This window comes from Vigna radiata, unplaced genomic scaffold, assembly GCF_000741045.1.
Source record: "Vigna radiata var. radiata cultivar VC1973A unplaced genomic scaffold, Vradiata_ver6 scaffold_100, whole genome shotgun sequence".
Taxonomy (NCBI): domain Eukaryota; kingdom Viridiplantae; phylum Streptophyta; class Magnoliopsida; order Fabales; family Fabaceae; genus Vigna; species Vigna radiata.
This window is the reverse complement of record NW_014544133.1, coordinates 1,163,473-1,227,347: the sequence shown is the minus strand read 5'-3', so window position 1 is coordinate 1,227,347 and position 63,875 is coordinate 1,163,473. Positions and strand designations below refer to the sequence as shown.

Sequence of the window (63,875 nt, the reverse complement as noted above, 5' to 3'; positions counted from 1 at the left end):
ATATATATATATATATATATATATATATAAAATTCTTTATAATATTTTATTTTCTTTGTGTCTTTTATTTTTTTTATAACAAAAATATGTCATTTATACGTAGGACGAGAACATGCATGAAAGTGAATATAATATGTTTGTTACATACCTGATTAATAAAAAAATGAGAATTAAATTTTATATATGATAAAATGAAAATAAATTTTTATTTAAAAAATGTATATAGTTAATCCCGGATCATTACCCATTGTTATCTAATAAGTAGAACCTTATTAAGCAGAATTCTTAAAAATAAACTCTAGTAGGTAATTTAGTATAAAATTAAAATTGAGCTATATATAAAATACTTTCCAACACGTTGAAAGTAGAATTGATATAAAGTTTTTAGTCTCTAAATTAAAATAAAATATTAATAGGTTGATTATTATGTACCAATTGTATAAGATATCACGTATATTCTTTAAATAAAATATATTGATATAGCTCAATAATTAATTACTTCTTGTATATTATGTGAGAAGAAATATCCATTTAAATGTAAAAGTGGTACAGATGTACACGCATTGGCAACTGAAACTATTGACCGTCCACGTTTTCCAATAATATATTATATACTAAGTACTACGTTTGTCATTTATTTCATTATATTACAGTTTTAATTCTGAGATTTTTAAATATGTTTTGAAAAAATATTACAGTCTAAGATAAGGAAATTATTTAAATTAAATAGTAGTTATTTATCTAAAGACATTTTGACTTCATGTTTTTAACACAATGTCTGAAAATTTGACGAATTAGTTATGAACAGAATTTTCTGAGTAGAACTTCCACTTAATTACTTAAGACTTAAGCAAAATTAGTCGTTAATAAGCATATGAAATCAATAATATTGAAACTATCAAGTAACTAATTCCAAAACTTAAGTGACTAGTGTCTCAAATGATAAAATTATTCATTAGTATATATTTATTATTGCATATTAGATGATCATGGAGGATCGGACACTCTTCAACCTATTGAATCAAACTTTGTAAAAATGAATTTTACTGTCACATTTTAATTGGTATAAAAACTTGACAAAATAAAAATAAAATGGACATATCTAAACATATTACCAAATTTTTTGTTTTTAAAAATAGGATCTATCTTTAAATAAAATTATAAATTTAATCTTAAATTTAACATTAGCCTTTTATATTTTGAAAATAAAATCAATAGGTAAAAAGTCATTTTGTTGGTCAAGATAATTTATTGACACATTAATTAATATATTCATTTAAAAACTAAAAATATATTAAATATATTTTGTTAGTCAGGAAAGTTTATTAATTGACTAATTCAGTTCTACTGACTATATGTTAATTTAATCAACGAAGTACGTACTAGAATAGGATATATATATATATATATATATATATATATATATATATATATATATATATATATATATATATATGACTTATACTTCAAGTAATGAAATAAAGTATTTATATAGTGGCCATTTTCCTTCATGAACATTAAACGTACAGGAAAAACAAATACATTAATGTTTATAATAATTCATTAAATTTTGTTGAATGTAAATAAATTGATATTTTGAGGAAAAAATCCAAATCTGAGAAAAGGATGAGAAGAATTGAATAGAATTGCAGGCAGATGCAAGTGAATTGAAATTATGAGGAACCTGGACAAAATACTTCTATGTAAAATAACATTGCTTAAGTGTAGATTTAGCGTGCTATTGGATATATTTTAAGATGTCACACATACCTAAGTTAAATCCTTTGCTATGTATTCTGTCACACAAGTAGATCAGGGAAGAATTAAATATATATTTTAAATGGACTCAGATAATTCAATTGTCTATTTTTTTAATATATTTTTCTTGCATAAAAGTGTCACATATAATAAAGTTATCATATAAGAGATTTTTATTGTAGTATGAGACTTATACTACAATTTTATTTTTAAAAGACATTTCAAAGAGTTGAAGGGTGAAGATATATTTAAATCAAATTAAAGTAATTTAAGTTGTTTGGAAATAAATAAGATTAAATATATTTTTAGTCATTTTGATGTAAAATTGAAATTTCTTTATTTCAAAACTTTGATACATATTGGTTTTCAAACTTTAAAAATAAATTAATATAATTTTTTTTAACCTAATTACATTAAACTTTTTTATGTGTCAAAAATGTGTTTTCTAACTGACATTGAAGCGAGAACATGCCAAAGGATGTAAACGACTCAAATGTTAGTATAAAATGTATTTGACACGTTCAAACAATTCAAATGCTAGCATGAAATGTATTTGACACATTCTCGCTTTAATGTCAATAGGAAACACGTTTGAAATGTTAAACAAATTAACATAATTGAGTTAAAAGAATTATATCTATTCATTATTAAAGTTTCCGACATGGATGAATTTCAATTTGACATTGAAGTTCATAGACTAAAAACATATTTAATTCAATAAATAGTCATCATTTTCGATCAAGGTAATGCAATGTTGTGCTTAAAACTAAGTTGTTTATAAATGAACAAACATCATATAGGATCATAGTAATATGATGTCGTGGTTAAAATAGTGTTTAAAAATAAATGACCATCACATTGGATCAAAGTAACCGATGACCAAGTCGTTTGAAATAAACAAAGCAATATGATGAACAAGTTTTTTGAAAATGAAATACTATCCAATACTTGGATGCAATAATTAATCTTAGTGATGTTACCTCAATAAACTTGAGGTCGAAACATTGACACCATTTAAGGAAATGAAAGAAAGGTTCTAAAGACGAATCCTCGATCTCTTCTCGACTGAGGAAAATAGAAAAGTTGTTCTGAAGATAAATCCTCATTTCTCTTATACCCTAACTAGGAGGTTTGTTTTAGTACGTTTAATAGTCTTATATCTTAGGAGTTGAGAACAAAAACAATTTAAATAGACATTCATTATTTATTCTTTTGACGTGTCTTTTAAAGATAAAACTGTAATGAAACTCCGAGATTGAAAGTGGACAATATCCTAACTTTTAACCCTACAAAGCATCTTTTAAGGAAAAAAAAAACCATGATCAAAGTCTCATCTCTAAAGTAAACAATATCTTAGATGTAGTAATTGACTTTAACAATATTATCTCAATGAACTTTAGGTCAAAATATTGGCGTTGCTAGTAGAAATGGAAAAGAGGTTTCATAGTGGAAATGTCTTTCTCTTAGTCCTCAACTCGGGAGAATGAAAAAATTGTTCCAAAGATAAACCTTCATTCCTCTTATACTTCGACTTAGAGTTTGTCCGGTCCATCCAATAATTTTACATCTCTTATAAAAGTTAAGATTAATAATAATTCAAATATATATATATATATATATATTTTTAATCCTCTAACATGTTTTTAAAGATAAAATCATTATAAAACTTTGAGCTCCAAAATAAATAATATCTCCTTACTCGTTTGGTTATATCCAATAATTTTACGTTGATAGGAGAAGAGATCAAGAATAATTTAAATGCATCTTTATCCCTTAGTACTCCTAAACACTTTTTAAAAACAAAAGTATAATAAAGTTCCAAAGTTCAAAACAAACCATACTTGAAATTAATAAATTGACTTTAAGGACGTTAATTGCTGAATTGATTAAGGATATGTAAATTTTTACTTTTGAGTAGCTAAATATTAGCTTCGCATTATTATATGAAAGCCATAAAATGAAGCATATTAGGACAGAGTTATAAGAAAATTTTTATTGGTTAGAAAATGTCTTTCCACTTGTAGAGAAAAGACAGTTTAATTATGAATCTTAAAAAACACGAGTGTTGTGAACCAAACACTTGAAAAGTAGGTTGGAAATATTCTAAAGTTGAGAAGAGGTGGGTTATAACATTTAATAAGATGTTTGAACACCTATTTTTACCCTTAGCATGTAACATTTGAAACTGGTTACTATCCATGATAAGAAAAAAGGTATTTATAGTCTGTGAGAATGAAGAAGACTCTGACAACGAAGTAGGATCCGAATAGATCGGAGGGTTGCGTTGTGTTGGGTACTTGTCAAAAATTTTCATATCTCTCTGAGTCTCTCTCTTCATTTTGGTTGGAACAACCCTCTTTGTTCTCTTCCCTTGTCTCTTCTTTTTCTCGTATCAAACGAGTTAAAGGACAAAGGAAACCGCAACCAACACCTATAGACAGAGGAATCCTAGTTCCTTTCTGGGAACGACGGATCCTCCATTCATGCAGAGTACGCCTCAACAGGTTATTCACTTCTTCTTTTTCTTATCATCAATCCTTTTACCAACTACCCTTTTCTCAAATCTTCACCTTTTCTCATTTTCTTCATTCATTTAACCATCTTTTCATCGTTCCTGCATGCATGTGCTCTTTATGTATTCTTCTGTCCGTTGGTTACCCCTTCAACACACGTACGTGTTGGAGGTTTGTGTTCATGTGAACACGTAGCATGACTCCAGGTCAACGTAGTTATCCTTTGTCACATCTTGTTTTGTTTGGTGGTGATTTCATTATGTTTATGTCAACTCTTGCGAGCCAAATCATTCTGCGAATCTTTCTTTCATTTTATTTTGTATCAATGGTATTATCCTTGTATGTGTAAGGATATACCCATGTTTTTTATAAATATATATATTTATACTGTGTTCTTCATTATTCAGGTATTTCTCTTCAAATTGAGGTGGTTGTGGCAGGCACATATATCTAACACTTTGATGGACTCCATGTTATAATCAATCTTAGGTGTGTCATTGTATAAGAGTGCTGTTTTTTAGAAAGAAAATTCACTTGAGGTGTATATGTATGCACATACAAATTGAGTTGGCTTTCAAATCCTAGTTCATATATTGATTAACCATAACCCTGGTTTTTCCTTTTTATGTATTTTTGTTCAATGTTTTTATGTTAATCTAGAACTATAATTTGGTTGTTTCTGTGGCTGCAAGGTTCTAATTTCTTCCCAGGGGGGTCAATTTTAGACAGACTTCCTAATCCTTTTTTGTGGTGAAATAAAAGAAAGTCAAAATGTTGGCTGGATTAGTGAAGAAGATCGCCTCCACCACAATGGGGAGCTGTGCCTCAAATCCAAATAGAAAAGCCAGTGGTCACAAAAGAAGAAAACACAAGTCCGGCAAACGCAGAGGAAATATTCCCACATCACTTCCTGAGATGCCTTTGAAAAGGGTAAGCAATGCTGGAAGCCTTGTGGGAGATTTCAATCTCAGTGACTTTGTTAACCTGGACTTTGAGAATGGTGCTTCAGCCCCCTGCAGAAGATCAGAGGTTTCAAATATGAAGTTTCATTTAACACAGCTTCAATACCACAGTCAAATTGATGCAAATGGTACACAATGTTTTCTTTTCTCCTTTTCCTTTCAGCTATGTGAAACTACTGAGAATTTTTCTTATATCATGCACTCATTGACCCTTTGGTTATTTGTGATTTTAATGTTTGTGCCTTTGAGGGTGTATTATTGTTTGGTTAATTATACATTTGTGGTCAGTGATGATGTTTCTTATGGCATTTAGATTGATGAATTTCATGGAGTTGGCATTGCTCCTTATGTTCAACATGCTTCGTTATGAATATTATGCAGGAAAATATCAAGAAGAAGCATGGTTTGATTCAGTTAGCATTATAGAATCTGATTCAGATGATGACTTCTGCAGTGTGCATGGAGGTGATACATTTATTGCATACAGTTCCCAGTGTCCATTTCAGAATCATTCTTGTTATCTTAATGGGACTTATGTGTTTGTCTTTTATGGTAACAGATTGTTTTCCCTTTGCCAGCAATGCTTTGGCAAGTGGCCCAAATCAGGTTGTTCAGTATGAAACTGCATCTTGCTTTTATGAGAGTTACCTCAAAATAGATGGAACTAATTGTAAGAATGGGGAGAAAACTCAAGAAACCAACTCTAAACAATCAACAGTTATCATGCTTTCTGTTAAAAGGTCATCAATTGATGGATATGACAAGATGACCGAATCCTGTAAGTACATAACAAGTACTATTTTCCGTTGTGTTGTTCAATAATTTGCCCTTTTGCTTTTCAAAATCTCTAAACGTGAAATTAGAGCATCTTGGATGCTTTCCTTGTCCAACAATGAGAATGTGATCTGCACTGAATACATATCAGTTGATAATCTTTTGTGTTGCACTATTTGTTACAGCTACGTTGCTATTTTTCTTATATTAATACATATATACATCCATAGTTCTTAGAATTTTGATGATTCTATAATGATTGGATGAACAGGTTCATCAGAGAAATTTCTTTATCGTCCCAAGGCAGGGCTTCAAATCCCAGGTTCAACACAAGAAAAACCATTACCTGGTACATGGTCTGTGATTACACCATCAGTGTTCAAGCTTCGTGGTGAAAACTTTTTCAGGCACGTGAAATTGTATCTGTCAATATTCTGTCATTTCATGCTCATATTCATCCATCAGTTCGTCCATTGGTTTCATTGTTTGTTTCTTCTTAAAAGAGTGATATTATATGTGAAATAACTTGTGCAGAGATAAGCAGAAGAGCCCTGCTCCTGAAATCTGTCCTTACGTACCAATAGGTGTTGATTTATTCTCCTGTCCGAAGAAGATTAACCACATTGCTAAGTATATTGAACTTCCATCTGTCACAGAAAATGAGAAATTACCTTCCCTCCTCATTGTAAATATACAGGTTTGCTCCTTTTATACTCACAAGTCATACATGTTCTTCACTTTTGATGAGGTCTATAGCTGCTCTTTTTCTACTTATACAACGTTAAAGAATGCTTGCTTACATTATTATGTTTCTTTTGCTTTAGCTGCCAACATATGCTGCTAGCGTGTTCCTTGGTGATGCCAATGGGGAAGGCTTGAGTCTTGTACTGTATTTTAAATTGTCTGAGGATTTTGAGAATGAGATCTCACAAAATTTTCAGAGCATGATCAAGGTATTTATTTTCATCAGTAGCTACTTGTTATTTAGAAACTTGACTTAGTAAACACAAGTGGTTTCTGTTATTCAGAAACTTGAAAAGTTAGTTCAAAACATGTATTCTTTTTTAGAAGGACCTTCATCATAATCCTGTTAACCAGAATAATCTTTTTTGGTTTACTTCACCTTAAATTGTGAGGTACCCTTTTGAAGTAGGTTATTAGAATGACATGATCATAAGCTTTGTAGTAGTTTCCTTCTCAAGTTTGCGATATATTCTCAATTATAGCCTTCCAAACTAAAGGGAAAACAAGTGAAAGTTCAATATGATGTTGCTGTAGTTTGCTAACATCAAATTGAGCATCTGTTTGTTTTCAAGCTAAACAACAGTATTGGTTTGACAGAGATTAATGGATGATGAGATGGAAAAGGTGAAAGGGTATACAAAGGAAAGCATGGTTCCCTATAGAGAGAGGCTAAAAATTTTGGCTGGTGTTGTTAATCCAGAGGACCTTAACCTGTATTCTACAGAGAAAAAGCTTATAAATGCTTACAATGGCAAGCCTGTGTTGTCACGTCCTCAGCACGAGTTCTATAAGGTAAATACTCAGATCTTCCTTGGCTTAAAATACATGTCTTGTTCTCGGTTGAAGGAGTCTATGAGACAGCAACATATAACATATTCATGGCATCAGAATTGAGTTCATTTGATGTAAATGTAGGAAGGTTCAACTCACATACATACACATAGATCTCCACTAGTAAGATATTGTTGGTTTTGGACTCGGATTTTTAATACACCCCTTTTAATGCAACAAAACCTTAGGATTTTGAGGTGGAATGATCCAAATGAAGTTTTCCTAAGCAGCAAAGATGTTTCTGAAGTTGTTTATGTTGCATTAAGTCATAAAGCTCACTTTACCATGTAGAATGATTGTTCTACTCCCGATATTTGTACACATGATTCATGTATTTTGATTACAGGGACCTAACTACTTTGAGATAGATCTGGATATACATCGCTTTAGCTACATATCAAGGAAAGGACTTGATTCACTCAGAGACCGTGTAAAGCTTGGAATACTTGATGTTGGCCTAACTATCCAGGTATCTTAGCAGTTATATGAAACTTTTTCTGATTTTGGTTATGGTGAAATTTTCTCTTTGTTTTTGGTTAACTTTGTATGGAATGAAAACATATTTTAGTTTGGATAAATAATATTTGATATGGAAAATATATCTTTAACAACTTTTTATGATAATTTTTTTACAATCGTTTATGTGACAGTTTGTGATTGATCCGTTTCAAATATACAAATTAATAAAATAGTGTTTGTCAAGAAGTTATTAAAATATCATTATGTATTTGATATCCAATTGTGATGGTATTGCAGGCACAAAAGCAAGAGGAACTTCCTGAAGAGGTGTTGTGCTGCTTAAGATTGAACAAAATTGATTTTGTTAACCATGGTCAAATTCCTACCCTTGTGACTCTTGAGAATAACTCAAGTTGATGGATGAAGGAGAAAAAATTAAAGAAAATAAGATTGGTTAATAGTTTCAAATCTATTTAATTAACAAGGGAAGTGGAAAAAAGAAAGGAAGAAGAAGAGCAAACTTGAAGATTAATTTTTTAAAATGATTATTTGTGAGATGATGCTATCAAAGTCCTATATGTTGTAACTTTGCATGACAATTATCTTCCTCTGTGTTATTGTGAGGAGGGCTAATTAAAAATTGTAATTGGGATATTCTTTTAGGAGAAAAGAAAAATGTTTTCTAACATTTTAGTTTGTAAGTTTAATTTCTCTTTAAAGTTTATTCTATATAAGAAGGTTCAAAACCATGAGGACTCTTGTCACAGTTCTCTTTTATTTTTTTCTACACAAATTCATTTCTTATTTTTCTTAAGATAAGTGGTTCTTAATGATAAAAATAATCCTTCATTTTCTCTATTTTGTATTATTTGGATTTGATAATTTTATAGTTCTATTTCTTATTTTTAGAGGTATAAATAGTAAAAATAGAATTATTGATGATCAACTTCCTCGAATGTTTAAGAGATTCTACACTATAAGAAAATATTTAGATATTAACCAATTATAAAAATAATTAGTTACTATAATAACTAATTTAAATATCAATTTATAAATTAAAAGTTATTGATGTGTAAAATAATCTTTAATATGAATGAAAAAATAGAAATACTTTAATGTTTCATGAGAATGTCTTTCCATATTGCAATAAACCTCGTGAAAACAGAAATTTCAATTAACCATCTTTGCTTATTATAGAGTCCATCTTTGATGAAACTGGTGGAGAGATCCTGGAATAAGATAATAATAATAGCTCATGGAGTAGTAATAATTTGTGAGTCTAAAATGATTTCTATATAGATTTTTTTTTGTTTGAAAATATCCCTAAAGAAGATTTAATAATTAGGAGTTTGATTTGAGATTATTTTATTATTTAGGGCATCACTATTTTTTGTTCTTATCTATAGGGTTATTTTTTGGGTTAACATTGTTCTTTTATTAAGTTTTTGGGTTATTATTGATGAAATTACTTTTTATGAATGTCAACCATATCATGCGTGGGATCAATATTATATTATAAAAACTTTCAGCCTATTATTTAGAATTTTATTAATCAATCAATTTGTATCATCACAAAATATAGTGATTAACGTAGTCACATTATCAATAAAATAAACCAGTTATAGTAATCACATAATCAATAAAATAAAACACCTATAGACTAGAAATATAAAGTATAAACTCTATAGTCATCTAAAATAATTATAGAATTTAAAACTTTATATACAAACTAACTATTACAAAACTATGTACAAAGCTTAAACTAAAACTAGCTACTAAGCATCATCTCCTCCGTCCAATGTCTATTCAAGGAAAATCTCGTCTCTCTCTGGTCACACCTACATGATGATCATTGCAAAGAAGGAAAACACCGCAACATACTAAACACAAGCACATACAACAAGGTAAGCTAGTTTAAATAAAAGAACAAACATTATATTTACTAACTAAGCTAGTTTAAATAAAAGAACAAACATTATATTTACTAATTACATTTTATACAATCATACATGGTAATTCCCAACACAAAACACTTTATGCATGACACAACATTGACTTTGACCGTCCGGATTTAGAATGATTGTCGAGCTATGGCGGATCCTGCACTCATGGTGGCTTCTACTACTTTGCAAAACTATTGTCAATGGGTTTCACCCTACCACATTCACGAGGTTAGTCTGTTCCGGGCCTTAGAGGATTCTGGAAGCCTCCAAGACTAAGACCTCCTGCTACTCCTCACGACATGGATCAATCCTCTCTACGTGAGAATGAAAGACCATTTGAGTTTCAGGATAACCCTCAAGACTGAGCTCCTACATTCATTCTAAATATACTTGAACCTCACTAAGAGGATTCACTTTGGAACTTACTTTCACCTCAACTCATGACTTTGTTGTTCATACAACTCATACATAATCATACATCATCCATAATGAATTCAATTTATACTTTAAACCAATCAAGAACAAGGAAAGAAAGAATACTCAAAAACTTGGACTAGTCACTCAATGCATACCCTCGCTAAACGACTACAGAGTGTTCTCGTACAACAACCAAACTCACTATGCGAATATACTGATAGTGACTCCAGACCCCAACCTCTCGCTCAACGACTCAGTTCGATGTGCGAATAAAATGATAGTGGTCCCAAACCTCAACCTCTCACTCAGTGTCCCTACTCGCTGTGCGAATAAAGATTACAATGCTCCCAGACCTCAAGCTCTCACTGAGCGACCCAACTCGCTGAGCGAAAGTCTAGACAGTGGTCCAGACTCTCCACCTTCTCGTTGAGCGACTCCTCTCGCTCAACGAGTCTGCATAATTCTACAGCACGAAAATTGCAGAATTTGCAACCTGCACTAACTTGACCAAATGGAAATAATTTTCTCAACTTCTAACCCTCCTAGATTGTGTTATACACCTAATTCTACTTAACTAAGTGTGCCTAAACCATCCTAACATCATTCTAAAGTGTTCACTAATCACATTACACTCCAAAAACTTCAAAATCTCAACTTATAGACCCAAAACGAAATCTATCACTTTAGGCACATTTTCAAACAACTTAGGGACTCTAACAAGTCCCAAATGACTCACCTAGCTTACCCCAACTCACAAATTCAGTACCAAACCTCTAATTCAAATTTTCACTATCTCACTTCCTCAAAATGACTTAAAACAAAGATAAACTACCTCAATTCATAACTAATCAACCTCATCACAGATTTCTAACCTTTTATACAATAAAAAACAGATCAACTCATCATTCAAGACAGTTCAGAATATCAATTCATGAATTCACACTCAAAATCATCAAATCACACCATACTCATACACCATAAAACATCATTTCAGCTCAAACAATTCAAGAATCATCTTTTCCACAAACAAACACAAGCAATTACAAAAAGATTAAAGAAATTTCTAGTTTCTCTTACCTCTAGAAATCTGCACAGCTCTACAAAATACTCCGACTACGACTTGCACCACAAAGAATTTCTAAAAACACCTACAAATCACCGATTGGTGATTAAAGAGAAACCTTAGAACCTAAATTGAGTCAAGAATTGAAAAAGAACATGACTTGTTACATGTAAGGACAAATTATTTGCACGATTACAAATTTGGAAAAAACTAAGAAAAATGGAACGAAACTTACTTTCTATAATCAACAATCTAATCGGTCAGATAGGTAGACTTTGACACTATGATATTATAGGTACCTCCTAATCATCAAGTAGAGGATCCAAGCGTGAAAAAAATTAAAAAGATGTGAGAGAAAGAGAAGAGAACAATGTTTTAGAAAAATAAAAGATATTTAAATAATGTGACGAATTTTAGAAAATTTTATTTATATTATAAAATTATTTTAAAATAAAATATTTAATTTAATTGTTTAATACACCTATCTATTTTAATACTCGGTTATTAGACAATTAGTATGCTAAAAGAAGTCTTACTCAATTATATATAAAAAAATTTGATTAATGCTAACTTATATAAACATCACTTTTTTTTTTTTTTTATGTACGCAGAGTAATTATAACACTACCTGATTTTGCATCAATAGTTGTCTATGTAATAATGTATTGGAATTATGAATCAGACGCATTTTATAATAATGTGTGTTATATGTAATAATAAAGCTGCTTAATTTCTTTTTCAATTATTTTATTCTATTAGGTATTCCTAATTTTAATCTTCTTCTTATTAATGATGATTTATTTTACTGAATTATTTTTATTTAATTTTTATACTAAATTTAAGTAATCATTATTATATATCATTCAATTTTATTTTATTTCAATTATTTCTTTTATTATACTTTAGCTTTAATTATTTTAGTATTATACTTCTTAGTTATTTTATTTTATTTTTATATAAAAAAATATATATAAAAGTTAATTTTTATAATGTATAAATTTGTCATTTAATTTATGAAGATTTATATTTGACTTAAATTATTATATTTAAAATATTATCTTACAATAACTTTAATTCAATTTTTTTATCATTTTTGTAACATTCTATTTGAATAGTATAAATATTATATAGAAACTATCACATAATAAATAAAACAAAATACTTAACAAGTCGAAAATATAAAGTCTCATTACATTTATCTACACATAAAAGTTATTAATTCAAAACTATATATACAAATTTGGTTCTTTAAAACAATCAAAATACACACATACATTGTGTTATATCTACCTAAAGTTTGTTCCACAAACACGTTATCTTTCCTTGCTTATACTCATTAGATGATCATTGTCAAAGAAATCAATTACATACGAATCATCAACAAAGTAATACACAAGAAGTGTAAGCTAATGATAAAACGAATCAAACATGGTATATTAAGATTTCACCATATATTAAATTTCATACAAATTTAATCAAACATCTTAATCATGCATTTGACCTAGACTTGACCATTCGAATATAGTATGAATGTCGAGCTATGGCGGATCACTTCTACTGCTATGGAGAACCATTGTCAATGGGTTTCATCCTACCCCACACAAGGTTAGTCTATTCTACGTCTTAGGCCATAATGGAACACCCAGACTAGGACCTCCTGCAACTTTCACCACATGCACTCCTCTCTAATTGAGAATGAATGACCATTAGAGTGTCAAAATAACTCTCTACATTCATACCAACAACACTTTGATACAACCACTAAGAATTCTTCCTTAGAACTCTTATAAACCACAATTTCCATACTTACATACCACTACATATTTCAAGTTGTATTACTAAACATACAATAAAGAATCACACCATTTTCATCCAAACATAGTAGAGAAATGCATGCATAAACAACCAAGAACATCCACCTCAGTCACCTAGCACAAGAATCCTGGTGCCCAGTGAGGACAAACTCGCCTAACGAGTAGCTTGAGTCGTTTAGCAAGAGCTCAAATAGAGAGCTTCCCTAGCCCAGCGAGGGAGCTCATCCAACCTCCAAAACTCATTGTCAAAACTTCCATTTACTCGCCCAACGAGCAATTTGCTCGCCCAATTACTCATTAGAATTTCGTTGAATTTTGCAAAACATCAATTTTGTTGAATTTACTCCCCCTAAATTACATTTTCAAACTTATACACTTCCATAAGTACCTACAATTCTTCCTTACCATTTTTAGACCTTTATTTAAGTTTAACAATCCTTTTCTAGCTAAACTTAACCCATGTTTTAGTCATCTTAACAAGAATTCATGATATCAACCCCAAATCACTCCTTAAAAGCTCCAAATTCTATTCTACCCATTTCTAAGCACATTTTGACCCATAAAGTGTCCAGAAAAGTCCTAATTAACTTAAAAAATTGACCTTAAGCTACTATTTCCCCCCTTCACCTATTAACTCAAGATCTCCCTTATCAAAACCCCTTAATTGAATCCAAAAGAAAACTTTATCTGAACTCAGTTCCAATCTCTCAACTTTATATAATCTTTTGGCCATTTAATGACTTATACAAGTTATAAAAGACTTTAATCCATTTACCAAACTTTAGATACCACTCCAAACTCATTACTCTAGAAATTGGCCTACCAATACTCCTAAATTGGTCTATAAAAAATACAATAACCTCCTATTCACTAATATCAACCTTACCACATTTTTGCATTCAATATCACTTCAAATTCAACATAAAATAATTACATAACAATCACACAATACCATTTATATAAATATCACCTTGTCAATTATCTAAATACACATTTCTTGAAATTTCAACTTACCTAAACTATCGTATAACTATATTTAATCAATCATTCATTCAAATATCAACTTAATAACAGACTCATACCTAGAGCTGTCAAAATGGATAATCCGGCTTAACCAGACTCGGCCCACCACGGGTTAGCCACTTAGTGAGCCAACCCAACCCAACTCACTTATTAGCGAGCTGAAAAAATTCGAACTCGGTCCAACCCCATCAAAGGTTGGTAAGTTAAACAGATTTGCTCACTGGCTCACCTAATTATAAGTTTTTTTTTTTAAAAATAAAAAATTATAAATTTTTTTTAATTCAAAACTAAATAAATTTCACTCTAAAATGATGTTAAACTCCAAAGACAATATAAAATAAATAAAAAATATTATACAATTCAAGCGTAATCCAAAAACAAGTGCAAAATCTAAACAAATAAGTTTTGAATATTGATAATTTTTGTATCACTTGTCCATTTATAATATTAGAATCTTGAATTGATAAATCCATAATATTTTTCTCTTTTGAAACATCTTTTTTTATAGTCGTCTACAATATAAGAAAAAAATGCTAACAAATAATATTGAAACACAAAATAATAAATAATTAAATTAAATTAGGTGGATTGGTGAGCCAACCCAGCTCACCACGGGTTCAACCCGGGTAAGCCGGGTTCTAAGTGAGCCAGGTTGAAAACTAGCCCGGAAAAAAATTACATTTTTTTCCAACTCTACCCTGCTCAAACCCGTGGTGAGCCGGGTTGGCTCGCGAGCTACAACCCATTTTAACAACACTACTCATACCATACAAACACATAAAAACAGATTATTGATTTCTACATTATCTATGAACAACAAAATTATCTTCCCTTACCTTATCAGAAAACTACCATAGCTTTATACAGTGCACTACCCTTGCTTCGAGCTTAAGAAAGTCTAGAAAAGCCTACAAATCACATAAACATGATCATAGTAAGTCCTTAGAACCTTTAATAGACGAAGAGATGGAACAGGAAATCAAATGACGCATGCGAAGGAACCCCTATGTATGACCTCAAACTAAGAAATAAAGGAAAAAAAGAGCAAAAACTTACTTGCTCTACAAGGAAAACTGATCGGTAAATGATGGAGAATGCACTGATGTGATCTCGTAGACACTTCCTGATAGTTAAATATATGATTTAGCATAAAGAAATCTTAAAGAGAAGGAAATGAAACTAGAGAACAAGTTCTGTGAGGGATAATGAGTTTTTTAGATAATGAGATAAATTTATGAAATTCTATTTACATAATTGCATGATTTTAACATTAAAAATACTCTGTTTTATTATTTTAAAACCCTATCAATTCTAGACTCTATTTTGTAGATTTTTACAATTTTTTTTTATAATATAATGTACAAACTCTTTCTTCTCTATATTTATTTAAAATATATATAATTTAATTCATAGATATAATAATTTTTTATTAAGTTGTAATCAAATAGTTATAAGTTGTAATAAAATATTTACAACGGATTTCAATTTAAGTTAATTCTCAAGAACTTTGCGAATTGATTATAAAATAAATATCACATCAATCTTACAACATTTTGCATGTAATAACAACTATTTTTAATAATAAACAATAAATTCCGCTTCAAAAACAACATTCTTTGCCTTGCAAAAGTCAAAATACTAGTACTAACATATGTATGTGATATATTTTGTTATATACCCCTACGGGTTTATTAGATTAAATGTGATATTGGTATATACTTCTTTTTATCTCTCTTAATAATATTTTCATGAAAATCATATTTTTTAAATATCATCAACATGTATGATATGTTTAAAATATTCTCTTAAATAAGAGATATAGTTATTCGTGATATACCTTAGTGGTATATTAGATTAAATATATTTCTTTTTATCTTTTGAATAATATTTTTATGAAATTTATATTTTTCAAATATTATATAAAACTTTATCAATACAATGATATGTTTAAAATATGAAAAATATATCTTTAACAATTTTTTTACCAATGATGTAATTATAAGAGAAAACCTCTCGATAAAAACCCTCTTAATCTAAACCTGGCGGAGTAGCTGTTTAAACCGGGGGATTTTCAATTTTGCGATTTTCGAATCAGAATCAAAACCAAACCCTATTTTGCAACTCAATTGCATTGAGCACACTGATACAAAGCAGCAAACACTGCTCTCCTTCTCTTCTCGGTATCTTCAATTCTGTTATAGTTTTAAAATGTATAAAAATTATATTTATTGTTGCTACCATTTGTAATTTTTCATATGGAATTGGTTTTCTGTGTTCTTTGATGTGATTGAATGATAGTTTTACTCATGTAATTTGTGAAGTCGAAATGAACAATTTTTGCTGCTAGCTGGAATGTGAAAACTTACATTTGAATGTTGAATGGTTTTCACAGTACAAATTACAAGTTGTTGGATTGGAACTTCTTCCCTGTCAAGCACGTCCTTTTTGCTCTAATAAATGGAAACAAAACCCTCTAGTTCCTCTGCAAATTTCGTGGACCAATTAGTGGTGAGTGCTTGCCCTTGTTCAAGCTCTTGTTATTCTCTGTTGGGTATGGATACAACACTGAGCATTGCTTTCTATGCTAATTATTTATGCAATGATTGTATAGTGTCCTGGAGATGTGGTTCTTGACCTGTCTAGCATGACAAACCAGACAATTAAACTTGGAGGTGGTCTACGACAGGTAGGTCTTTGGTTCTTTTAAAATTTAGGACATTCATTGGCAATTTGACATTTGCATTCCTGTCTCTCATTTGCACACACAAATAATTTTTACAATGATATAGAGACTTATCGGGTGCTGAAGTCTCACATAAAGTAATAGAACATGCTCCGTGGAGTACTTAAGTGTCTTTGTTCTTATCCATTTGAAAAGACGATTTTTCGTATTTTGGGTGCTTATCAACCTATACCAATTTTAGGATGCCTTACCTTCATACTTATTTTTATAGTTTATATGCATGCTAGACACGTTACATATACTAGCTCTCTTGAGTTCTTCTTCTGTTTAGTGTGGATGTAAATAGGCACCCAATTTTCATTTGCGTAAAATTTCAACGTGTCTTGCTTTTGTTTTGTATTTGTCGACTGATCTCCTCATTTAGCTTTTTATAAACAAAAAGGAAATTATAGATGATAATAGTTCTTGCATTTTGTTTATTCTGTTTATTCCTGTTAATAATATTGATCATCGTCTGTGTGAATTTTCTAGGACTGTGATGCAATTTCTGTAATGAAAGCTGGCAGACTAAGGTTCTCAAAGCCCAATAAATACTGGGTTGAAAATTCTCAGAAGAGGGTGAGTATGATGCTGCGGTCATGATCTACCTATTAATGTGTAAAGTCATGGCTTTGGTTATTGGACGATACTGATTTTTCATTGCTACTGGTTAATTTGCTTCTTTCTTGGTGCTATACGAATTTACTGTCAAATAGCAGTAAATAAACGACTTCAAATAAAATATGTATTCATCTTACATGGACTAGTGGGGAAATTTTAGTAGAAAGGGCTAGTATGACTTTAATCTAGAAAAAGATGGCTAAACCCAAAGATGGTGTGGGAATAATATCCTCAAATCAATTGTTTTGGTTTTCAGTGTAATGTCATTTGTAAGTGTCAAAATTTGTTTGTTATCACATATGGAAGGTAGTGTCCGTCATGAAATTTGTGGAAGACCTTTACCTATGTTTGCTTTGGGTCTGTTTTATGCCCTCTTGAATTAAGTAAATTTTTAATTGCAATCATGAAATTAGGCTATGTAGCTTTGAGCACTTTCTTCCATTTCAATTCATAGTTTTATACATATTCAATATTATGTAGGAATTAAGTTCTTTCTGTTAAGGTGAATGACAGTTTGTATTCTTGCAGAAAACTATTTTCTAATGCATATAAATTTCATTTTCTATTTTCAGCTTTGGATTATGTTATGCAATTTTCCTTTGTAAGGAATAGGATTTTAATGTTTCTACTGAGCAGTGCTATCTTTTTTCGTCCATATTCTGATCTTTTTCAGTTTTTTTTCAGTATGTGCCGCATGCAGAGGATTCTGTACTTGGAATTGTTGCGGACTCCAGATCAGATGTAAGGAATTTTTTAATTTTTTCTTTCAATCTTTCTTGTTTGCTTCAAGTTTTATGTAATTATTTAATTGTCTTAAGTTGTTAATGAGGACTAAAGACTGAAAAAGAGAATTAGCCATGATAGGGTGGCATTACCCTTCAAAACCATTAGTTTTTTCCTGTAAAGACACATGTCAAGAAAACTGACCAGGAACACAAGTAATAGAGAAACGATAAAAGCAAGAGGCTAATGGCATTGTTTATGATTGCTTTCTCTCTTGTTTACTTGCTTTCTTTTTGTTGGACAATTGTCTTAATTGCACACTCACACCTAACCTGCCTTAGTTGCAGCCTCTTTGGGGTTGTCATAATTTCAGCCTCAAGAGTGGTGTAGTCCAACATCAACCAGTGATATAGTTAAAATATAGAATATAGGTAAAGTGCATGTCTCATCTTACAAACTTATTTTGTGGGATTGGGATCCAAATTCTAAGACTTTCTACAAAGTTGCGTTGATAATCAAAGGTGGCTTCATCTTACCTAATATCATGTAAATGTTAATTGAAGTGTTAAAAAGGAATTTACCCTTGTAATGCAAAATGAATGGATTGCTTGGTTCTGTGTCACTTGTTGTACTTTTTTTAGTTGCTTGAAAATAGTTAAAATTTGTTCTCATCTAAATCTAGGTATTTTTGTCTATAAAATTTCAATTTATTTTTGTGTAGAACTTTCTTGTGGACATAAAAGGACCAGCTATAGCATTTTTACCGGTGCTTGCATTTGAAGGAGGAACTAGAAGAAATATACCTAAGTTTGAGGTGTGTATAAATTATTTTTGATGTATTTCATGCAAAAGTAAAATAATGCGATACTATTTTTTTAGTTTCAATTTTTCGTTTCATCTCTTTGTCTGCAGGTTGGAAACATATCTTGGTGAAATATAGAAACACTTTTATTCATAATATATATAAGGGTTACACATTCATAATTATTTCTTTCTGTCATAGCCTTGTCTACCTCAAATCACTGCAACTTTCTGTTGGTATTTGGAAATCACGATGGTTATTGAGAAATTTAGGAGTTTGTTGCTGTGTACCAAAAGTAAAAGAGAAGGTTCATTTTTGGTCATCAGTTATTAATGTAAATAATTAGATATAGGTGAAGGAGATCAGTATTAGGCATTGAACCATGGACCATTAGAAGATTGGTGTCACCAATTGGAGGCATTGGTAACTTTGGCTAGTACTAAAAACAAAATCCTTTTTACAAGCCTTGGTCTTAATGCTGGATTTTACACTTTAAAGTCACTTAACTAGTCTGCTTTAAAACTTGTGTGGTGTGACCTTGTCTTGTTTATATATTTGAACTCCATTCATCATAAATTGGCTGTTCTTGGGGTCAAAGTTGCATTTTATATTTATTTTTTATTTTCATGTTCTTTCTATATCTGTTTTGTCTGATTTTTGTGGAAATCTTGTTCACCTTATAGCTGTAGTTTTTCCTCCATTTCAATAATGGTAAATTTTCATTTTCTATACGCATAATCTTGGGTAGGTTTCTTTATATATCAATGCTTGACGTGCCAAATTGTTACGAGCAGGATTATTCTTGGCTATGGAGCTTAAATTGAAGTTTTCATCCTTGATCAGCCTTGATATTCTTGTTTTGAAAAAGAAAACGTGTAGTTGAATATTTTGGCATATTTCTTCTCTCACTATATCTCATTCTTGTCCTAGATATTTTATACCATTTGTCAGCAATCATTTGCCTTTATAGGGTAAAAGATTTCCTAGTTATCATTTAACTAAATTTCTCACCCTTCTAGATAAGATTGCCAGGACGATTATGACATTATCATTTAAGAGAAAAAGAGAGTGCGTTCTGGATGCTCGAAAGGGAGTGTTTCCTAGAAAAAAAAATATGATTTCAGGGTGTCCAGGCTCAGATCAGTATTGATGGCAGATGTGGAGTATTTGGTTTTAAGTATTTTTTTGGTATGAATTATGCATTAGGAGGTCAAAGGATACAAAAGTTCGTCCAAACAAGACAAGTTGCAGCTCCATGTGGTTTGCCAGATTGATTTATTGAATATGGAAGAATAACAAGTCAGCAAAACTGTTAGTAGTCCCAAATTAAGTATGATGAGCTACTTGATGTGGTACCTTGAGACTCTCCCATCTAATAAAATATTGGGGGTTTCTTCTTGTTTTTAAGTGCTAACAATTGGTGCATTCGTTAGAGATGGACTATGAAAAAGGCTATTTGTAGTCTGGATTAAGGTGCAAACAGTTGGTCCCAGCAATAATGATAGATCAGTGAATTCATCTCATAGATATGAAGGCACAGTTTGATAAAGTGAAAGTGGTCATGGGCATTTGCCCTTACTGAGGGTAGCAATGTTGGGAGTTCCGCATTAAATAGGATGAACTACTTGGCTTAGTGCTTAAGCCTTGGGACTCTCTCACCTAATTTACACATGAATCCTAACAAACAGTTTTTCTGTTTCTATTATCTATTAGGGTGTGATTAGGACTATGAAGTAGTGGGTGCTATTTCCATTAATGAACTTTGCTACTGCCACAGATCACCTTGGTTAACCTAATTAAGTCTTTTGGAAGTGTACTTTGAAATTAATTCTTGTAAAACGTGAAGAGTAAAATTCATTTACATTTTTGTTTTCTTCTTTTGATTGTGGATGTCAAACTAGCAACTTGTTCTCATCTGGTTATTTAGCCATGTTTTGTCTGGTTGGTTTATCACATTTCTGTCTGTTGTAATTTCTTTTGCATAATGCATCACTTGCAGATAGGTACTTTGCTTTACGCGCGGGTTGTTAAAGCAAACCCTGGAATGAATCCAGAGTTGTCATGCACTGATGGTAGGTGTTTTATCTCGACAATTTTTTCCTTGTGCCTCTTAATTGTGGATTTTTTTTGTTACTTAAGTTTAAATTTATTTCTGTATAAATTTTTGTAGACTTAACTCTGCCTTTTATTTTGTTTTGGTGTTTGTTCAGCTACTGGGAAAGCTGCAGAATTTGGTGCTCTAAAAGATGGCTATATGTTTGAGTGTACAACTGGTCTCTCAAGGAGGTATGCCAATGGTTTTTAATTTTTGTTCATGCATAACATGAACAGGTACTGACACGAGAGATTGTGTTTGTAGGCTTCTCAGCTCACCCACGTGTCCAGTTCTTGATGCTTTAGGGAAGAAAATTTCCTTTGAGATTGCAGTTGGCTTAAATGGACGTGTTTGGGTATGCAAACACTCACTATTTTTAGTGTGCCATATCTTGTTCTTTTTCTTTGTTTTTTTAAACGGACATGGCTCGTATGAAATCTATGCTTCACCATCATTTATGAGTTCATTCTCTTAGTTTCAGCTTTTCTTTTCAATTGTTCCATCCAGGTCAAGGCAGCATCTCCACAAACAACTATTATCGTAGCTAATGCGATCATGAATTCAGAGACACTGAGTGATGCTCAGCAGAGAATAATGGTTGAAAAGCTGCTACAAAGGATCCAGTGATCAATTTAGTCATACGAGTAGCAATATTTAAATTCTAGTTATGATAGGTTATTCTTACAGTGGTTGAAAAGTGGTTACGTTTTTTGCGCACACCAAATGCCAATGCTTCTTGAGGGTAAGCACTATCCACCAGACTACCACCACTGGCTAAAGGACACAGGATTATCAACGCCTTCATGTTTAATGTGATGAGTTATTTATGATAAGAGTTTAGAAGTTGAGAGATATTTATGATATGAATTCGAAAGTTCTTTGTTAGTAGGACTGTAATGGTTATATCATTCTGTCTCCACAGAATTCACTGCAAAGCCTGCCTACATGGAATTTTCCCTGTTGAAAATATCTGAAAGAAAATGAGTCCTTAGATTTGGCATTTTTATTGTTGATATGTTCTGGCCTGCTTTTATGAATTATTTGAAAAATTGTCAAGTCTTGTATATTTATTTAGTTGAACTTCTGCTCCTTCAAATGTTTTATTTACATTTTTTATTTCTCTTTTTAAATTAGATTATGTGAAATATGACCTTTCTAACCCAACACAAATAACCTGAAAAATTATTAGCAATGAAAAGAGATACTAATCAATCTCATGAATTGATACGTTTTTGTGGTGTTAGAGGGTATCTATATTATGAATTGACTTTAGTTTAGGTTTCCAACAAATGTGAAGTAAACTGTGAAAAAATACATAGTAAATCAATGTAGGTGTCACTTCTTTTTGAACACTTTCACCTGATATTTTAAATGCTGTCATGTCTAATAATCCCAGTAAGTTTACATTTATTTTTTGTCAAACTGAAATATTATTTAGTTTCTAATAATAGTTTGGTTAAGTTTTTACTACTAAAATTTCTTTGTTATATTTTATTTAGTCTTTCTAATATATTTACTTTCCATCCTTTGAAAGGTGTTTTTAAGAAACTAATTGCAGGAAGTAAAAAATAAAAAAATAAAAAAACAATAACTTACAGAAAAGAGATTTACACATAACGAAAACAATCCTTTCTGAAATAACATATAAAATAATCATAAACTAAAATTTTTATTCCTAATATGTGTGATAGATTTGTTCGTACATTAAAATCATAGGTATGATTATATCACATTAAAATTGTACATATATAATTGAGTTTTTCTGGTTCGAATCCTAGGTGTGATTGTGTCACCTTCAAATGCTACATATCTTCACATATCGTGTTGGATCAACATTTTTTCTTCATTTTTTTCACATCATTTCAACTTCTTAGAATAACGAAATTCCATCAAAATAGTGTTTTATTAAATTTAAGTTTACAAAATTAATCACTTTAAAAATCTTACAATCTTAACTATAAAAGTTTTTAGAATATAACAGAAAATACTGTTATATTTTAATTGATTAAACGGTGAACATTATAACAAAAACCACCCTTTTGTTTTTAATTAGATTTAAATTTTATTTTAATTAAAATCTGATTGATCAACCGTAGTGAAATTTTATTTTAATTGAAATTCATAAAATCAACCCTAGTGAGATTTTATTTTAATCGAAATTCATTCTAGAATTTAAATGTTGGACAATGTTAAAGCTGATAATTTTATAATTTAAATCTTGATTTTAATTACAATGAATAGAATTCAATTAAAAATAAAACTTAAACCCAGTTATGAATTAATACAATTAAAACTCCCCTGTGTTTTTCATCATCAACACTATTCCATTAAAACTTAATACCAAGAAGGATTAACCTTGTTAGATGTGTTCTCTAAATATCACTTATTAACTCTTTTGCTTGACCAAGATATCAATCAAAACAAAAATGCAACCCAATTAAAAATTAAAAAAATAAAAATAAAAACTTGATTAATAATTTAATTCTATATTTAAATTGATAATTTTAATTTTTTTATATTTAGTTTTAACTTAATTGAGTAATTTGCTGGGATATTTTTTGTAGGTTAGATTTTAATCTCTTTCTCTTTCATCTCTTTCATATTCATATCCCAAATCGACTGCCAACAAATCACTTCACCGACTATACCAGTACAACCACAACCTTGGATGAACCAAATCAAAGCAATCATAATTATAACCTCAATCTTAACTAGCTTACACTTACCACATCATGATCCAAAAATTTCATATTCTTGAAAAAACAAATATCAAATAACAAGGATTACACTTTGAAATGATAACCAGCTATATTAAACAACATAACATAAGTTTTCAATGTACACAAGATACAAATAGTACATAGTCATCCAAAACCTGTGCAAATAAACCCTTTCATCATGATGTGGTTGTGGATAAGACTGGAAGAGAAAAGTGTTGAACCGTTTGTTTATTAGGGATTGCACTGATAGGCCATGATCAAAACTTAGGCCAAAGACTAAAAAAGAATGCAATGAGCATGAAAATAAAGATGACTTGTTGAGTGAGACACACTTTTCCTTAATGGAAGCAAGTTCTTCTAGCACACACTAGGTTATCTGCTCTTCCTTCAACCTTAGCCGTGCAACCTGCTGTTGCTCATTGCCTCCAATATCTCTGCTTCCAAAATTTTGTTTTCCATGATTGGAATTCTGTGATTTTATCTGTGAAGTGTTGTTACTTGCCATAACATGGCTGCTGGTCTTAGCAGCTGGAACATCATGATTGTGTTTTCCTTCATATGTTGTTATGACAGCTTTAGGATCCGTTGAAGCCCTCTCAACATGCTTTCGGACTTTACAACCTGGTGTTGTACATTTGTAATAGCTCCTGCGAATGATATATGCTAGATTCAGCATTATACTAGACAAGCTTAATGATAAGGTCAATATGAGGTGATGTAGTGAATATAATGAGTGATGAACATTGGAAAAATTGAGCATTTTCCTTTGATGGATAATTTTTTAACTTGTTTAACAGTCATTAATAGTTCAATGAATGCAACAAAGTATGGAGGAGATGCAATAGCACCTCGGATAAGGGTTGCCTTTCACAACTTTCTGCCCATATTTTCGCCATCTGTAACCATCATCTAAAAGATCAACTTCACTTGTTGTTTGCACAATGATTCTAGGCTCAGTGACTGTCCTATGTGAAGATGCTGGATCCAAATTTGTGGCTTCTGTTTTACTGCAGAATTACAACACTTTCAAGATCAGAAAAGACAAGTGATGTCAGAATCCAAGGATAAATGTCAAAAAGAAAAGAGAAATTTTGCTGAGAATATTAGGATAGAGACCTTTCACCAACACAAAGGATTTTTCCTCTACCAAAGAGCAAAGTCTTAATCTACAAATTATAACCAAATAGAATAAACATTTTTCCTTTAATTCACCATATTTATATATAATTAGTTTCTACAACTAACAAGTGAAGTACTCCACTTGTTTGTAAATTTGAACTTTAAGTTTAACTTAACTCTACAAAACCAGTTTGTAAGATGAGGTTTGTTCCATTTATATATTATGAATTGATCTTATCTAACCGATATGAGACTTCCAACATTTTCCTTCTTTTCTAACTCATAACAAGCAATTTTCCAACAAGGATTTCATAAATAAAAGCTTACCTCCTCTTTCGGTCAGGCTCAACATTTTTCTCATCATCTTCAGCTTCATGATCACCTACTTCCTCACTGTCACTTCCTGATAGATGATCAGTTGTTGCCTGACTTGACTCTGGATCCATTTTAGTCATCCCTTGATAAGCAGAAGCATTCCCTTGCATATTTGAATGTTCATTTGAAGCCATAGAATCTTTTGAGCGTTTGTTAGGATGAGGACGTTGATGATTGTGTTCTCCTTTATAAATAATTGCAGTAACATGACCCTCAAGTGAACGCTCAACCTTTTTCTTGACAGGACAGTGTGGATGTGTGCATTTGTAATAGCTTCGGGGAAATTCACTACCCTTCACCTGTTTCTGTCCATACTTCCTCCAGTTGTATCCATCATCTGCAGGCTTATCAACATTTAGTGATGAAGATTGCAACTTTTGTTCAGAGTGAGAATGATCAGTGGATTCTGTCATTGTGGCCCAAGAATCTGCAGTTAAGGGTGGAATCAGCTGTTGTGTAGCATTGGAAGTAGCTGCAGGAACCTGTGTGAATGAGGTAGGTGATGATACTGATACAGGCAATGAATGTTCAGCCTGAATATGCATGTTTGAGTTAGCTTGTGAAGCCTGCACTGAAACTTGGGCTAGAGCCTGCTGGTGTGTCATTCCAAATGACATCTACATATATCAGAAATCAGTTTATCAGAAGAATAAGCGATTTTAAGTATAATCACTTAAAAATATCATGTGACTAATACTCACTTAACTGTTTTCCACTTTAAAAGGGTAAATTCCTTTAGACTAATACTCACACTGAGTAAAACTAAGATTTCAAAACAGCATGGTTAATTCCTTAATCAGAAAGATAGTTTTCATTCAATAAGATCAAGTTGCACACTATATGAGTGTTTTGTTGGGTTTGGAATAAACTTAAATGTATTAGCGATGGAGTCTTATGAGTAGTTAATGTATTAGCCGTTGAAATCTTATAGATAGTAATGTAGTAGCTGGAGTCTTATGGATAGCTAATGTGTTAGTCGTTTTTAGCTGTCTTTTGTTTGTTTTGAGTACAACATAATGAATATGCTGAGTCTATAAATTGTATAGTTGATTGTATGAATAACATAACAACAATACAGGTGAATCAATTCATTGACAAAGTTAATTTGTTGCCAACATGTTTCAGCCCTAAATGTAGTATATATGCTTATGAATAATGAAGTTCACAAAGAAGTATAGAGAAACTTCATCTCCAAAAATAGAAAAGTTAACAGAAGCCAACACAAACATGTGCATGATGTCTCTTCATCAAGTAACCCAAAATGAATCTTTACTTGAGAACAAGTACCTTAATATAACTATTTTAAAACTTTAAAAATTGAAATCCAATTATTTTGCAATACCACTCTTTGCTTATAATAAGCAACTGGGGTTGCTGATGGACCCACCCATTTAAGAAGCCTGTCAATTTCAACGTAAAAGTTAAAAGCTTGGCCAGCAATAAATGTGAAAAGTTAAAAGATTGAAGGAGTCAACATGCTACAAAATGTGGACAACACATGTTGTAAACTTAAACAATCCATAGCAAACTTAGACATGTTCAAATATGTCCAGAAAATATTTCAGACATATCCACTAATTTATTTTAATTTCCTTTTAATGATGTACTAGAAATAACAATATCAAGCACTGCATATGATTATATTTCCAACTTATATCGATCAGTAACTTGAATACAGCTCCTACCTACAAGCTTTTATTTGTGCATCATAACTTGTCCATTACCATTACAAAGATCCCATTCTAGTAATAGAAAAAATATACCCTTCTATGAATTAAATATATATATATATATATATATATATATATATATATATATATATTTATATATTCACATTCAATGACTACATTCATAGTAATACATTAAATTCCATGAATCTAATCAAAGGGTTGTAGTTACAATTACCAACTTAAAGAAAAACTTCTATTTAAGACCCTAGTAGAGGAGAATAAGGAAAAAAAGCTTTTCCTCTAAACTAATTTGTAAAACTTTCTCATTTAACTTCTCCACAAGTTTATTTTAAACAATGCAAAAGCTAATTTTAGCTTAAGAGAGAAACTTATAAGTTTTTTTTCTTATTTTATCATGAATGCTTATAAAGAGATTTATCAAACATGGCCTCAACACAAATTTCTTACACTTGCTTAGTTGAATAAAATCTTAAATGTGTTTGTACAAACATAACAAAACCAATCTTCCTATAATGAGGGGTTCGTAGCCAATTCATAGAAACCAAACTAAAAACACTTATCTACAACTCCTCTCTATCAGGGTGGATTTTAAGCCATTCCAGAATCAAAATCATTTTTACTTAATCACTTCAGTAATCCACATATAAAAAGTCAACATCAAAAGTCAATTACTTAGGGGTCAAACTTCAATTTTAACCATGCTAAAACTAGTAAAGTTTTGCATCAGAATTTTGTCTAGACCAAAAATAAGAAACAAATTTTCCAAGGATTACTATGTTTGATATATGAAAACGCAACACTAGAAGAACTTGCACGTGATGAGTGAAAGAAAGAACTGTAGTACCTGGGAAGGTGAAAAGAGGCCATGCGAGTCGTGCAGGGCGGTGGAGGCCACCGGAGAAGCCATGGCTCCGGCGAGGAGCTGAGAGAAGGACTTGCTGCTGTCATCCCCATCAGTCAAAAAGCCAGAGAGAAGAGTCATGGGACCAGGACTGAAGCCGCCATTGAAAAGGGTCTCCATGGAAGCAGCCCTTGGAGGGAGACTGATGGTGGGTCGAGGTGGCGCCGACTCTTTCCACGGTGGCCGGTCCCCACTTTCTCCGCCAGCCATCCCAGTTAAATAATTCAATAGAGGAGAAAGAAAGCTTCAAACTTTTCTCTGACTTTCAAAAAACAAAAAGAAGAAAACTTTGCAAGTCTTTTTCTTTTCTTTCACTGTGTCTTAATTTAGAAAAACTGAAAAAGTTTGAAGCTTTTGAGTTTACGTGATTTTCTGTGATGGGTTTGGTTTGGTTTGGTGGATCTGAATGAAGAAAATGTATCAAAAAGTCCACGCCTTCTTTGCCCAACCAAATGCTCTCTAATACAAAAAAATATAATATCTTTTCTTCTATAAATTTTAGCTTTCATCTTATTAAAAACTCTGCATTTTTTATAACTGATATGTACTTTTTGTTCAGAAAAACTATAAATGTTTTATCCAAATTTACTATCACAATTATTACCAAGATATAACCTTCTGAAATATAATTATAACACTATTAAGATGGTGTACAAAATTTCTTTTAGAACAATTTTATGAAATATCTTCTTAAAAAATGAAGAATAATACCTCAAAATATAAATATAAATTTAATTTAAGAGGATTTTGATATCTCCTCATGCATGTTTTAAAGTAATGCGAACACTCATATAATACATAACCCAATCAACATTTTCATTTTTTTATTTTCATTTGCTAAATATAAACATCATATTATAATCAACCAAACAAAATCCTACCTAATATTTTTATTACTATAATTTGTAAGAAAATTAAGAAAAAGGTATTTTGAATTTTATTCTTACTTTATTGAAAGATTCAATATAAAGAATATTTAAATATTTAAAGAAAATTGAAGCATTCAACATTTTGGGAATAAAATTGAATTAATTAATTAATTAATATTGAATTAATCGTGGAAGCCGTGAGTAAGTAGGAATGAAATCTGTGGTGTGTAGGGAGACAAGTGGCCTAAAATAATTGGCTTATTAAACGAAGTATTGCTGAAATTGACCAAAAAACTTTATAAAAATAAGCCATTTGGCAGAGTTAGTAAGTCAATGGAAAAGGTGAGAAGAAAATGATGGCATGTCCACCACCAACTTATTATTGCATATTTTTAAGAAAAATATATTTTTAACAAATTATTTTTTAACAATTTTTTTAAACAGTAATTTGTGATTAATTTGTTTTAAATAATATAAATTAATAAAATAATGACACATGTTAAAATATTATTAAAAAAAGTTGTTATGATCTTAATTTTTTAATATTTTTTATTAGTATATGTAGAATTATAAATGGCTAATATTTTTTTTTCTAAAGTTTTAATATCTTTCGTATGCTCAAAAGTTATAAATATGTTATAGAATTGAAGTACTTTTAGTTATAAATTCACTGTTCACAAAATAACATATGTGTATATACATTTATTGTTTAAATTGTATTAGTCTTTATGGTATTTGAGGATAATGTTTAGTTGAAGTTTTAGTATTATGTTTGTAAGTACTTTTTTTTAGTGCATATTTGTTACTTTTTCTCTCTTTTTATTTTTTTCTTTTTATTGTTATTATTTAACATACTAAAAAAATGTTATAATTTTAAAATACAATTATATAATTTTTATATAATGTGTACGTAGCTAGCGGCAAATTTACTGTGAATTTTTTGGACATTTGGATAAAACAAAATTACGAGAACAATAATGAAATGAATTGACAAACCGTCTATCTTTTTTTGACGGCGCAAAAAATAGCAATGTTCTTCTTTTTCCAATTTTTTTTAATGAACATGATAACTTTAATAGCAACTCAGATCTATTTTTTTTTTTATAATTAAACAACTGTTTAGATTCACCTTCCAATTCCCTCCACCCACTTATCTTTTCTGATATTCTAAAAGTAATATCAAATCATTAATATTTAAAATATAAAGGGTTATTTTAATTTATCAAATTTTAAAACAGAATAAATTTTATTTATTCTAAAGAGTTTTGTTACATTTTTTTTATGATTTTGTTACAGTTGAAAAAAAATATTCATGTAAAATTTAGTTATATTTGATTGATTTGAGTTAGATTTATAGATTTTGAATTGTTATTTAATTTTGGAAGTTACTTAAAAGAGAATGGATGACAGATAAAGGAATCTATGTATAATTTTATAAAACCTTAAGATAGATCATTTGAGTTAGAAATTTTGATATAAACGTAACATTATGATGTAGAGATGGTATTTTATTTTGAAACTATTTAAAGGTTTGAATCTAAATTTTCTTTGAGTTTTGATTAATAGATCATTGTTGTAAAATGTTTTATTTAAATGCTTTCGGTAATAGTTGATTTAATTATTAGATTATGCATGTTAATATATTGTTTAGAGAAAATATATTTTCACATATTTTCACATTCATTTAGCGTATTATTTTTCATTATATTATTATAAAAATAATATCAAATGAGTATAAGTGTGTTAACTTACCATTGCTCTATTGTTTATTAAAATGAGTTGTCAATACAATTTTGATGAGTATGATTAGATTTTTAATAGCTTTTCTTTATAATGAGTTTGGATTATAAAGATTGAGTTGAAACAAGTGAAGAATGATGCTTGAACAAATTTCATATTTTATTGATCATTTGAATGTGTTTAAGAGTTATGTTTACAAACTAGTATTTAATAAAACTGTAATCGTGCTAAAGTTGAAGTGGAAGCCTAAACTAAAAATACTCAACATATATCTTCCTTTAGTGACATTCCAAAGGTTTATTTATAAAGACATAAAACAATTATTCTCCACTCAATTAATTAGGAGTAGTGAGAATTGTCATTAAGATTTCTAACCCTGAGTGGATCCTAAAAGCTCAATATTTAAACTAAATATAATCAACCTCTTGTACTTGTCTAAAGATTGAGACTTGCAATCTTGGACAGATCAGAGACCCTAAGCTCAAGCCTTCAAGGCAAAGAGCCAAAAAATACTTAAATTATGAGCAAGTACAAGTTTGGACCTACATATTACTTGGTACGAATGTTTATGTTTTGGTAGGAGCCAAGAGACCATTACTTTAGTAAAAATGTTTTTTAAGTTTGGACCAACTAGTCACTTAGCACAAAGGCTTATGAAGTAAGGGAAGTTGAGAGGTTGCTACTTTAGCAAAAAGGATTTTAGCAATTGAGGGTTGTTTGATTGATTTATACCACATAGGCTAATATTGGTAGTTGTTAAGGGGCCGCCAAGTTAGCGTAAAGGCTTGTTTAGCACGAAGGCAATGTTAGCACTGACATTTAGCATGAGCTATGAGGTAGAAGCCTAGAGACAACTACGTTAGCACAAAGGTTGTTAAGTGTGTAGGCTTATTTTGCATAAAGACAATGTTAGCATTGACATTTAGCATGTGATATTGGGTAGAAGTCAAGTGACAACTATGTTAGCAAAAAGGTAGTTAAGCACATATACTTCTTTTGCATAAAGGTAATGTTATCACTAACATTTTGCATGCGCTATTGGGTAGAAGATGAGAGATAACTATGATAGCACAAAGGCTATTAAGTGCATTTTCTTTTTTGCACAAAGGAAATGTTAGCATTGGCGTTTAGCCTGGGTTATCAGGTAGAAAATGAGAGACAACTAAGTTAGCTCAAATATTTTTAAGTGCGTAAAGTTTTTTTGTGGACAATGCTAGTACTAACATTTTACGCAAACTATCGAGTAGAAGCCAAGAGACCACTATCTTAGCACAAAGGTTGTTAAGCGCATAAACAATACTTGAACTAACGTTTAGTGCGAGCTATCGAGTCGAAGTCGATTAAATTGATTCAAACTTGATGAATAATATTTTGAATAAAACTACAAAACTAAAGTTAAGAAAGCATAAATATATTGGATACATGTACCAACATATACGAATATAGTGATAAACAAATTATTCTTAATTAAGTTTAAATTGTGTTTCCCACATAATTTTTAGTTTATTATGTATTTAAATATTTGTATATTTTTCATTTGAATTATTTGTCATTTAATTTTTTCATTAACTAGATGACATGACTGTTATTTTGTTTAGTCTTTGTAGCTTGCTTATTCATATATTAAAAAAAGAGTTTTAATAATGAGAATTTTATAGTTAATATAAAATGATAATGCATAATAATAGTATTATGATTAATTAAAAAGATAAACAATTTTTTTTATTTAATTGAAACATGAATAATGAGATTCTCATGTTTTTTAATAACTTTATGTCATCACTTATCATAATCAAGAAATTATCATCATCACCTTCAATAACTTTATGTCATCACTTATCATAATCAAGAAATTATCATCATCACCTTGTATCTGATAATAAAATCACTTCTTAATTATCTAATATAAGTCACTTGTTATTTTATATTATCTATAATATTGTTTTGTGTAACATTCCAATTTTTATCACTTATAAACATAATATTGTTTTGTTATAAAATTGATAAAACAAAAAAAAATGGTTATCACTTATAGATATAATATTAATATAGTTATCTAGAAGAAAATAACTATAATAATAATATATATGAAAAAACTAAAATTAATCACTAGACCACCAAGAAGATTTTATAACATCATTGTCCTCCACAAGAGATGCTTCAACACCTAATAAACTTCATCTGCTCACACCATAAGGTGATTATCGCAAAAGAAAACAAACAACACACGAAAGACAACCAAAAAGACAAGACGATGAGCTAGTGTTTCAAAGAAAACTTCATAAACAATTTAATACATTACATGTTAGAAAACATTAAAAACATTTTATAACTCATATAAACATATAATCATTTGACTTTAGACTCAATTATCCATATACATGATTTAACATAGACTTCATTGAAGATGTGCACTCATTATAGCATTTATACTCTGTAGAGACAAACACAAGCTTATCAACTTACTACTCGAGGTTAATCTTTTACTCATAAGACTCAAAAATCTAGGGTAAAGACCTCCTACCATTCTCTCTCATCCCATTCATCTCTACATGAGTTGAATGATTGGATACCTTCTGAAATATGTCTGTCGAGCATACACGGGCACTTTCTCAAATCACACAATCTCTCCTTGAAATTCTTCTCACATCTCATATCATCCATACTCACAACCATATTTACATCATCCATAAAGCATCAATAATTGTAAATTTAAGTATATTTTAAATCAGCTCAAACAAAACATAACTCGGAAAACATAGAAAGTATGAAAATAAAGTTGAAACTACAGGCACCCAATGCCAAGTCTCATGCCCACCGAGCGGTGCCCTTCGCTCAACGAGACAATATCTCGCACAACGAATTAAAGGAGAAAAAGAATCCATACTTGTAATGGAAAATGGCTTTCAACATCCCAAATCACTGCTCAATGCCTAGAAAACAATGAGCTCACTATGGCTGGTCAGCTCCCTGATACCCAGTTGCTCTATGTTTTTGTGACGCGAAGTGCCTTACAAAGCCACTCAGCTCTATACTAGATGATAAAAAGTATAAATATTGATTTTAATGCACTCAAGCCCTATCCAAATGACTAAATATACTAAATATGTATTCTTAGCACTGTAATTGATTAGGAAACACGTTTATACCTTAGATTGAATAAAAACTTGCTTATTCGGACAGGAAATCAATTCATCAGATCAAGCTAACTACCTAAAACACTAACATCATATTTCCCCCTATGCAAACTAGATTTCTATAAAATAAAAGGCCTACCAAGTCCTAAATGACCTAAAACCAGACCCTAAACATTAAACTTACCCCAATAACCATTCCTCTAAAATTTCACCCGCCAAATCCCAAATTGTAGACCAAAACCAACCATCTTACTAACCTATTATTAAACCAAGATCCAAGAACCAAATTATTCAATCAACATAGAAAAACTAACATCCATAATCATCAAACTCAAATATAATTTAGTAACTTGTCTACAAACAAGAACTGTTCGATTTCAACTCAATAAACCAAATTTCATCAAACAACTCAACAGACCAAATTTCATCAAACAATTTCCTTACTCAAATTAATTGTCATACCATCATAAAACATCAATTCAAACACACATGTTAGTTAAAATCAAAGTAACTAGCTTCCATACCTGACAAGCGACCAAACAACTCTAGAGGTCTTAAAACAACTCCAAAATCTCGAGAAGCTCTATTTGCGTCTGCAAAAAACAAAAACACAATCAGAGTATATTGTTAGAACTACTGATGAGTGGAGACTCAAACTAAAGACTCAAAAAATACATGCAAGCTAAGTTGAACCCACATGCAACAGATATAAGCAAGGACCAAGAAAATGGTTGAAAGCTTAACTTACTCTAACAGAGAAACTGATCGACCTAGATTGAAGAATTTGTCACAAGAATCAATCTTACGATCTTGATTCTTCAATCAGACGAGTAAGGAGGAAGAACCCTTAAAGACAAGTAAGAGAACTTTAGAAAAGTAGTTTCTAAAAAGATAACGTGTTTTAAAATAATGATACTCGTTTATAACAAAACTATTTATATTAAAATAACTTAATATTAAAATAATTGAGTTTCACTATTTTTAAACCATTATCACTCTTAATATCTCATTTTTTAGTCTTTATATTTTGCATTAATAAAAAAACTTACCACATAAAAAAAACAAAATGAAATATTAAAAAGTTAAAACTTAAATAATAAATAAAAAAATTGAATACTTAATAAAAATTAATAAAAAATGAATTAAAAATATTTAAATCTATAAACAACTTAAAACTTAATTTAAATTCTAAAATGATATATTTATGCATAAAAGTTTGAGATGATTTTGATAGAAGGTTTGAAAAGGTGAGTGGATGATGATGGGCCATATGGTGGTTTGGCATGGAGTGTCTGCTATTCTGTCTCCCTTTAAGCAGGATGGACCCTTTCTTCATCCACTCTTCTCTGCAAATACATACAAAAAATACTTTCTGCACTTCTCTTTATATACAAAAATATAAAGAAGATTAATAATATTGTTATGAAAAGGGTCGTGACCACACAGTGCGATCGTCATCCTCTACAATTCTGTAAGGAAGAAACACGTGGAACATAAGTGAATAAAGCAGGGTTATCTTCATATACTTATAATATAAAAAATATCAATTTATAATATCATGTGAATAAGGATGTTATATGGTTCAAAGGAGCAAGTTTAAATTAAATAGTGCGTACACATTTCATTATTTAAAATTCATAAAATTATATAATATAAATTGAGTTTATTTTTTATTTATCTAAACATTTCATCTCTTGTTTTTCATATTTTGATGTTTTTTTCTACTAGGATGTTATATGTAAGACCTTACAAAATCGAGTATTAGAGGTGATAGAGTGTTTTAAATAATGATATTTAATTATTTTATTTCAAAAGATATTAATAGTGTAAATAAAATCTTCTAATAAGGAGTTTTATTATCTAAAAAACTTTATCTTTCTAAATTTTCTTCTTTAAAATTTTTTTTGTCTTCATTTTAAAAATTCTAACTCCTTACTTATCTATGTCTTGAGTTTATGATGACTTGTTATTATATCTAGCTTACCTTTTTCTTTGTGATTGTTTGTATGTTTTTTCGATTCTCTTCTTGGTTATGATCATCAAACTAGTGAAGCAAAGAATGATGAGGTTTTCATGGAGTAGGCGTTAGATTGAGAGGTTATAGATGTCTAGTAGTTTTAGTTAACCACCATATGTATAGTTTTTTTTTTTGTTAGCTTGTATATAAAATTTTATTTAGTTATTTTGATGATGGTAATAACTTTGTATTTTCCTTTTGTCAACTGGTCTATTATATTAAATGTGTGATGGTTCCATTTATAGTTAAATACTATAAGTTTTGAGATACATTTTTTCTAAATCCTAAACTCTAAACCATACATATATACATATATATTAAACATCAATTATTTATTTCAATTCAACTTTAGTCATTAAAACTCATTACATATGTTTCTTTTTGCATCGAGGTCATAACTAAATATTTTACTTCAAATAATTTACCTCACATACAGTAATCTAACATAAAAGTGATAACACAACACATTTCATTCATTTAATTATACAAATTTGATCTCAAACACTAAAAACAAAAAACAACTTCAAATAACATAACTCTAAACAAAACTCAATATATGTCCCAATGTTTGATAAAAAGAAACAAAATTTATTGTTTATAATTCTTTTCTCATTCAAGCAAGAGAACTATTCAAAATAAAAAGACCACAATAAATATTTAAAGTAGATGAGAATATACTCTGATTAAAAATTTGATTGGTTAAATTTGATTCTTAGCTCTCTTTTTTACCTTATATGAAGTGTAATTAAATTATGAAAAAGATAAGATATGAAAAAAGAAAATATGATAAAAGAGAGAGAGAAGGAGAAAGAAAACAATGTTACAAATTATATGTTTTGAAAGTTAATTAAGAAAAGTTCAAAAATTAAAAACACAATAAACATTGTATATCTATAAAAATAATAAAGAAAAAAAAAACTTTCATACTTTTGAATTTGAATGTTGCCAATAGCTTCCTACGGAAATGGTCCCAAATTCACTTAATGGGGGACTCTCCACACTGATAAAGCAAAACGCTCAAATAATTGAGCAAAACAATTATGGGACTTTTTTTAAGTATTCAGATAATTTTAATATGAAAGAGATTTTTCTTTTCTTTTATAATCATGTTGTCATCAACTTCATCTTTTCATTTCTTGAAAGAGAAAGCAAAATTTACTCTGCTAACCTTTGTGTTTAATAAAAAGAAATAGATTTCTACTATAACCTAGAGTATTTTTGGTGAAAATGATAAAATTTATTTTAAAAGTAAATAACTATTCACACGTAATTTCGTTTTGCATCTGTAAGTATTTAAAATGAAAAAAGAAATAAATAATAAACTTTAGTGAAATTACATGTATACTTATTTTAGTGAAATTACATTTATACTTTTTATTTAATAAATTTTTATATTTTTATACATATGAGCCACTTAAATTTAATGTAGGTTTGGTACCATAAATGATATCATAAATTTCAATATATTTACACCTAAAAACATTATGCATGTAAAACCTCTTTCGATTTTTTTTAAACCATTCTTTAAAACATTATGCATTCTCAATTACATTAATAAAATGTGATATTGAGCATGGTGAGATGGGTCTATGTATTGATGGTAATGCTTTTTGTTTGTTTGGGCCAAAAGGGACATTTGAGAGAAGGTAGTCCCATAAGAGTGTGACATTACATTACACATCATTATCCACCAATTACACCTTCACATTCTTTCATTTCTTTTATAATATGCTCTTAATATTCAATCATAGCTTCTTCAACCTACTTTTAACTTCGCTTTTTATTATGTCCAATTATTTATTTTCAAAACTTTGACTTTTGGTTTATATCTTTTATCTTTTTAAGAATTAAGATCAGTAAAATATATATTTTTGTATATTTAGTTTCATTCAGAAAGGCTTAAAAGTTTATAATATACACCACAATCATAATAACAATAATATATTATTTTATTATTATTATTATTATTGAAGTTATTAATATCATAAAACTTTTACTTAGGTGGAACTAATCTCGTGCAAGTGAACCACAATTCGATATATTCAACATTTCAATTATCATCATGCCAAATTTATTTTATTCTTTTTATGTATCGTTCAAAAATGTTTTATCTAGCACTAAAACATGTAAGATTTGAAATCATTCCTTATCCTATATACTTTTCAATTTAACTTAAAGTGAACAAATGTAAAATTAATTTTGATATGATTTTATTAAATCATTGTTTTGTGGTAATGTTTCGAAACTCAATTCAATTAAACTAATTATAATTTCCATAGAATTTTGAAAGCATTTTATTCTCAGTAAAAAGATAAATTTTAACAAACAAGTGTCAATTTTTGTTTCAAACTTCTTTGTTGAAATTTAAGGAATATCTTTTTTCAGTAAATTTAATATATTATTTCATCAAAGATTTGTGATTTTTGTTTACTTTTTTAAATTTCATATTTTTAAAGTATATAAGCTACAAATATTTTTTATATGAAAATGATTGACTTTTTTTTCTATCAAACTTGAACCAAATTTAATTAAGTAATTTTTTATTTGGATTTAAAAAAAAAAAATCAATGTTGCCCACAACTTTATAAGTATATGTAAGTACTACAATCCCTTATTTTGTTTTTCGTTTTCTCGTGAAGATAGCAAGTTGGGTCATTTCAACTAATTGAGCCCTTTCTCAAACCCAACTCGCGCAGGAATACTTTTTTTTTTTTTTTTTTTCTGAGATCACGTGAGACAATATAAAAGAAGGGAAGATTTAAAATAGTTTATGCTTTTCCTTTTACCTCCAACCCTTCTTCTTGTACCTCTAAGTGAACCATTATGCTTTTTACTAAAATTATTTTAAAAAAATTAGTTAAACAATAATTACTACTTACCAAATTATATTTATTTTTTTCTCTATATTTATTGCTTTCTTACACCTCCTTCCTCACTATTGTATCATTCCTTCATTTTTCTTTTCTTCCACTATCTGTTAGTGTTTTATATTTGTTATGTCATTCTCACTCTAGTGACTTGTGGATTTTGTTGATGGTGGTTAGTATTGGCTTGCAGTTTTCATCTATTGCTTCGCTTTAAGGAAATCAACTGGATTTGGAATTCTAGTTTACAAAAATTTCGAATTTCGTTATTCAATTTAGAAAATCACCAGATTTCAAAGTTCAGTTTAAAATGTCATCGAATTTTAAAATTCAATTTGTGATGTCACCAAATTTTACAATCTAGTTAAGAAACTCACCAAAATTATAAATTTGACTAGGATATATTTGGATTTCAAAATTTGATTAACAAAGTCACATATAAATACACTTAAGCTTTTAACTTGTTTTTTAAATCCAGTTAAGTCATTTACCAAATTTCAAAATTTGGTTACTACCTTGACCAAATTTCAAAATCTAGTAACTTCCATAAATTTTTATTTTATCTTTTTGAGTTTTTTTTTCTTTTAATTATTTTTTAATTTGTTGATTTTTTTTTTTAATAATTTGTTCATGTATTATTATTTGTATTATTATCGAAGAGGTGACATATTCAATAGTAGTGATGTTATTTATAGGTGATTATATTGTAACATGGAAGATATCTTCAATTTGATGGATTCACAAGTAAATTCGAGGTTCGTGTTAAATTTCTCTTCTTTCATCAATGAAATGTGAGAGTGATTATACAAATAATTTTACAATTAATCATATTTTTCCCACACGTGATGCCTTAATTGAATGGGTTCAAGGGATTTCTTTTCATCTTCGGTTTGTTGTCGTGACTATATGATCTGATCAAGCTACTGGTCAACCCAAGAGAAAGATGTTTGTCTTGTTAGGATGTGAAATGGGTGGAAAGTATAGGAAATACAAACCTAGCATTAAGCCAAGTATATACGGCACAAGAAAAAGCGAGTGTCCTTTTAAGTTGAGGGACAAGCCAAATGCTAATGGAGAGGGGTAAGTATTGAAGGTTATATCCGAATAGTCATTACTTGTTAATATAGCTAAGAGCCAAGTGAAGGTTGTAGATATTCTACTTATTCTGAAAGAAAATAATGATTGTAATGTCACAACAATCAAACAAATTTATAATGCAATGTATACTTACAACAATTGAGAGTGATGTTAGATCGTGATAAATACATCCATTAGAGTATATGAGTCGATGAATCCAAGATTGTAAGTGACCTCTTTTGGACACACCCTGATGCAATTAAATTAGTGAATGCATTTAATGTTTTTTTATTACTGGATACGACATACAAAACTAATAAATATCAACTACCATTACTTGAGATGGATAGGGTGACATCTACAGGGTTGACCTTCTCAGTGGTCTTTGGATTCTTATCAAGTGAGCAGAAGAATAATTTCGCTTGGGTTTTGGAAAGGCTTAGAGAATTATTTCTAATAAATGAGGGTGGTCCACTAGTTATAGTTAGCAAAAAAGGCCTAGCTTTGATGAATGTCATTGACACTATATTCCTTGAATGTTATGATCTCCTATGTCGCTTCCACATTAAAAAAAATGTGAAAATTTTAGTGAATCCTATTGAGGCATGGGATATCATGATTAAAGCATGGAAAAATGCCATGGATTGTAAATAAGAGTTAATGTTTACTGACTATGTTGATCACCTCATCATGTTTGTTTTTCACGGCCTTTATTATTTGAATATGAGATGAGTCTTGGATCATTCCGTATAAGACATACTTTGTAACAACTTAGATAAACCAAGTTATTCATTTATGAAACACAACATCAAACATGTATGTTTTAATCTTATTTTATTTAGTTGTTTTTGTTATATAATTATGATATTGTTCATTTCATTTGTATCAGGATTGGGTTTGCTCACTAGAGCCTCAAGAAAGTATTGAGGAGTAATATGGAAGTCCTTTGTTTGTGTTGGGTTACAATTCATAACCTAATCATCTTGCAACATAATAAGATAAAGACGTCATTTGGAAAAAGTCTTAATGTTATGAGTAATTCTTTTAAGGGAAGTAGATATAGAAGATTGGTTGGACGTGTATCAAGATATGGTTTGAGACTTATTGTTGAGGACTTTGAACAAGTAAAACATATAAGATTTGATAGTGAAAATTGTGGATGTATTTCGAGATGAACATATGCTCTACTATGTGCTTGTGAATTAGCACGATATGACCATAGGATGACTCCAATGACTGAAATTCATATCATATGGACTAGATTGAGCTTTTCAAATAATTTATCAAATGAATCGAAATCAAAGTTATGAATTCAATGTGAACTTGATGTAGTTTAAGAATGTTTCAAAGAAGTTGACATCGTAGGAAAAGTGAATATCAAATAGAAGTTATTTGATGTTGTTTATCTTGTTATCACATTTATGGTACCTTCATTGCATAAATTTAAAACAAAGGGTGCATGGAAGAGTAAAAAGTTCATCGATCTAAAAGGTCTACAAAGCGAGAATCCTAATATTTTGAGCACATAGATTTATTGCATTCCATCCATGAAACTTCGTCACGAAAAAAAAATGTGATTTAAGGTTAAATTTGTGCAATAAAGGAGAGTATCCATGTTAGATCAATTTCATCCTATTTGTCACCTTTATATTATCAATGTTGTTAATGTCGTTGCTAATGGTAATTGTGGTTATAGATGCATTGTTGCTTTGTTGGGGATGGGTACGGACATGTTTCATCCTATTTGTCACCCTTACAGGCTAATATGGACAAATGGATGATCATACCAGAAATTGGTTGTGTTATTTCTAAAATATATAACATTGTCTTAGTTTGTCTATCATATGGTCAGAATTTTACGATCTTTTCATTATGTAGTACACCGCCTTCTAATATAAGATAACATCAATTATAAGGAAAACACTAAAGGTGGGGAAAGGGGGGTGAATGATGTTTTCAATATCTTTTCGCAAATTACAAAGATAATGTGCAAGAGTTTGAAGATGATTAGACAATAGGTTTTAATAATATAAGCAAATGGAAAACAATTGAATAGAGAAACAATACACCACAAATTTTTATATTGGTTCACTCAACCTAAGCTACGTCCAATTCTCCTTTAAGAACTATTAAGGGGTTCCACTAATCTTTTCCAAGATTACACGAGTTTTTCCTCTCCAAGATCTCACCGAGTATTCTCACCATTCTTAGTTTTAATGAGTATTAGTACCACTTCTGGTTTCACCGTCAACCTAACTAGATAGAGTTTAGCTTCTCTAGGATCTAACCCTAGAAAATTGTTTAAACTTTCAATTCAACTTGAGCTGAATAACCAAGTACTTGAGTTCTCTTTGGAAATTACAACAAATCCGCGAATGGATTTTCTACAAGGTACATATGAATGAGTCTTAGCAAGAGGATACGTGTTCAAATACAATATGTAACATTTGAAGTATTTATCTCTTTACAAAGATTTTTCTCTCAAAAAATATTGAGTGTCAGACGATGTAAGAAAACTTTATGTTTTTATCTTTTTTCTCGTTGCTACTCTTCTTATGTTTTTATGCGCTTTTTCATCAACAATGTCACCAACTTCTTCTCTTCAAGCTTTCTTCTCTCTCTTTATATATATATATATATATATATATATATATATATATATATATATATATATGAATTGTAAATCTGAATTGGTGTGCTTTAGTTAAGACGATTGATTGAGTTATGAAGAAAATATGTATATAATTTGTTGAATAATTTCATGATAGGATTGTGTTATTTGAAATTAGAAAAATAGGATTGTGAATAACTATTGACTGCTAAGTGCTTTTTATCGCTTAAGTGGTTATGTTTAAGTATATATTGGGTTAAAAGCTATTGTAAATTTTGGAGAAGTAAATAAGGAGGTCTTGGAGTGGTTTTTGATCTAAATTGGGGTTTCAACAAGTGAAATTCTAGAGGAATGTGTTTTGGGATGGAACTTGGGTTTTGGTGTTTTTTGGAGTAAATTAAGATTAATTTAGTCACTTAGTTCATAAAAATTTTGTTTGAAATGTATGAAATCAGTTTAGTGGGGATTTAGAGTAGTTAGTTGATTAAATGAACTAAATTCTTTGAACAAGTGATCAAGTTGGTATCCCTTTTGAGTTAGAAACCTTCTTTCAAATTAATTTCATGCCTAGGATATTAATTTGATCAATTAGGAAGGTATGAAGTCCATTTGGATTGATTTATGTAATGTTGTAAACTCTAGTATGACGCTTAGTGGTAGTCTTACGGCGCTCAAGTGGCAAAAAGCCGCGAGGTTTGGCGTTCAGTTGTACCCATGTGGCACTTAGGCACCAAATTTGCGAGAAAAAATGACGCTCAGTGGCACGGATGTGCCGCTCAACGTCATGTGCTTTGGTTGGTTATTTCCTTTTTGGCATTCCTCTTGCTTATAGGGTCTTTAAATTCTTTATTTTGGCATATAGGTTTCATGTAATTGTTCTTGGTACACTCTTTAAAGGATGTTTGTTGAGATATATGTGTGGAGGTTTACATTGTTATATTGACATTGTAGTGAAGGTAAAATGGATATTTCATGTATGAATTGTGATTTAAATTGGATATGTAATGACTTGTGTGTGTGGGATATGTATATGATGTTATAAGAATTTCAAGGAGAAATTCTTAAGATGGTTGCGTATAAGTATATGTATTAATATAGGATGCTAGTAATTAAGGGTTATTTTCACGCTCTCAATAACTTTTAGTCTTAAGAAAAGTAGGATAATTATGTCGTGGAGAGTAGCAAGAGATTATTAGTCATTGTTGGCCATAAATGCTTGAAGGTTTAACCTTAGAGTGTGGTAGTTGTTAAGGAAGGAGTTATTGTTGCACTAGCTTCGGAGAAGAGCCCCTATAGTTCGATATCAATACATGTATTCGAATGATCAGTCTAGAATTAAATGGTTAAATATGTATGAACATTGTTAGTTCTTGATAATTAAATTATAAGTTGATGTTTGTGAATGATTATATGTGTACTCTTTGATAACATTAACTTACCCTTTTTTTCTATTTCTGTGTTTGTTTGTTCTCTGGTTTGCAAAGATCATCTTTATGATGTGAGCAGATGAGGAGTCTTCTTTGGATCAACTATTAGATGGTGAATATGGAACAAAGGATTAAATTTAGGATTTCTTTTCTTTTTGTTGGTTTGTATATATCTTTACGAGAATATATGTATATATTTTTTTTGACAAATATTTTACTACACCTTAATTCTTAATTGTAAAAGGATTTGTTGGATCTTCCTTTCTTGTGTATGTGTAATTCTTAATTGCATGCATTATATTTACCTTTTCTAATTTTATTAAATATGTGATGAATTCTATAATAATGTTAAAAATATTAAAAATTTGGGATGTTATTAGTTTTATTAATATCTTAGAAAAAAAAGAGATATTAAATATACATTAAAAGATAAAAGATAACATACTTTTCTATCACACAAAAATATTTTTTAATGCCAAAATTATAATTTCTTTCATCCATTTCAATTTCTCAAAATTTAGAACATACTTACAAATTCTAAATAAAATTAATTGAAAAATGTAATCGAAATAAATTGTTAGAAAAGATTAGAGTTGTCAAAATGAGTCATAATCCGCGGGCCAACCTGGCCTACCATGGATTCGGGTGGGATTGGGTTTGAAAAAATTGTATTTTTTAATGCGGGTCAAATTTCAACCCGGCTCATTTAAACCCGGGTCATGCGGGTTGAACCCGTGGTAGACTGGGTTGGCCCACCAACCCACCTACATAATTTTATTTTATTAAAATTTAATTTTTAATTTTATAAAAAAATATTAATTATTATATTTTGCTTGAAACAATTATTTAAATTCCCTATTTTCAAAATTAATTAAACACACATACTGGGAGTGAAATTTAGAAGTGAAATTTGTTTAGATTTAAATTATAGAAAGTGTATAATGTTTTTTTTATTTTTAAAAAAATTGTATTTATGTGAGTTAGTGAGCCAACCTCTTTACTCACAAACTTGTGGTTGGTCGGGTTCAAATTTTTCTGACTCGCAATAGATGAGCTAGGTTGGGTTGACTCACTAAGTGACCAACCCGTGGTGGGTTGGATCAGGTTGGGCCGAATCGGGTTACCTGTTTTGACAACTCTAGAAAATATTAGTATAAATTTTTAAAATAACAAAATTTAAATAATTGAGTTTTTATGAAACTTTTTTTATGTATTGAATACTAAAATGATTTTCAATTGAGTTTCATTGTTTAATTTCTTTTATTAATTAAGTATATCCACGTGTTAAAATATGTAAGACTGTATGATTTACAATAAATGTAAAACTATATGAATGACTTTAACATAAACACGTTTTCAATTAAAGTCATAATACTCATTCACAAAACCTTATTATAAATGATTTTAATATATACACATGTGTTTATAGTTAGAATAATAAAACTCATTTATGAAAATTTAAATTTCTTAAAAACAAATAATCACTTCATCCGATAAAGAAAAAAATATATTTCACATTTTTTAATGTGAAAATAAATAAGTAAAATAATAATTATATCACTATGCTAAAAAATTAAATAGATTAAAGTATAATTAAAAATATACAAATTTTAAGTAGAAAAAATATAGTCAAAACTTAATTAAAAATAAACAAATTTATAAAATACTTAAAACTTAATTAACTGACATGTTTATTATTTATTATTTATATCAAGTGGTTGAAAAAATATAACATGTTTTAGTTTAGAAAAAAATGACATATTTTAAAAAGAAAAATAAACTGATATTTAGCTACTAATATTTTCTCCAAACATTTACCAACAATAATAATAATTCTTCAAACATATAACTTGTGAAGAGATCTAATCGTCTTTTAAAAATCTATTCTTGATACTCATCAACCCAGCATTAACCATTTATTTAACTTTGAAAATTAAAAAATAAAAGTAAAAAACTAAAATTGAAGTTAAACCATGAAAAGATAGTTAAATTGAGGATAGATTCCACGAGATTAAACATCTTTGATCGGTGAAGTTGGCGTGTTGAGAATCGGAGGAGGGGAATGGAGGAGAACAAGAATCAGAGCCAAACACCCCTTTCTCCTTGCACTCCATCAATCCGTTGCATAGTCAAACTCGGTATCACACTCTCTTGGCTTTTGTATTATTTGCATATTTTCTTTCCAAAGATTGTTGCTTTACAATGCTGCTTCCCTCTTCCATGTTAAAGTCTTTATTTTCTCTTGCATATAAGCATCTGGGGTGTCTCTTATTGACCAAACAGACAGACCCTAGAAGAGTGTTTGTTCTGTTCTTAAAAAAAAATTGGATGAGACCCTTTAGTGTTGTACATGGAGTGCTTCACTCTGAGGGTTTTCAATCAGTGAACAAAGTAAATGCTTTTGGTGGGGTATTCAGGAGGAGCAGCGGTTACTTGCAAAAATGAATTCGAGATGATAAATGAGGAGGTTCTCCAGAAGGTTTCAGAACAGCTGAGGCAAGCTATGATTGGATCTTCTGAGAAGCCTCCCGGGATGGATTGGAGCAAGAGACTTGGAGGGTCAGAAATCTGTTGCAACCCGGAAGAATTTGGAGATCATTCTGCCATGGAATGTAGCCCTTTCATTGTGGTTCATGGAGCAGGTTCCTTGAGTTCCTTTTCTTTTTCTCTTCGTTTTGAGTAGACTTTTTTTAGTAGTAATAATAATAAAAATAAGAATTCAACTAGAACAGTGAATACACAGACAATATAAAGGCATTTTACACCATCATGTAATCATATAAAACTAAGTTTGTTGATTTTTATATTAACTACTTTAAATGTCATACTTGGGGATGATTTTCAATTGGTTGATGGCATGTTGATAGCGCATGAAAATTAAACACTAGAAATGTTAGGAAAATTAATGTTTTTTTTTTAATATTTTGATATCGCATATACTAACATTACATCGGTCTTCCAACTATATTTTGTCTTCAAACCGGTGATTATCTCCAACTATATTTTGTCTTCAAACCGGTGATTATCTCAGGTTCTTTTGGGCACTTCCAAGCTAGCAAATCTGGTGTTCACAAGGGGCCGTTGAATAAACCTCTTGTCAAAGGAGGCTTTGTTGCTACCCGAATATCTGTAAGTAATTGATGGCAAGATATCCGCAGTTGTAATTGTTGAGGTTGTCAAGACAAGTATGACATTTACAGTGTTATATCAATGTACCTAGCACCTGCTAAATAACTTCTTGTCTATCCAAGTAGATAATAAAAAACCCAGTCCTATATTTGACAGTGAAAACTCGAAATTCTTTGCTTCCAATTTAGTCTAAATGTAGATGATAAGCTCTTTCTAGTTATTTTTGGGGGATCTTATAAGTTCTAATCTGTAACCATAATGATTTATGAAGTGATTTGCCATTAATGTTACAACGGATGTCAAAATTGTAGAATTGTACTATTATTGCATAAATCATTGAACATTTTGTTAAAAATTGAAGCTCTGGCCCTCAAAATTTACCAATCCTGAGAAAGAAGCATTCTGAATCTAACATGTGGAGATGACAGTTTCTATTTTAAAAAGGGAGAATTTGATTGGTGGCATGATGTCTGACATAATCTAGAATATGGTTTATGATGAATATATTTTTAGGGTCTACCATAATTATCAAAGTTTAGATTGTAAGCAGTAGATATATTTCTTATGAATTGAGGAGATTAATCAAGTTAGATATCACTGAAGGGATGATTGGTTGGTGTAGTCTCGCATACCACAATGTAAGAAAGAAAGATTGGGTCTCCATCAGTGCCATATTTTATATATTAGAAGAAATTGGCCAAGTGGTATCACTGGAGTGTTTTGATAATTTAATTGTTTTTATTTTTATTTTTACTTATATATGTTTGGTCTGAATTTTTCATAATCCTTGGTTATTATGAGAACATCTATTTTTAATATTAATAAACTGTTTATATACAAATTAATTTCAGAATGAGAATTGTCTCTGTTCTTATCATTCTGTTTACTTTTAATTTCAGGTAACCACTCTTAATCTGGAAATTGTTAGAGCACTAGCCAGAGGTAGTTTTGCAATTATTGTTATGTATATATGACCACACATTCTTCTTATATCAGAGCATTGGGCATTTATCTTTTGTGTCAAACCTATATGCCTTTAGATTCATAATGTAGTTTATCATCTGTAAGGTACTCAATGTTATCATGGTAACATGATGTAAATTTCAAGTTTTCAGTCATTGGGATTTGGCTCACATGATTGTTGTCGATCTTCTCCAGTCTTCTGTTCATGTTTGGATGCTATTCTGATTTTACTAATGTGACATCTTCCTGGCTTAATTATTTTGGGCTGCTTGATACTCTCCTTGCCTCCAACTTAATGGAATGCAGAAGCATAAACTCTCCAGTAAATGTTAATCTATGCTTTTACAAAATCTGCAAGGTGAACAGAGTTAAACTTCTGCAACTAAAAGTCAATATGAAATTTTGCATCTCTATGAGCACTTTTTTGGCTTTACAATTATTAGAACACTGATAACCCACTGATATGCACCTCCGCCTTAACTGGGGGTGCATATACTTATTCATCTATTGAAAGAGGTTTATATTTGTAATTGAAAAGTTGTGTATGCCATGAGCATTGATAATTCTTGAGAAAATAAAATTTAAATCTAACTCAACTTCACAAACTGACTTAATAAAGGTGAAGTTTGTATTCATTTAAATTTAGTTATATCTCTAGTTGATATAGAATCTTCAGCACATTCCCTCAGGCTTAGGATTGGACATCTCAAGCATGGGACTAGGGGAGAAACGTAACAGCGGGTGACATGATTGGCTTAACAAACTTGACTTGGATGAACATTGATCTAATCTTAAGAAAATGGAAATTAAGCTTAACTTATCTTAAAAAATGAAAGTGGATTTTAAACATTACTTAACATCACAAAATTGACTTAGTAAGGTGAGATTTGCACCCACCTATATATTATTAATTTGATCATATTTGTAGTCAATGTGGAATCTCCAACAATAATTATTACCCAATCTTAATACCCCGGTGCTATCATTTATTCTGTTTCATCCCCTTTATTGGCTTTATGTTCTTTGTAAAGTAATGAAATTCATTCTAAAAGATATTTGTTTCTCTGTGCAGAGGGCATTCCTTCAATTGGAATATCACCTTTCTCATGTGGATGGTTAACCAGTGAGAGACATGTTAGCAAACTTTTAACAGAATATTTTCCAGATCATACTCATCAACATAATAAATTGTAGACTTGTTTGTCTTCATTCTCAGATAATAAAATATGTTACTGATCTAACTTCGTTTTCAAAATGTGCAGATATCTTCAGCTGATTTATCTTCAGTGGCTAAGGCAATTGATTCTGGTTTTACACCTGTAAGAGCGAATGCTAAATTTATTTCACTGCTTTAAAGCTTTTAAACATTTTTCTACCCTTTTAACCTTTCCTCATTGTCGCATATAGATGTTCTTTTGTTGTTTTTAAATATCTTTTATAAAAATCATTGGTATTACTTAAAATGTGAAAGTAACTGTAAGATTATGATGTTGGATCCGTGGAGCCCTACTATATGTTATACCAGTTGATACATTGCTTGTTGGGGGATGGGTAGTTCCATCTGAAAATATAGATTCAGTTTGGATAATCTTCTTAGAAAGCACTTACAGAAGATAAAATAAATCAAACATTTTGCATAAATTAAAATCAACTTATGCACTTTTTTCAAAAACTTCCTCATCTTTTTCATAAGCACAATGAACTTCCAGGAGTTATCTTGTATCCCAGAAATGAATTACCCATAAGCTAGAAGCTAATCCAAAATGGTTCATAGTTCCCAACAATGGACTCCTTTCTTGAGTACGATATTATTCTTTATGCAATGCCAAAAGCCAATGAATTGTTATATAAAGCATTTAATGAAATAGAAAAAAGTAGTTCTATATATGTAGAATTTTAAAATCTGGATATAAAGTTTTACTGCTATCTTTTTTCTTTTGAATCTTACTTTGAGGGTTCTAAATCTTGTAATTGTTTTTCTTCTATTTTTTCCGTTTGAATAACATTGACCTCGGTATATTTCTCTAGGTTCTGCACGGAGATGCAGTGCTTGATGAGATTCAGGTAGAGACCAAGTGTATTCAGTTTTGTTGTTCATTATTTCACTATCAATGGAGATGGCATTTTAAGTTAGGTTGTTTTCAGGGATGCACTATTTTGAGTGGAGATGTTATCATAAGTCATCTGGCAGCGTACTCAAAACCTAAATATGTTGTTTTTCTGGTATCCTTTATAAATCATTTGCTACAATTTTTATTCTTTAATTTCAACAGATATAAGCTCTTTCTGAGCATACCATACCAAATAGTTTTCTAGTTAGTGTATGATATAGAGTTCCATTCATATCTCCAAATGATGAATATCTTGAGTATATTGCTAATAAGAACCTCAACTTTTTATTTTCATTTCTCACCACATTTGTAATACTCCAAATGGCTGAGAGCAGTTTAGCTATCACAAAGGGCTGTATGTTTTAATCTCCTCTCAATGCAAATCCCCATATTAGTATATATATATATATATATATATATATATATATATATATATATATATTATATTTTTGAAGACTTTACATGAATGTTTTCCATTAAATATGACTCAAAGACAGATGTATATGGGGTATATGATCGCCCTCCAACAGAACCTGGTGCAATACTCTTAAAGGAGATTGGTAAGCATTTGTTGTGTATATGATCTTGAATATGGTCTAATATCTTCATGATTGGGTTATAAGAACATTTTCAACTGTTGTAACAGCTGTTGCTGATGATGGAAGCTGGTCAGTTGTAAAACCGAAGTTGCAGAACTCAAGTGAGCAGACTTGGCAAATCAATATTCATTTTTCATTCTCTTCTATTATTTGGTCTGACAAATTTTGCTGTGGGGCAATTTCTGAAATTATTAGTCCAGTAACTGTTCCAAGAAGAATTTTAGACATTCACAATGACTTAGTTATTCCTCCTTTCTTTCTGATTATTTCTTCTGAGGGCTTAAATTGAGCTGAAATATATAGAATGCATTTTCCTGGCATGTGTTCTCTACAGTTGAACTGGCAGTTTCTGCTCATGATACAACCGGTGGGATGAAAACAAAGATATCAGAAGCTGCAATGATAGCAAAACATGGAATTGATGTCTACATTGTTAAGGTAATGTTTGTTAGATATGATCTGTTTGTGTTTTATGTCAGAGCTACTAATGTTGAAACCTTTGGCTGGAATTTCAGGCAGCTACAAGCCACTCATTAAGGGCATTAAATGGAGATCTGAGAGGCAGCATCCCTGATGATTGGCTTGGGACTGTTGTTCGGTCCTTGAGATAAATCTGCCATGACAAAACCTTTTGCATAGTTCTCAACCATCAACACTAAGTTGTAACTTTTGGCCACATCATGAATATGAGTTGTATATCCAAATAATACAACTCCCAAATCATGTGTCTAATGCTGAATGAATGAATTACTGATAATCATTTGAAACTTTTCATTTTATCCTAAACTCTACCATTATGTGCTGTCAAGATTAGCTACATGGATTACTTGATGTCAGTAGACTTTATTACAAACCAAATTTTCAAGGAAATACAATGTTTCTGTAAAATTGTTGAGTAGCTTATGTTGCTTATTCAAGTTGTGTCTGGCTACACCAATGTTTTTAAGTGCTTCCCTTGCATGAGTTGCAACACTTCATTCCCAAATACATTGAAACAAATTGACATATTCATGGTGGAAATATAATCCTTATTGCCTAAAGAGTTCAGTGAATGAAAAAGGATCTCTAAACATCCAAAAGCGGAAGTATAAGATTTAGTTGAAACTTGATGCTTTCATCTGTGCCTCATCTTTGTATTGAAGGAACTGGCATATGATCTTCCCATACAAAAGAATATGGAATTCAATAGAAAAAAAACAGTACAAGATTCTTGATAACCTAACTACAAAGTAACCAATAAGAAAGTTGAAGGTGGAGATGTAGAAAGCATCATTTTCCCCAAATTTAGATTTACATAATATGAATAAAAAATCATTGTTGGACTTATATTTGATAATAAAGCGGCTGGATCATCAACGACATTGGGATTTCAACTTACTAGGTTAAAAAGGTTTTATACAAAAGCCACTCTCATGCTCAACAAAAAGTGCATTTGCATTATTTGTTGTTTTCTTATGAGAATAAGTTGAGGTCTCATGTTTGAAATTTAAATTGACTACTTGATGTCCTTGTTCATTTTTTTATCAGCTTGATGTGTTTGTTCATAAGATAGATGTAAAGGAATGGTTCTATGTAGAGTTTAGAAAATGAAAATTATGTCGTATATTTCTTGAAGTTATAGTTACTTTAAATCGGGGCAATTTATTTTCTTCTCTCCTTCATTTCACATAGATAAAAATAAGTAACACCATTTATCTGTTGATTCAGAAACTTCACTTATCTTAGCAATCATAAGATTATAGAATTTAAGAAAAAAACTACTACAAAATTCGGAAGGATCAATTTTCCTTTTCCTTGAACAAAACATATATTTTAACTCAAGCGAGGAACATCAAAATGAAGAAAGCTTTATTAGAAAGGTTACTATATCTTATAAGTGTGTTGATGATATGATTGTTAGAGTATTTATGTTATTTGTGTGTGTGTGTGATGGATGCACTATTGTTGCATTTAAATTTTCATAAACTTGTGAAATGGTGAGATTCATGTATGTGATATGTAATATTAATGATTTATATGATGCTTGTCAACATAAGAAGACTCATAGAAGCTCTTTCTCTTGTTTAGATGTCAAACCAAACATAAATTAGAACTTGTTCATGAACATATGAAGTTTTTGAAGGAAAAATTTAAGATAATTACAAAAATGGTTAGATGTTTAATTGCTAAAAATACTTAAAAATAATATGTTGGTTGAAGCTGTTTACAAAGTTATTCAAGAGAAAGATCAATTAAATGTTGGATAAGAGTGATGCCCACTGCAAAACAATTGAAGAATTTTAGATCAATTTTCTATGCTCATGTTGCAATAGTTAAAAGATCCAAATTGGATGGAAAAAGCTGAAATAGGAATTTTCTATGTTGCAAGCTCTAAAGGTTATAAAATGTCAAAATTGATTATCACTAATAGTGATGCACAATTGGATGAAAATGCATTTTGGGATTGAAAAAAAATACAAAAACAAAAAAACAAAATTATTGTTCGTATTAATTTTTTAGTAATAACTTCTATCAATATCATAGTCACAAGAAAGATATGAAATAAAAGAATGTATAAATTAATTTATGAGTATTTATATTGAAATATATTTTGAACTGGTTCTTTAACTTTACTGAGAGAATCAAACTTAAAACCAGTTTTGAGTAATTAGATGTTTCCTTTGCATTAGAAAATAGCATGGATTATTATGTTAAAGTCTAATTCTAACCACTGGAGAATAACATTATAAGCCTGTATAGAATTCTATTACTTTAGAAATTATCCAACAGATTACTTAATAATACTTGGAGACAAAATTGACTATTTATTCTAATTTAATTTGTTCATGTGAAAATTTAATATATTTCTATTTTAAAACACTTTTTTTTTTTCTGAAATACAATTTCTTTAATTTTTTGTTTAAACTCAATTGATGTTGTTAAGCAGGGAGGGTATTCAAATATCAGACTTTTCATCTTAATATGTTCCACAACAGTGAGTTGTATTATATTCTTCCTTTTTATCAGAGTCTAGCCACTTCTGACAAACATGTAGCTGTTACAATGTTACTATGTTTGTATAGTTTGCTCCTCCTAAATAGTTTTTCTCAAACACATCTTAATATAGCAGAGTAGCAAAGGGTGAAGTGCAAACTGCTACCTAAAATAGAACAAACTGAGTATTGCCTTCTCCTTTTTCCTGTTAAACCTCTTATAGTCATTTTATGAATATGTTATAAAGTGGATTTGTGTAATTTACTATCTCCTCTTCTGCATAAAACAGTTGAGGAATGCTTACATATTTTAAACTAGGAACTGCAAAGCTACTGTTTTATGTGTTTATTGATGAAAATAAAGGTAAAAGAATTGCTCTATGTGGAGTTTACAACTAAGAAAACTATGTCATACTTCCCTTCAATTCTAATGAAATTGAGACAATGTTTTGCCTTCTCTTCATCAGTATGAAAGAGATACCCTATGATAATCTTTTCCAGATAGAGGAAGAAAATAAGATAAACAAATAGAAGTTAATTCATAAATATTGTCCAATTTGTAAGACCTCTCTTATGTTACTTCTCCAAGATTATTTACACAGAAGCTTCTTACAGTTATCTTTTCTATAAAATTTCATCCAAACAAATTCTTTACAAGTGAAAGACAATCTAACATGAATTGGAGGCCATGTTTTACCTTCTGTCTGTTGAAGGAATTGATACAGAATTCAAGAAAGAAAAAGAAAAACAATACAGTACAATATTCAGGGATTGCATCTTTTTTATCCCTAACCAAAGGGTATATTTGAAAATGCAATTAAGAAACACCATAGTGAAGAAAATTTTATCAGAAAAGGGACTGAAAAACTTGCAAATAGCATCCAAACATAACATTTAACAGTTTATGGTTCTATATCCAACACAATAAAAATATAGGTCAAGGACTCCCAAATAAAGCCATCCAATTTTGACCACATCTTGTAAGAATGGCGCAATTTTTTGGCTGATTTAGCATACAAACCCACATAAAAGAAAAAAAAGCGAAATAAATACTATATCATCTCAGTTACAACTTCAGCTTTCCTCCATTAGCCTGACATAGAACTATTACTTGGGACCAATGTCCTTAAGTGCACAAATCTGCTCCTCTCCCATTGCAGACATAACAGACACAACCAGATCTTTGCCCTCAGCAAATCCATCCTTGATCTACATGATACAAATTAAAATCAATATAAGAAAGACCAAATTATGAAAGATCAGATGATCAAGATCATGCCAGTTTCGTCAGTTTGTTTAATTGGACAAATAATGTTATCATCAAATGTTCATTTTTCATAACCATAATTTCACAACTTTGTGCAAATTTCAACATAAAAAGCAGAATAGGTATAAAACAATAACCTGCGTAAGCAGACTTTCATCGGTTGGAAGCCTAAGGTCATCCTTCGTACCACCACTGTCAGTCAGCAGACTCACCTAACATATTCAATGAAAGGTAGCAAACATCATTAACCAATTGTCAAACTAGATCAACCACACCATATCAGAAGAGAATGTGAAAAATGAAACAGAAAACCCACACATCTATATGATAAAGATGAAATTTCAAAAATATATAGTTTATTCTCTACATATGCATCCACCATTGATTATTTACTTTAATCATTTGGTCTGATTCAGCACTTTCTAAGAAAATTGATCATGAAATAAAATAATTCAAACATGCAATCATAGAAAATCAAATAATCATTTGACCTACCAAAACAACTTTATTTACATCACATCAAAAATCACTTTGGGGTTAACAATAGAAAAGGAGAAGGAGTAACAGATAAAAGTGTAATTAAAATCTTACAAATCCATCCTCTGATATATCGATGAGCTGGTAGTCAGTGCGATTGACATGAGGAACCTGTTGTAACCACAAAAACACATAAATCATATCATGATAATCATATTAGTGACCTAATTAAAAAGGTAAAACCCAAATCCAAAAGAAACTCATGCATACATCACAGTTATGGGAAGATGGCACAATATCCTCAAGCTTTTTGCCTGTGAAGATGTCAATTCCAACAAAGTGACACTTTGCGTGTCCATGCTTGCCAGTTTTGGAAGTTGAAACCTCCACAACCTGTCCAGCCAACACAATCCCGTCAATAAAAAAAACAAAACTTTAACCTAGGTTTCCCACAAACAAAATCCCTAAAAAGAGGAAAAGCCACAGAGGGACAAAGTTCCACATGAAACTCAATTTCATCAAAAAAAACCAAGTGGGGTCTGATTAATCACGTCAATTGTCTCGATCCACTTAACAAAAAGAAACCTTTCGACAAAATTCAGTGCAAGCCCGATCAAAAGTGAAAAACTTAAAAGGGCATCATATTTTTTTCCAAAACCATTAAGAGAGGAAAAATTAAACCTTGCATGGCCTGTTCTTGATTACAATGTAACCGTTTTTGCGGATAGTTCCAGCTTGTTGGGGATATGTCTTTGATGCTCCAGCATCAGCCTTTGACTCGAAGTGGTGTTCCTCGTCCGACATGGTTATGGCTCCTCACAAGCATCATAATGTATGAAGCCTCTGCTCTTCTTCTTATAGAGGGACCCTGAAAAGAACATTGTAACAATTTTTATTTTTTTTTCACGTTTTTTAGTTGATGATAACTATTAAACCTTTTTGAGGTAATATTGAACCCACCAAGAAACTTCGACTTTATCTTGTATAATTCTGTGAATTAATTAAATAGAAATAGAAATGAAAAATTTTGTAACCACATTTAATGTTAACTTTTACTGTACAATTTTATTTTTTAATAAAAATTTAAATTTCTAAGTAGTTTCTATAATTTTTAATTAAACAATTTATTTTAACCAGTAAAATTTTTTTTTTATTTAATAAAATCTTAACAGCATAATATTTTTCCAATTATAAATGTTTATTTTTTTCATTTAAAATATTTTTAATTATTTAAATTATATAAATTATACCATAACCAATTTAAATAGTTGAATTTTAGTTTTTAAAAAAATAGTAATGACTGGTATCTTCTGTTGCAAAAACTGAATGGAATTAATAACTATAAGACTTATTTTTTGAAGTATCTTTTCAAAATTGTAAAAAACAAACCATATGAAGAAAAATTATAAAAACGAAAATATTGAAAAATTACAGTGAAAATTTTATTTATATAATAAATAAGTATAAAAGTTTTCCATATTGAAGCATGAACAATTTTGCATTCTTTTTTTTTTCTTTTTCAAAAGCTACATTAATCTAAAAATTATATAATATAGAGAACTTTTTTTGGAGTGGTTTATCCCTTTAGAAAAGTCTTCATGCAGTGCAGGGCTGGATTTGCGTTCATTCAACGCCACAACTAGGAGTGGCCACGTGTGATCATATGGGACCCATTAATCATGAAGGTTCTTTCTTTTCCATCTATTTTTCTACATTTTACAATATTTTTATCTGATAAGTGAAGAATTGATTCTGAAAATTTGCATTTAAGAATGTTCATTTTCAAAGCAATGATTAAAAAAATGTATGATATTTACTTTTTTTTCTATATAGAATCTCAAAAGGGAAAAATAATGATATCACGATACCATTACAAAGAGAATAAGACTAAAACGATGCAAGTGGGAAAAAGAAAATAAAAGATAGAAATTCATATTGTTTTGATGGAACTTTATTTGAATTAAAGAGTTGGGAAGTGAAAAGTAAAAAAAGAAATATAATAGAAAATACTTATTTTATGTTAGAGTATTTCCATTCTAATTTATCTTAAAAAGATTTCACAAATTAATAATATCTTGAAGAACATTTTAATGTTATTGCACGTAAATAGCTCTTCTACAAAGACTACATATAAACTCTATAAATTTGGATAAAATTTATTAAATCTAAGCCTAATAAGTGGTGCCAAGTATTAAGTATTTGCTTAAAAAAAATATGTGCAAATCTCTTACATTTAGAGCGGTAAGAAAATAATTTGCATTTACTCTTTTAAATATCTCTTTTTAAAAATGTCTTTGAAGAAGAAATGTTAGAAAATGATGATCACTCTTATGAACTTGTGATCTGTATATAGAAATTAAAGTGTTTTTTCCTGTGTCTTATCAGTATCAGTCTCACACTGCATTTTCATATTTTTTTTATTATTCTAATTGTGTCCTATCAGAACTACAAAATCACAAAAAAAAATTTGACTACTTTTACCCATTTAACACTTAAAACTCATTCCTTACCCCTTTGTTGCATTTCACATTCTGAAATCCTACATCCTTTTTTTCTCTCTTCTTGCGCACAGTGTTTCTCTCCTCCTCCTTCACTTTACTTGTTGTCACGCACAGACCTCTCCTCGGTGGCTGTCATGGTGGTATTGTAGTGAGCGCTTGCAATGGTGGTTCTTCTTAGCTTGGACGTCTAGGTTGGTTGTTCTTCCTTTAAGCTTTGTATGATAGAAAGATTATAAGTAATGATATTCATTTGTATGTGTTGTTTGTATAGATTGATTGTATGTAGTATTTGTATGTGTTCAGATGCATTTCTGGGTTGGATGGGACGAAGGTTGATGCCTTAACCGCACTGGTTGAAAGCATGCCGGCATTGGAAGAGGGGTTGTAGAGCTCTCTACATTTGGAAGTGTAGTTGAGAGCTCGTTATAGTTTAAAAGTGGTCTAACCGCAGTTAGAAGTACAATTCATACCGCTGCAGTTGGGAATGCGGCTGTAGTACTTGAAAGTGCGATTTCACTATTGTCGCAGCTTGAACTGCAATAAAATGCATTGTTTTCTCTTCTTTTTATTTGCTTTATTATATTTAATTATTTTTTGAATTTGATTTGTTTTTTATATTTTTATTAGTTTATTTAAATATTAAATATTTTACAATTAATATTTTGTAATTTGTATTTTATTTTTATATTTGATATTTATTTAAATTTTATTTTTAATCTAATTAGTTTTTCTTAATTTTGAAATTTAAATTTTTTTGTTAATTTTTTAATCTATAATTATTTATTGATATTTTATTTTTAGCTTAATTGTTTATTTTGTCTCCAGTTTCGTTCAAGTGTGTCAAGTTGGTCTATCCTTTTAAAAAAAGTGTCAATTGCGTCCCCACTTGGTAAATTTTGCCTCAATTAAGTCATTTCCGATAAATACACACAAACCGTGTTAACTTTTTTTCCCCATCCTCTACTTCTTTGCAACGCAACAAAGCTTTTTCTTCTTTTTGTCAGTGCTATCTTTTCGTCCTTTTACAATACCAAAAAAAGTGTGAGAAAGAAAATAATCTTTATTAATCAAAGGGTCACCCTCTTTCTTAAATGATTCTCTTCTCCCTTCCATTGTCGGGGGTGTGGGTCTTGCGCTTGTTTCACATCCTTAATTGGTTTTGTAGTTCAAACTTTCCAACAAAACAAAACAGATATGTTCTAACCCTATTAGTCCATATACATTGAAATTTGAAATGAACATTAACAGACCTCAACAGATCTCAAAACAAAAACAATGTGTACCTATGTACTATTGTTGAAGAACAAACTTGGTGTGTTCATTTGCAGTGAACAATAAAGCTCCATTAGTGCAGCATTGTTGGGCACAAAGTTGAGTTTGAGAACTTGGACACATAACTGGTTGGGGAGCAATGTTGGAGGGGAAAGGGTGCAACAACTCTAGGGTTTCAAATTTTTTGAAGAGGAGTAAATATATGTTTTATGGGTGGTTGTGGTGAATTTAAAATGAGAGAGAAAAACTTTTACCTAAGTAAAAACGTTTTACCTGTGTTAGTTGTGTCATAAGGGCACCCTTGGTATTATTTCAAAATTTGGAGGTGTGGGGAAAAGGCTTGGAGGTGTAGGGAGAAGAACCCTTATTTGTTTGATCCCTTCTTGGTTGTATACTAGCTGTATTAGTCTTACTGAGTCGTATACTCTTATTATCTACTCACTAAACAACTCTATTTCATCAGTCATCTACTACACGTGCCTATAGTCTAATGCTCCTAATGTCTACTTGCATCCTTTATATAATGCTTCATCATCATAATACACACTCTTCCTCAAACTTGTTTGCTTACTCACATCATTCACCTTGTCTACTACCACTATTCTGCTTGTTTATTTCGTATCTACCATAAGTCTCAACCAATTCCCTTCTAAAACTTATTTTAGACTCGTTTAATCCTTCTCCTTGTCTATCCATCTCAACATTTGTTAAGAAAAAATCATCTATACATCTAAACGCTCTCATGTTTTAAAGTTTAACCAAATAACATTAAACGAAATAAGAATTTAAAAAGATCATAGGATGAAACATATGACTTAGGCTCAAGAATACCCAACATAGAAAAACCTTAGGAAAATCCTTAGGATTGTAGAAAACATAAAAACACTTAAATCAAAATAACCACATGCAGTGCTAAACTATTGATGAGTCAAAGCGTCTAAGAGAGTTTCGCTAAACGTGTAAGCATACTATACCTAAGGGGTATTCAGTTGAACTCTCGGGAAAATAAAAAACTGTCAAGACAGTGTCTTAGACAAAAGCATTCTAAAAGCCTAAACCTAAAATGCAAAATAAAACATAACATTTTAAACACCACTTCTCTAAAAAGGCAAAATCACAAAAATCGTTTACATCAGTCTATACGATACCATGAGCTAAAACTGTTACTTCGTCCAATGAGGAAGTTCTTACTTAACACTTGGTATCTTTATAAGAAGAGCTTAATAGTTAAACGCTACCTCAACGGTAGAAAATGAAAAGCATTTTGTTGTTCTGAGCAAGCATTAAATGACATTAAAGGCTTAACATTCAAAAACAACAAAAGTGATAAGAGATAAGACATATTTATTGCATTCACAATTTACTTTATTCTCTGCACGAACTGCAGGAACTTCAGTAGAAGCTGACCAACTTGAAGAATGGAAAATCATCTCCTCAGTCTCAGCCTGACTCCCATGAAGAAGGCCCCCACAATTCTTGAACGGAGCACAACCTGAAAGCTCGGTAAGGTGCATGTGGGAGCTAAGAATGCTCTCCTCAATGTTGGGCTCAAGGAGACCAAAACAAGTTAGCCCAACATGGAGCAGAAGAAACTTGTGGATGCCCTTGCCACTTTGAACGAGAGCACGAAAAGCGTAGACATCGCAACCTACACCGAGATGCAAAATCAGTGGAGTCCAAGGATTCCACAAAACATCCCGAAAAACGGATAAACTAGCAAGAGCCGGGTGAGTGGTAGTCTATCTTCTCGACACAAATACTGAAGAACTCGAAGCATATTAACCTAGCACATGATTGGGGACACTGATTGGCGATCATGCCACTCAAGGCGAGATCACGAAAAATAGAGGCATCATATCCCCCGCTAAGATGGAGAATTAACACTCTTAAAACTATATCGAACGTCTTGGCAAGCGAGTAAACTGGGAAAGACATTTGACTTCCCGGGCACACACCTAACATCTGAATTTACAAGATATGATTGACTATCCATGTTTGCCTAAAAATTCCATCTTTTCACGACTGAAAGTACCTTGAGCCAATATCCAATAGGGGATTCTTATCAAAATTCGTAAATATGATGGAACAATTGACCTAGCGACCTATCTAAAGGCCTATCTGATTCAGGCATTATTCACACCCAAGATAAAAAGGTGTTTTGCATATTGTTTCCTACCACCTTGGATGGATTGGCTTTGAACTGTCTTCATAACTCAGCCTCAACCTCTCGACTGCAAAGTTTAGGCAACAAAGGATAAAGCTCGACCAACAGAGGATAAGCTCGGCTACAAAGCTTATCCAAGATAGAATAAGCTCAGTTGTGAAGCTTAGCTAATAGAGAATAAGCTCGACAAAGCTCAACTAGCATAGGATAAGCTCAACCGGTAATCAGCGCATTTCTAGTAGTGCTTGCCTAGTAGAGGATAACTTGGCTCAGACATTGAGCGATAAGAGAAAGGTTGATCACATGATGTGGAATAGAAAGTATATCAAGACTGTCAATAGTTTTTCACATCCAAATCTAGATCGACTATGAAATAGAAGTCCTGCCACAACAAAAGATAGAAACAAATCGCTACAAATGTTGCAAATTGTACTGGCAAGCATAATAATGACAATTGAATTTGTCTACATGTTGAAAAATTGCTAATGTTGCAAGTAACGCACCCTCTTGAAAAGTGATGGAAGTGTTGAAATCTCATAAAGTGTTGGGGTAATGTACCATCTTGAGAAGTGATGGGAGTGTTGAAATCTCGTAAAGTGTTGGGGCATATGTTGCAAATCAAGAGCCTTAAGGGACACCTTTATTTGACTCTTTTGAATAAGGCTGATGAATACTAAGTTTTGAGCTCTCTCCATGATGGTAACTCCTAAATGTTTATTCAAGCAGATAAAAGAAACAAAATGCAAAAACTCTTTTTAAAAAAAACCATTATAGATAAGACTCTAAAATGGACAATATCTTGAATATAAAGTGATTGACTCTGACGATGTTAACTGATGAACTTAGGATCATTTTTTTTTTTGTCGAATCAATAGCATTTATGCTCTAATAAGAAAACTAAACATAATCATATGTTTAAACATAATTTAAAAACCAATATAAATATTTTTGTATACATTTTGTTTCTGCTTTTCATTTTAATCTATTCAAGTCGCAATAAATTGTGTTTTAGGAAAGAAAAAAATTAAATTTTGATTGTTTATCGATGTTTAGAAAAAAAAAATCTATCAAATATTGAATTTCATTTTAATTTTTTGAAAAAAAAAATTAAACAATTTTTCTGTTTCTAAAAAGATTTATTTAAAATATTGTTTAAACATAATTCAATTATCTTCTTATTTTTCATTTTCTTTTTTCATTTTTAATAGTAATGTTTTACACTATGTTCGTTTGAGGGTGAAACACTGTGCAAGGAGAAAAGAAAGCGATGATTTGCGCGGCAGAACGTGTTCGTTTGCGCAGATTTACGAGCGATGGAATGNAGTGATTTGCGAGATGGGGTTCTTTTTCTCATCCCGCTGAAGAGCGAAGATTTGCGCTGATTTCTTTTCAAATTACCTGTGTGCCCTCATGATTTTATTAAATACCACAAAGGAAAAAATTTTATTAAATACCACAAAGGAAAAAACGTGTACTATACAAGAAAGAAAAGTTATTGTGGCCATGAGAGGAATAACTTTGAGATTTCGTGTTGGTGGATGTGGTTGAGAAGACGAAGACCGGGTTGATTGCAGCTTAATGTTGAGGACAACTTGATGGATGAAGATGAAGTTTACTGAAGCAACTGTGCTTGAAAAAAAGGTGGTTCATGGGGTGTATTCGGTTACACAAATTTGGTAACCGGTTACGGTGGTGAGAAGAAAATGAAGATGGAGTTGTATTCGGTTACATCACGCGTATCCGGTTCCACTCCTTCAAAAAATTGCAGAGAAAAACGTTGTATTCGGTTCCAGTCAATGGTTGAGGTGCAGCAATCGGTTCCCCAGCATTCTTCCTCCTTCGTGCATGACTGATGCGTGTTGCAGGCTGATGCAATTTTGATGACGGTGGAGGTTGGAAGGTTGGTGGAAGCCTGACGGACCAGTGGAGGATGCAGCCACCATCACATGGTCGTTGAAGCACTTGAGGAAGCTGTCGTTGATGATGGAGGATTCAGCGTCGTTGATGATGAAGACGACGATGTTCGTGATGATGGAGGATGCAGCCAACATCCCATGGTCGATGACGATGAAGACGAAATTGTCCGTCATGGTCGCATAACTGGTGGGAGGAAGGTTAAAGCTGATAGAGATGAATCATCTCCCTATGCTGCTATGCTTGCAGATGTTGCTGCCAGATGCAAGGAACTGGGCATAACTGCTCTTCATATCAGGCTCCGTGCCACCGGTGGAAACAAGACAAAGACACCTTGCTCGTTCACAAAACGTGGCTTTACGTGGCTTTCTCACACAATCCATTTNTGTTTGAAAAAAATAAATAAATAATATAGTTAATTTAATCAAGCTTATGAAATATAAAAAAAAACTGCCTTACCATTCTGTAATATTTGAATTAACTATTCTTAAAATAGCTTTTCTAATAGAAATTAAATTAATTATGATATAAAAATGTGAATAATGNTTAATTAATTATTATTAAAAAAATTATTGTCATAACATAATAATTATTAATTTAAATATAACATTTTAAAAATTATTTACAATTAAGTTTTCTACCAATTAAATATGTTGGGACTTCTTTTTAGATCATGTAATATAATAACTCCTTT

The 63,875-nt window shown here is 30.5% G+C and overlaps 5 protein-coding genes across 6 annotated transcripts; 3 read left to right on the top strand and 2 right to left on the bottom strand.

Annotated features, from left to right (window-relative positions):
- Window positions 1-3,989: 3,989 nt before the first annotated feature.
- On the top strand, window positions 3,990-8,793 carry LOC106755290. Of its 2 annotated transcripts, XM_014637406.2 has the most exons (11): window positions 3,990-4,262; window positions 4,679-4,760; window positions 4,964-5,361; window positions 5,615-5,698; window positions 5,793-6,011; window positions 6,279-6,414; window positions 6,542-6,704; window positions 6,832-6,960; window positions 7,349-7,543; window positions 7,929-8,051; window positions 8,339-8,793. In XM_014637406.2, the coding sequence occupies exons 3-11, from the start codon at window positions 5,043-5,045 to the stop codon at window positions 8,456-8,458; spliced, it is 1,488 nt and encodes a 495-aa protein (XP_014492892.1). In that variant the 5' UTR covers window positions 3,990-4,262; window positions 4,679-4,760; window positions 4,964-5,042; the 3' UTR covers window positions 8,459-8,793. The 2 variants fall into 2 exon arrangements, with proteins under 2 accessions (XP_014492892.1, XP_022633963.1); XM_022778242.1 differs by lacking the exons at window positions 3,990-4,262; window positions 4,679-4,760 and having other exon boundaries at window positions 4,774-5,361; window positions 8,339-8,792.
- Window positions 8,794-16,326: 7,533 nt separating this feature from the next.
- On the top strand, window positions 16,327-22,344 carry LOC106755289 (putative exosome complex component rrp40). Its single transcript, XM_014637404.2, has 10 exons — window positions 16,327-16,481; window positions 16,694-16,809; window positions 16,913-16,987; window positions 17,516-17,602; window positions 18,329-18,385; window positions 19,089-19,181; window positions 21,169-21,241; window positions 21,380-21,455; window positions 21,529-21,619; window positions 21,772-22,344. Exons 2-10 carry the CDS (start codon window positions 16,759-16,761, stop codon window positions 21,889-21,891), a joined length of 723 nt encoding a protein of 240 aa, XP_014492890.1. The 5' UTR covers window positions 16,327-16,481; window positions 16,694-16,758; the 3' UTR covers window positions 21,892-22,344.
- Window positions 22,345-23,997: 1,653 nt separating this feature from the next.
- Window positions 23,998-28,529, bottom strand: LOC106755262 (probable WRKY transcription factor 4). The gene is made up of 4 exons (XM_014637376.2): window positions 28,014-28,529; window positions 25,431-26,095; window positions 24,833-24,991; window positions 23,998-24,631 (listed from the first exon to the last, which is right to left on the bottom strand). Exons 1-4 carry the CDS (start codon window positions 28,278-28,280, stop codon window positions 24,352-24,354), a joined length of 1,371 nt encoding a protein of 456 aa, XP_014492862.1. The 5' UTR covers window positions 28,281-28,529; the 3' UTR covers window positions 23,998-24,351.
- Window positions 28,530-45,794: 17,265 nt separating this feature from the next.
- Window positions 45,795-51,422, top strand: LOC106755265 (glutamate 5-kinase). Its single transcript, XM_014637379.2, has 12 exons — window positions 45,795-45,950; window positions 46,230-46,454; window positions 46,844-46,941; window positions 47,841-47,883; window positions 48,977-49,038; window positions 49,167-49,223; window positions 49,933-49,968; window positions 50,050-50,127; window positions 50,509-50,575; window positions 50,662-50,715; window positions 50,949-51,052; window positions 51,130-51,422. Exons 1-12 carry the CDS (start codon window positions 45,875-45,877, stop codon window positions 51,223-51,225), a joined length of 996 nt encoding a protein of 331 aa, XP_014492865.1. The 5' UTR covers window positions 45,795-45,874; the 3' UTR covers window positions 51,226-51,422.
- A 2,997-nt stretch (window positions 51,423-54,419) lies between these two features.
- Window positions 54,420-56,175, bottom strand: LOC106755327 (eukaryotic translation initiation factor 5A). Its single transcript, XM_014637465.2, has 5 exons — window positions 56,012-56,175; window positions 55,601-55,723; window positions 55,445-55,501; window positions 54,991-55,065; window positions 54,420-54,795 (listed from the first exon to the last, which is right to left on the bottom strand). Exons 1-5 carry the CDS (start codon window positions 56,132-56,134, stop codon window positions 54,694-54,696), a joined length of 480 nt encoding a protein of 159 aa, XP_014492951.1. The 5' UTR covers window positions 56,135-56,175; the 3' UTR covers window positions 54,420-54,693.
- Window positions 56,176-63,875: the final 7,700 nt, after the last annotated feature.

Coding starts and splice junctions, on each gene's coding strand:
- LOC106755290 (XM_014637406.2), top strand. CDS start 5,043: ATGTTGGCTGGATTAGTGAAGAAGATCGCCTCCACCACAATGGGGAGC. Junction 6,705..6,831: donor TCCTCATTGTAAATATACAG/GTTTGCTCCTTT, acceptor CTTTTGCTTTAG/CTGCCAACATATGCTGCTAG. Junction 7,544..7,928: donor CTCAGCACGAGTTCTATAAG/GTAAATACTCAG, acceptor TTTTGATTACAG/GGACCTAACTACTTTGAGAT.
- LOC106755289 (XM_014637404.2), top strand. CDS start 16,759: ATGGAAACAAAACCCTCTAGTTCCTCTGCAAATTTCGTGGACCAATTA. Junction 19,182..21,168: donor GAAATATACCTAAGTTTGAG/GTGTGTATAAAT, acceptor CATCACTTGCAG/ATAGGTACTTTGCTTTACGC. Junction 21,242..21,379: donor AGAGTTGTCATGCACTGATG/GTAGGTGTTTTA, acceptor GTGTTTGTTCAG/CTACTGGGAAAGCTGCAGAA.
- LOC106755262 (XM_014637376.2), bottom strand. CDS start 28,280: ATGGCTGGCGGAGAAAGTGGGGACCGGCCACCGTGGAAAGAGTCGGCG. Junction 26,096..28,013: donor GCCTCTTTTCACCTTCCCAG/GTACTACAGTTC, acceptor TGATATATGTAG/ATGTCATTTGGAATGACACA. Junction 24,992..25,430: donor GAGCCTGACCGAAAGAGGAG/GTAAGCTTTTAT, acceptor GTAATTCTGCAG/TAAAACAGAAGCCACAAATT.
- LOC106755265 (XM_014637379.2), top strand. CDS start 45,875: ATGGAGGAGAACAAGAATCAGAGCCAAACACCCCTTTCTCCTTGCACT. Junction 49,039..49,166: donor GGTTAACCAGTGAGAGACAT/GTTAGCAAACTT, acceptor CAAAATGTGCAG/ATATCTTCAGCTGATTTATC. Junction 50,128..50,508: donor CTAAATATGTTGTTTTTCTG/GTATCCTTTATA, acceptor TATGACTCAAAG/ACAGATGTATATGGGGTATA.
- LOC106755327 (XM_014637465.2), bottom strand. CDS start 56,134: ATGTCGGACGAGGAACACCACTTCGAGTCAAAGGCTGATGCTGGAGCA. Junction 55,066..55,444: donor ATATATCAGAGGATGGATTT/GTAAGATTTTAA, acceptor TGAATATGTTAG/GTGAGTCTGCTGACTGACAG. Junction 54,796..54,990: donor ATGAAAGTCTGCTTACGCAG/GTTATTGTTTTA, acceptor TGTATCATGTAG/ATCAAGGATGGATTTGCTGA.